At 35.2% G+C, this 72,089-nt stretch overlaps 1 protein-coding gene and 1 long non-coding RNA gene across 3 annotated transcripts in view; one reads left to right on the forward strand and one right to left on the reverse strand.

Moving 5' to 3' along the window:
- The first annotated feature begins 14,418 nt into the window (after positions 1 to 14,418).
- Positions 14,419 to 54,391, forward strand: LOC145686177 (uncharacterized). Of its 2 annotated transcripts, XR_014131539.1 has the most exons (4): positions 14,456 to 14,971; positions 21,061 to 21,227; positions 27,947 to 28,086; positions 30,402 to 30,645. It is a non-coding gene; the product is annotated as an uncharacterized LOC145686177 (long non-coding RNA). The 2 variants fall into 2 exon arrangements; XR_014131538.1 differs by lacking the exons at positions 21,061 to 21,227; positions 27,947 to 28,086; positions 30,402 to 30,645 and adding an exon at positions 54,362 to 54,391 and having other exon boundaries at positions 14,419 to 14,971.
- Positions 54,392 to 69,203: 14,812 nt separating this feature from the next.
- LOC145685277 (uncharacterized) overlaps positions 69,204 to 72,089 on the reverse strand; it is a 16,589-nt gene continuing 13,703 nt past the window's right edge. Inside the window, exons 8-9 of the mRNA XM_081757645.1 lie at positions 71,878 to 72,007; positions 69,204 to 70,105 (exon numbers count right to left, since the gene is read on the reverse strand). Of these exons, the coding sequence (XP_081613771.1) occupies positions 69,930 to 70,105; positions 71,878 to 72,007 (306 nt within the window). The 3' untranslated portion in view covers positions 69,204 to 69,929. The remainder of the gene's footprint in view (positions 70,106 to 71,877; positions 72,008 to 72,089) is intronic.

Here is a 72,089-nt window from a genome sequence, read left to right on the forward strand (position 1 = left end):
TGCCTTCTCAACACCGAGGCTATACGAGATGTAAACCTACAGTTTCAAGTGGAGTCCGAACTACCTTAGTGCGTTCAAATTTCAAAGTTCCCTCACTGGGAATCGAACCCGGCACCACATGCTACCAAGACATGCGCACTAAACCACTAGATGAGCGGAGAGAGCATGTGTCGTACATGAAACTCCTTTACATGACCAGAATATTGTGGTCTGGATTGCCATATCCAGGAGCAGGGGCGCCCGAAGAAGATTTTCTAGAGAGGGGCTCATGTCCATGGTTGCTATATTGCGTCTGATATTTCTGGTATTTAATATACGTGGTTTGCTATATTACGTATACATTTTCGTGAGCCAGAAGTTGGGCCCGGGCCCCACCATGCCCCCACCTTCGGGCGCCCATGTCCAGGAGGAGGATTGGAGTTTAAAATTCAGATTGTTATTGTGTAGTCATTCATGAGCTGACCAAGGACCTAATTAATAATACTTGAAACTAATAGGATAGTGCGACCACGCATACAGGTATCCATGGAGTTACTGGCAGGAAGTTTTCGAAAATTGAACCATTTCTAAGAGCTTGTGGTGAACTTGTTCTCCAAATTAAGTTACCGGAGTATTTCTTCATAAGTTATGCAAAAAGTAATGTTTATCAAAGAAACTCACCCCCACGTTCCAGAAGAATTTCAAACTACTCTTGCACCAGGAATATTCCACGTAAACGCCTAGAAATAAATCTTCGAGAGCAAGAAGAAACGAGTGCAATACAGTAGGGGAGAAAGAGGAACATTGGTACAATTTTTAAAAAATCATGGATCGTAGTTTTTCTATGAATATATTTTATTATCCTCTTTTACTATGAAGGAACTGGCTAAGAAGAAACTGTATCATGCGGGACATGCTAGAGGGTATGATAGCAGGAAAAAGAGGGAGGGGGCGAAGGAGACTACAATTAATGAATGATATCAAAACTGAAAAATTGTACGTGAAGACTAGAGATTGGCGGTTGACTGTGGACCATGGAAACTTCTCAGTTGCAGCAGGTAACCTACCAATAATGGCAGAATACCTATGATGATGATGATGATGATGATCTTTCACTATAGTTTATGGGCTACATTGAGAACACAGTATTATTATTCTAGCAAAAGACCACTAAGTTATTCAACATTTTCTGAAGGTCTACATTAAATACCAATGTCACCCTATTGGAGTTTTTTTTTTTTTACTGGCTTGGGGGCAGGTTGGTACATTCAAGTTCTACTACTACAGAGATCAGATTACAACAAACAAAACAAACATAAATAAAAAAGACATTCAAATATTGACAATAGATTATAATAGTAGCAATTAATTAGATTACTATACCATTCTTATAGTAACATTATGAAAAGTTTTAGACTCTCCTATAACCATTGAAATTCATTTTGATCTGTCGCTGAAAAATTAAAGTTTACCGAGCGAAGTAGCTCAAGTGGTAGAGTGTTGGCTTCGTATTCGGGAGGTCGTGGGTTCGATTTCCGCTGCCGAGCATCTTGATTGGGGTTTTCTAGGATTTTCCTCAGTCTTACAAGGCAAATGCCGGGATGCTATCTATTAAACAGGCCCTGGACGATACCTTCCCATATCCTTTCCTTTGTTATTGTTGTTGTTGGATATCCAGTATAAAATGGCCTCTGAGCTGTATCTGGTGGTTGTTAAGTAAAAAAATAAATAAATAAGTTCCTTCTACTGTTGTCTATCTAAACACAAACTGAAGATCATTAAAAAATACATCAGAAACTTAACATAATAACAATGACTTACCAACCTTAGTATCATATCCATAGTTCATAAGTTTGCTTCAAAGTTATCTTCTGAAAACATTGTAAAAAGGTTTGCAGCCAAAAGAGCCCAAAAAGTTCAATTTTAGTTCCAGCTTTTTGTGTTTTCATTTAACTTACATCGTTTTAAGAGATTTGTAAAATGTCTGAGTATAATACTCCACACAACAGCTTGACTGTTTGTCATAATTAAATATTCTATTCTAAAGCAACGTATGTCGATTCATTCTACACATATACACATCCCGATATAATTTTTAAAAAAATGATTTGCAGTTATTGTGATAAAACTATACGGATATGTCAAGCATGCTACTCTCAGATTATTTGGTAATCAAATAGTAATAGTATTTGGATTTTATCTTGCACTAAAAATTAAATTATGTTTGAAATCATACTTTACTAGTTTGAAGAAAAAATAGAATAGCAGAATTACTGTGTGTTGCCAATGTCTGGTGTAATCGGGGATCGTTTGGGTTTGTTTGCTTAGAGGTTGGAAGGGGGGGGGGCTAAAGCGAGTTCTTGCCCCGGGCGACAACTAGCCTAGTTACGTCACTGCCTAAACAGAATACAGAAACCATGAAGCGGAAACAAATTCAAAATCATATATACATCTTATTACATGTTATACTAACTTACTAACCAAAAAAGACACGATCGTTTTCGTTAGAGAAGTGCCTCTTGTCCCTAGAGTAGGTAGAAATTTAGCTACCATATTTCTTGCCTGTGTATGCAATATTTTTATCTTCAATTTTTGGAAATACGAATTTCCACATCTACGTTATCACGAAGAAAAACTATTTCATAATAGGAATGTTTCACGTACTTGGCCTGGACACATAATGAATAATGTTGCTTTGATAACAAACCACTCCAAAATGAAGTCATTGATGCCCAATTCATCTACGACCAAAAAAAAAAAAAAAAAAAAAAAAAAAAAAAAAAAAAAAAAATCAGGAGATAAGGGAAACGAATATTTTTTTCACGTAGAAATTATCATAAACGAAAGCGAACTCTTTTGTTTTAATGAGTCCAATACGTTAGATATCTTAAGTTGTTTTAACTATGAATGTCTCGTTTTAAAGAAATATCTACATAGATTCGTCATTTTCCAACACCTCTTCTTTGCTATCTCTTCCTTGGACTAGATCTAGGGTAAGCGATTATAACTTCAGGGGATATTGGTGGAATGGTGATGTTCAAAGATGCACCTAATGATCCAGGAGATCCCAGAAGCTTTTCTACACTGTGACTGGAAATGAAAATTTTTGAGAGAATTTGATCACTATAATTGTGTGATAAGGTGTTTGCAAGAACAAGAGACAGAGAAATAAGTTACAATCGTTTAAAAATATCCTACATCTAAATAAGATGCTTTTCTCTGTTTATTTTATTTATCATCATAAGGCAACTTCAGAACTTAGAAGAATCAAAAGCAATCAATTACTTTTTTTATTTTGTTTGTTTGTTTATAAATGTACTTCCGTAAAATATTTATTCTTCTTTATTTATCTCAACGTTTTGACTACAGAAATAGGTATCTTATACAAAGATACATAGGTAGTTTTACTTTTTATCCTTGGATCTTATCCACAACAAATTTTTGTAGGGTAATGAAAGAAAGAGCTTGTATTTGCATGATAAAATCATTGATAGGGTAGAGTGCCATAAAGTATTGGGGGACATTGGTACATACCGTTGTACCTTCACAGTTTGTGTACTAATATGTCCCAACGAACTTCACGTGCCAAAAAAAAGAAAAAAAAAAGAAAAAAGAAAACGGAAACATATTCCGAAAGTTCACTAATTATAACTTGTATATTACATTTAAAGTAACAAAATTAAAAGTAACATTTATGTCTTTTTAGCAGTGCAGTATACAGGGTGTTACAAAAATGTGACAATATTTTGGGAATAGATTCCTCACATCAAAATAAGAAAAGAAGTTCATATAGACCTGTGCTCAAAAGTGGATAGTTTCGGAGTTACAGGGTGCCGAAAACGTGAAATAAGGGAACTTTAAAAGTTCATAGCTTCGCCACTATGAGACCTATCGTATTCGGGTCAAGACATCACTAAGGAACTGGTATGTGAACTATCCAAATATCCATGTTAAAGAATGCTACAGTTTTAGAGAGGTAGGTGTAGAATGATCAAGTACTTCCAAACAGCCTCTCTAAAAATGATTGATTCACATACTAGTTCCTCAGTGATGTCTTGACTCAACTAAAATTGGTTCTATAGTAGTGGAATTATGACCTTTAAAGTTCATTTTTTAAAGATTTCGCCAACCTCCCACATAACACAAGTACGTCCACGGGATGTCCGAGACTGAGCCCGCAACGGACGACGGGACATCCCGGGATATCCGAATGTGCTCCCGGGACATCCACAGGATATCCGCGGGAGATCCAGATGTCCGCTAATATCCCGGGATACAGGATATTCAGCGGGACCACGAAGGGATGTCTATTTGTTTTCCCTCGGACCTCCTGTCCCATCTGGGACGTTCTGTGGACATCCTACATGGGAATCCTTCAGGACGTCCCATGCAGGACGTCCATGGGATGTCTTCTCATTGTCCCGATAATCCCGGGAACCGAAAGGGATGATTGGGATCAAAATGGGACATCCCAGGGACGTAGTGTGCTATGTGGGCTATAACTACGAAACTATGCACTTCCTACCACCGGTCCCTATGAACTTTTTTTCTTATTTTGATGTGAGGAAATCTACTTCCAAAATATTGGAACAAATTATTGTTATACCTTGTATATTAGATACATCAGCTTACAAAGATAAAAGTGAAAGCTTAATTTTGCTCCAAGAAATTAAACAATTCCACACCAATAGAACCTAACATCGCCATCAACCATCAATTTTGCTTCAAGACATTCCTTTATCAGCAATATTATGAACACTGTCTTTAGTCACCTTTCTACTGTGGGAAAAAATCAAAGGAGGTGGGCTGATAAGGGCCATTTTTCGCCCATCAGGCCCGAGATGTGAAATGCATGGTTTCCAATAGTATACCTCATAAAAATAAGAAAACAAATATATTTTGATGGAAAGCGCTATAAGTGAGAGGTAAAAAAAAATAAACAAAGACGTAAGTCGTGTGTTAATGAGGAACGTAAACACTAATATCATGAGTTGGCATCCGAGAAAGCAACAGTAAATAGAACACTAACGGCAAGAATAAGAAGAATGAAGTCTACTACGACTATGAGATCAATATATTACATCGGAAATAATCAAGCATAGATAATAATCAGATAGCTGGAGACACTTGTAGCTAGTTTGCAGATTAGGCATCGTGCTTGCTGTCGTCATCCGAATCGCCACTGGACCATCCTGCAGCGGCATCTTGTAGTGTATGAGTATATTCTAGACTCGGTTTCTTAACTGCGGTGGAATTGTGGCGCCAGTAATCCAGAAACCATAGTACGGAAGCAACATGCCCACAACATCCGACGACCCGTGCGCCTACTTTACATTGACAGTACCACTGAACTCGGAGAACAGAAGCATCGTCATGATGTATGTACAGAGAGTACATACCTTTGTCACTTAAGTGCTCGTGAGTGTAAGGATCGGAGACATCAGGTAACGATTGTTGGTCGTTGTTTTTCATCTTTCCCTCAGTATTGCAATATAACGTATTAATGACTTCCCATCGGTACTTCATTGACGCGTGGTATGTATGATTCTTCGATATATATATCTATTGCAGAATTTCATGCCATTCTGCGACTGGTTTTCCTGCTCGCACTTTTACTCATACCACTTTCAGAAATGACACGCCTTCTCAATACTCCATAACGTGCTGTCTCTATTTTTGCTGCCCTACACACATATCCGCGCAAACAATACATTTTCTTTATATATCTTATTGACATGCTGAGCATGTATTTTCAGTCACAATCGGTAACTTACATCAGAGCTGGAGTATCCAGTTGAACTCGTACATTACAGCGTATAAACGGTATTCATCGCTCTATACTCTCGCGCAATACATTTTGTTCTCTAATAGGTAGAAGGACACACTGAACCAAAATCAGTTAGTACTCATATCAAAGGTTACACAGTGTTATATTATGACGAGTCAGATTTATTTTGGTTCATCGACTCCTTCTTCCTATAAGCCTCCATCAAAGACAGCAAACATTACCAAAATGTCGCAAAACGCTGAAACGGACTCTTTTTGGGCACTCATTTCTATGACTTACTATTTTCTTTATCACGTATCTATTATTTTTACATATGCAACATATCTTCTAGTATACAAATACATTGCAAACTTGTCGGAATCGGACACTTCATTTTTCCGTTGTCTGATGGGCGAAAAATGGCCCTTATCCGCCCACCTCCTTTCTACTAATATGCTCCGTGCACTAATGCTCCCCTCTTCCCTAAGGGTAATGCAACGTTGTATTGCACTAATGCATGACAACTATATAGTATCTTTTCGAACGCACTATATAACACCGCTAACTTGAAGCAAAGCATTCAAAAGATCATTGTCAACTTTACTGAAAATTAATTATACTGTATGCATACGGACGTACCGGTAAATTGAACACCGGTTTGATGTACTGCGCACAAGAAATTAGCTTAAACATAATATTGGACCTCATACGTAAGTATGTAGTTACAGTAAAAATTACCCATAGGCATCCAATAGTGCTGCAGACAGTGACAAACTATTTCAACTAACTACCGTCATCTTCGTCAGTATACAGAGGTTGTTCAGCCTACGTTTGGCTGATTTCGTTCCTTCCTCCTCCCGGGCAGAATGGACTCACCCGACCTGGATCGTGGCGTCCTGCAGTGTTGTGCAGTGGCTTCCTGGGAACGGAGTTGTTTTTCCGCGCGGACGACATAACGCACAAAACAGGAACATTGTTGTGAGTGTTCTGTTAAATTTGTTTCCAAGTGTGTGGGTTTCCGCTCTGTGACCAAAATGCCGCCCAAACTAAGCCGGTTTTGGGAAGGCTATGTTGCGGTTCTTTATGACGCCCACTTTAGTGTTTCTGTCATTAGAAACCAGTACAAGAAGAATGGTTGCAACATCAGTTTAAGTGGAATAAAAAATGTTATTAAAAATTACAAGGGCAACGAAGATCCATCATTTGGATCACCAACGAAGTTGCCTAGGAAGCGGGAATGCACCAAGGCCACCTCCACCATGCAGAGGAAACTTCGCAAAATGGCAATGCAAGAAAATCCGCCAACACAAAGGTGTATGGCTAATCGTCTTGACATGTCTTTGGGGACTGTGAGCCGGACGTTACACCATCAACTCAAGCTGGAAAAAGTCATGAAAGCTCGCGGCCATCTTCTCTCGGATGCCCACCAAAAGGAACGAAAGTGTAATGCCCGGAAGCTGTACGAACGGCATCTGATAAAACAAATGTGAATGTACGTCGTAACGCTTGATGAAGCATGGATTACCTTTCCGACTGCGGGAAATCGAGAGCCATCATGTACCGAGAGAAAGACGCCAAGAACTTTAGAAGGTGGGTCCGTGTCTGTAAAGAATCCTTCCCAAAAGGGTCCGTGGTCGTTACTGGCTACTGTTACCGAGGTAAACTGAAGATTCGTAGGGTAGCGAAGAACTGCAAGATACATTCGCAATATTTTCAGGAGCAGGTCATGCGGCCGATCTACGAGAATGAGATTCCAACAATGTACGGAAATGACGCCCATCTGGTGCGCATTCACATGGACAAGGCCTCATAACATATCTCACGATCGTCCCTCGCATTCTACAGGAGGTGGAGGAGGCAAGTGGTATACAGGTGATACCTTTCGATGAGGTACCTGTTAAATCTCCAGGTGCAAGTTTTATGGACTATTGTGGATTTGGATTGCTGAAGCGGGATTTGGGAAAACGGCGTGTGACAACTGTGGAAGGACTTTGGAAAGCTGTGCAAAGGGAATGGGACAATTTTTCCCTCCCAGTTCTTCAGAGAAGCCTATTACAGTGGAAATTATGCTGTCGGGCTATTGTTAGGAACCAAGGGAAACACATCGAGCACTTACGGACCTGGCGCCATGGATTTTTCTAAAATTTTAGGTAAGTCGAAATTGGCCAAATCTAGACTGAACAACCTCTGTAGATTGAAAACAAAAACATAGCTGCTGAACATTCCACATTACGCAGTTACCGCTGACTCATATTGATATATAATGGAAACTTACATAAGATCGAATGCATGAGTTCTTGAACACTATATATAGATGAAGTCGATACATTTTGAATTCCTTGAACTGAAAAGAAAATGACCATGTGATCAAATTTGCACTTGTTCAAAGAATAGTCATATAAGAAAGAAACAACAGTTACAAAATTCTACTACCTGTTTTTATTGGACGTTATCTACACACAATAGCGGTAAGTCGGATGTTTTTAGTGATTTTTGTTTGAGTTGTAGCAAACATCATAATGTGAAGTGTTCAGTAGCTTAAGTTTTTTTCTTTTTTTTTTTAATCTATATTGACGAAGACTACAGCAACACGTTGAAATACTTTGACACTGTCTACAGTATTACAGGATGCTTATATGTGATTTTTTTGAAGTAAATAGTACGCATATTGAGACTTGGTGAATTATGATACACTTATAATTAAATGCATCAGTTATTTTCAATCAATCTGCCGTCAGTTATCATGGACGAGGGACAAGAATCGATTCCTGACGAAAATATTGATTAAAATGAAATTATGTACTTTGTTAAAGTTGTTTCTCTTAGGGCCAGCCTATTTGTTAGTTTCACATTTATTTTATATATACATTTTTTAAATGTTTTTTATTTGGAAACTCATCTTTCAAAAGCCTGTTGTCCATTACCTTTCTTCCTTTTATAGAATTTTTGTGAACTTCTTTTTAGTTGCCTTTTGAATTATGTTAAACGAACTGAAAATTTAAAACAAAACATTGAGAGTGTACATAATGCTAAAAATAAATTATGTATAAATGCATTAAATATATGTATGGTACGAGGGTGATTCAGAAAGTGATGCCTCCAAGATTACCGATACAGGTATTAGTGGAAAGCTTTAAATGGTGGCACCACATAGTCTCCATTACAGGCAACATACTTGAGCCAACCCGCGAAACAAGGTTTTTCGCGCCGTCGGCGAAGAATCGTGGTGGCTGCTGGTGACACCATTGTCGAACTGTTGCTTCCACCTCCGCGTTAGAACTGTATCGTTGGCCATTAGGGTGATCCTTAAGTTTGGGGAAGATCCAAAAAGTCGCAGGGCGCAATATCAGGACTATAAGCAGGATGAGGCAGAATATCAACAACACTTTACCAGCGCTTTGGACAACTTTGAACTTTTTGGCGGAGAGGACGTGTGGTAGTACTCCATCTGCTGACGCTTCGTTTCGAATCGTAATTGTGTAATACGACTCGTCGCCGGCGACGAATGTTCTTGAGCACACAACCTCCCGCAGTCAGAAATTCAATGACAGCTCACTGTTTCAACCAGACGTCACCACTAGATGCCATGGATTGCTCCATTACTCTGGAACGAGAAGAGATAGGAAGATGAAACAAGGGGCATTCTGTATTTTAAACATGAGTGTATTAATGATAAACAGTTCAGAATGTTTGCAGTATTATTGGCCAAGTAGTGGAATAGAGGAATTACTTTCTTAATCACTTTCATACTTACATCATTCATCCTGAGCAACTGAAATAAAGCTTGGCGCCAGATTAGTCAGTGATTGAATCTTGCTGGATTTAGTAAATAAATTTAATTTAATTTCAATTTTTCTTTATGTATTTCATCATTATTATTATGAGCTTATTTTCGTACAGTGTATATCAAATATGCTAAGTATTGATGCTAGTCGAGAGCATTTAAAGAACTGAAAGGGCTCAGATTTTAGAAGAAAGGAAAAGAAATTTGTCTAAATTCTTTTGCCCTTAAGGTTGACTATTTAATTTGTTCCTATAGACTTGAAATTCCTGTTTCGTAACAATAGCAGCATTTCATATTTTGCCAGGGGGAGGAGGCAGAATTGTTCACGGACATAGGAATGTCAGGATTCTTTTAATATACAAGTATACAATTTCTTAAAAAGCTTATGTTTCTCGAATTCAGAGGGAGGATCTTACTCCGTGCCCTTCCCAAATGATGCCCTTGTTTCGTAGTCATACTTGATTCACCTCTGTTATAATTGAAGATAAGAATTACTATGTTAGTTGTTATGTGTATAGTACATAATGATTACTGCTTATTGTTATTGTGTACTGCTTAGCAATAAGTAGTTTCATGTACATATTAGTCGTATTATCATTGCCATCTAATATATTATTAACCCAGTTATATGAGATGTAACAAAACAATGATGAGTTTCTTTAGCAAGCACAACAATGATGAGTTTCTTTGGCAATGAATCTAAAATGTATTTAAAAAATAGGGATTGTTGGTATAAGAGATAGATTGATACTTGGTTTTATCTGTTAAACTAAATCTTATAAACAAGGTTACAAATATGTGTTGGTGCGAAGTGTCAATAAAGGATGGATGTAAGTAAGGGGGGGGGGGGAACTAACATATTATCATATAAACTAAGATTCAAATAACAACCTAAAACTTCATCAGATCCTAAAAATCAGGAAGAAACTTTTCAACATTAACAACTAAAGCTTCAATTAAAGGTATTTTCGATCCAGGTCAAAGGACTAAACAAAAAAGGAAGAAACCTCAAGAAAACTCAAAATGAACGAACAAACGATTTTATTTCTTCACAATGGGTGACAAGAGCGCTGTCAATCGAATGACGTTCTAGAAAAGTATATGAAACTGTCTAGAAAACTCCGCGTATTCGGAGCTCGAAAAAGGAAAGGTGAAGGAAGAAAGGGTTTGCCTTTGGTAAGGAAATTTTACGTTGTATTATTCTTTTTCATAACTTCATAGATTTCTTTTGGAAATCATACAGGGTTAGCCTAAATGATTCATTAGGTTTAATCAAGGCCACTGGGCCGAGCTCTACCATACTTGCATATGCATTTACACGTGGCGTCAATTTTCGAGGAGCAGCAAAACCTGTCATAACTATATTATTCAAAATAAATCTCTCTTGTTGGAAACAAGCTTAATAATGATGGTAGACCAATTTGAATACTATATTCATATATCATGTTTGGGTTGCATTATTTTGAGGTCACACGGACAGTGCTAAAGCAAATGGTCAGACAAATTCCAACATGAATTGCTTGGTTGTTATCAAATACAAGAACACAATCCTCGAACAGTAGCGAACAGTAGCGTAGTTAGTTATCACAGTATTGATTTGAAAACTAGTTTTGCCTTTGTCACAAATAATTTTCATGTCATTGAAGGTGGAAAAAAGTTTTTTTTTTTTAATTTTAAACAAATGTAGAAGAAAAATCAAGAAATAAAGATAAAAGAGCTAGTTACACTGGAATTGCAAATTATTTGTTGAGATTGAAGCTCGATATTGAATTCTATAAAAAGGATTACCATCTTTTCTCTGTAGGTGTCTTTGCTTTATGTCACGAACATAATAGATTATTGGTTAGAGGAAAAACAGACACAATGAGATTTCATTTGTAGTGTTTAGGTCTTTCTGAGTGCGAGTGTATTTTCCTTTTCCTTCGTTGTTCATGAGGGAGTAGCATACTTAAAATCGTGACTTTTAAGATTTGTTCTTTCCCTGCAAGCCCACCTACATCGCAGATTTCACGCCATGTGGTTTCTTTCTGTGGGGTTATATTAAGGACAAAGTTTATGTATCTCCAATGCCAACAACGCTGCATGAACCAGTGTTGGTAAGTTACTTGTAAAAATGTAACGCGTTACAAGTTACTTTACTTTTTCTTAAAATGTAACGCGTTACTTCTCCCAAAAAAGTAACTGTTACTTTACTTCGAAAGTAACGCGTTACTATCGCGTTACTTTTAGGTCCGAAACTTTGAATATGTGAAAAAATCTTATTATTTCAATTTTCCGTACTACTATTACTACCGCTATTATTATTATTATTATTATTATTATTATTATTATTATTATTATTATTATTATTATTATTATTATTATTATTATTATTATTATTATTATTATTATTATTATTATTATTATTATTATTATTATTATTATTATTATTATTATTATTATTATTATTATTATTGCACATTCTGGATCGCTTTACGTAAATGCAAGGACAAATTTTTACTTGACAGCTATATGAATATTTTCATATAATGTAACATTGACTAAAATTCCATACAGCATTACTCGTAGGGACGGACTAGGGTGACCAGACATACTGTTTTTCAAAAGAGCTGTCCTGCGTGTTGCGAAGACGCGTAGAAAATCGAGAAATATCCTTCTTTAAAATGTCCTGCGAAATGTCCAGAGTTAATTTATTTGCAACATCTTAATGTTTCATACTTTATTCACAATATTTTGAATCAAAGACACTCTTTTCCTGAATGATGGACCGCTGTTTTTTTAAACACTCCTCAAAAGACCAGGGATGGAGAACAATCAACAAACCATTTTTTACAATACATTGCTGAGAAGGGCTTGTTGAGATATCGGTAAAGTAGGAAAAGTTTATTTTTCAACTTATGATAGTGATGATCAAGTTAAGTATCTGTAGAAGTTCCCTTGTGCCGGTCTAAATTTTCTCTCATTTCTTAAAATAACACCACACTTCGATTTTTTTTTTTAAAGCCCAACACGAAGTTTCACCCCACACAGCAAGGAATATTTCCTCAACCAAAAGAAAATATTTTCCTTGATTTGCAAAAGGTTTTCCTTCTCTGTAGATTTCCATTCTGGTTTCCCTAATGTATTCCGAATATTTCCCGAAAATATTTTCTCAAAAATGTTTGTAAAACATTTTAGAAATTACCGAGAGTACATTTTGAGAATGCTTGCCAGAAAGTAAATCCAGGAAAATATTCACAAAATATATTAGAAATATTGTTTTGGATGTATTGTAATATGTTTTCACTGTTCAGAGGGGAAATATTTTCGAAATGATACTAAAAATATTTTCCATATATGATACGGAAAACCATGAAATGAAATATATTCCATATATTTAAAAAATGTTTTCTAATACGTTATTAACAATATTTTCTATTTTTACGAGAAAACATATTGAATATATATTTTTAAAAACGTTTAGAATATTTTAAAAATAAATTCTTTCGTAATATAAGAAATATTTTTTAGAAATATTTTAAAAAGGTTTACTTAATTTTTTACAAAAGTATTTTGGTAATCTGCTCATATAACTTAAATGAAGCATTTCCGACCAATATTTTAGTATTATTTCCAGAATATTTTATCGAATTTTGAATATAAAACGTTAAGACAGGGAAAGGAAAACATATTAAAAATGAATAGAAAATGTTTTCCGTTATGTTTTGGAAAATATATTGTGTTTTTAGTGAACCACATTTTCCTATATATTATAGAAACATTTTTACATTGTTTTCAGAATATACTCTTTCGTTACTGGAGAAAATATATTCCTTGTTATATCTGAGAAGTATTCCAAATATTTACCGGAAATATTTTTTAAAAAATGTTTGGAAAACATTTTATGAAGTACAGAAAGTATATTTTTAGAACATTAGCAGGAAAATAATGTAAGAAAAAATACACAAATTGTACTAGAAATATTGTGTTGGATGTAATGTAATATGTTTTCACTGTTGAGAGGGGAAATATTTTCGAAATGATACTAAAAATGTTTTCCATATATGATACGGAAAACAATGAAATGTAATATATTCCATATATTTAAAAAATATTTTCTAATACGTTATTAGCAATATTTTCTATTTTTACGAGAAAACATATTGAATATATATTTTTAAAAACGTTTAGAATATTTTAATTATTTTTTTTCGTAATATAAGAAATATTTTTCAGAAATGTTTTAAAAAGGTTTACTTAATTTTTTACAAAAGTATTTTGGTAATCTTCTCATATAACTTAAATGAAGCATTTCCGACCAATATTTTAGTATTATTTCCAGAATATTTTATCGAATTTTGAATATAAAACTTTAAAACAAGGAAAGGAAAATATATTAAAAATGAATAGAAAATGTTTTCCGTTATGTTTTGGAAAATATATTGTGTTTTTAGTGAACCACATTTTCTGATATATTATAGAAACATTTTTACATTGTTTTCAGAATATACTCTTTCGTTACTGGGGAAAATATATTCCTTGTTATACCTGAGAAGTATTCCAAATATTTACCAGAAACATTTTCAAAAAATGTTTGGAAAACATTTTATGAAGTACAGGAAATGCATTTTTAGAACGATAGCAGGAAAATAATGTAGCGAAAATTTTCACAAATTGTACTAGAAATATTGTGTTGAATGTAATGTAATATGTTTTTAATGTTGAGAGAGAAAATATTTTGGAAGCAATACTAAAAATGTTTTACATACATGATATAGAAAACAAAATAGGTTCCAAATTGACTCTCCATAGGACGTTTAGTCTTGGAGCCACTTTTCATACCGATTTGCGTTAATGCAACGCAAAAGTAGTGTTTCATTTGGCCGGCTTTTAAGTCACGCAGAGGTCGGTATAGTTCTGTTCACGACATAAAATGGGCTATTTATGTATGCTGTGATATTTTCAGTTGAAACATGGGCTGATCCTGAAATACGAATTTAATTATTAGTGGAGATTGAGATACAATATAAAGGAATGTTCCTTGCCGGCCTGGCATCACTGGAATTTTCGTATGTTTCTCGTGCGTGTGTATTTTTTCAAATTTTAAAAATTTTATTCTGAGTTTTATGCAGGATTTATACTGTACCAATTATTATCCGGCGAAGTAAAGTACAGGAAAATAATGTATGAAGCTTAAATACTATCACGTTAAGTTGTGTGAAGCGAAGAGTTATCTAAAAGAAGGAATCATGTATTCTCCGACTTCTGATACGAGATCTATAGGGAAGTTAATGGATCGATTCAGAAGCTATGTAGATACTGAAAATACTTTTCCGAATAGACCTATAGCCACAAAGCTAAATTTTGACGACACATTCGACCTCTTAAATACAAGGAAAGGGGAAGTGATGGCCAAAGACAATTACGGAAAAAGAAAAAGGAAGAACCATCAGCAGAGGAAGGTAGATATCGACGTTGGAGATATTTTCGATAAAGTATCTTGTGAGCATAAAGTGTAAAGTTAATGTAAACTGAAATGAGTGTGCAATGAGTCTGAAAAAGCAAACTATAGATTAGTCTATTCCGTGCAGTTTTACTATCCGGATCCATAGTGTATGCAGTAGTAGGAGTAGCAGTAGAAAGGTTAGAAGCTCCCCCCCCCCAGGGATTCGTTGGGTTCTGTTCTCAACATAAAATGGGCAAATTAAACACTTTCCAAAATTTTTCTGTACATTTTACAATCTGTGGATCCGTATAGTAAAACTGCACCGTCTTTTCTGTTCTAATTTAAGGTTCTTGATTGTAAGGGCCAGGCTTGGGTAATAAAATGTGGAGTCAATTACATAAGGCGAGAATAAAATTAATCGTAATGTACAGAATAAATCTGGGATATAGTATACAACAGGTCCTCATCATTTTCCGAGGACTCAGGAAGTTCAGTATTTTACGGATTATTCATTGAGGACCTAGCAACTTGAAAATGGGGTAACAAAGCGATTTTCATTTACTTATCGACTGAAACTTGTACATGACATACCACCATTTCTATACGTGGTGCAAGAGTTTGAACTATCCTCGAGTACGGTGCACTTTATGTGCGCCTCTGTAGTGCCCTTGTACTTTATATTTCACTATGTGTGTGTGGAGGGAGAAGGGACTTGAACGCATATTGCATGTCTTGTGCTCGTGGATAGTTCTTACTGTTGCATTACGTACAAACGTGATGGTATTTCATGTAGAAGTTGTAATAGCACACATAAGAAACGCAGATCACGGTGTACTCATACTGCATGTTCCAGTGTGAGTACAACATGATCTGGGTTTCTTATGTGTTCTATTACCACTTGTACATGACATACCACCATTTCTGTACGTGGTGCAAGAGTAAGAACTATCCTCGAGTACGGAACACGATGAGGAGCTGTTGTATACTATTTCCTAAATCTGCTTAACACTGAAAGATCTGGTAAATTTCCTTTTTTTTGGGGTGGGGGGGTGGGGGATAAACTAACCCAAAATAGAGATGAGTTGTCAGAATACAGCAGCAGTAATGTATTAACGTATACTGCGCTATTCTATTTTAGGTCAGATACTGCCAATATTTATGTTAACTTATTTAATCGGAAAATTCACTGTTTACTAGCTTAGAGAGTATTTTCAAAGTGAAGAGCTACATTTCTCGAAGCAGATTCAGTCTAGGAAGGCTTTAGCTTTGTGCGAATAAATATAGTGTCGTCAGTTCAAAATGACCCGTGCTATGTGGGAACTAGCAAGCACTAGTGCTGTCTGAATCAGAACGGTAAAGGTAGAGGAGGCAGCAAAGTGTAGGTGCGACTGCGAGTAAAGAGTGATATTGAAAAATAGAACAATTTACATATTTCTCCTGTACATTTTAATGGTTTATTCTCGCATATAAGAAGCAATTAAGAAGTTGTCTTTTACTGGAACGTTGCCTTCATAACTTGAGTTCATGGTGGCTTCTTTGTGCAGTATGTAAATACAAGCGTATACTTTGAATCAGGGTGGATTGATTTAAATCAGTCTGATTTATATCAAGATTTAAATCACTTGATTTTTTAAATAAAAATCGTTGATTTAAATCAAATTCCGAAATAATTTAAAGTGAAAATAAGTAAAGTCCCGTTTCTGTTCTGTTATTCCGATTTTATGGAAGATGATAATCATAATACAATGAGACTCAAATGTACAGTATGTACAGCTTTGAAAACAAGTGTCATGCAGAGGATGATTAGGGAAAATCCCGTTTTGAACGGGTAACAGGGCAATCCTGTTTTCTTCTCTTCGTAACATAGGGTTTATATTGTAAATCGTTAGCTATTCCAACGGGGAAATCACCATCGACATTTAAGACGAAGATTCTTTTGTGTGTGCGTCTATATATTTGTTCCCAGATAATACGGCGTATTTAGAAGTGTCCTATCCCTCTCCGATTTTTTTTTTTTTTTTTTTGTTTTGTTTAGACTTTATAACTTTAGGCAAAATTTATGTATTTCGTGCCGCAAGCTAGTTACAATTTCCTTTAAAATATGCCCCTGCCAAATATCAGTGACTTTTGAGGAAAAAAGTGTCACTTTAATAAACGTTGCTGTACTTTTTCCTTAACGCTTAAACTTTTAAATTATATCACCTATTTTTAGGTGATAGGATAAAATCTTTATTATTCGATTAAAAAAGTACCAATAAAGCTTTTTACTTTGTTTTTTCAAGATTGAAGGAATTGTAGAGCACGTTACATATGCTTTCACTTATCTCTGCGACGAGACATAGGATGTGAGGACGTCATAAATTAAAAAAAAAAAATTTTTTGTGTCTATTTTTATTATTTTTTGGCGGGCCTACATTTTGCATTCAGAATACTGAAATTCTGCACACTCGTTCAGTGCACCCTTAGTATTTTCCAGATGATTTCAGATCTCTGCGTGAAACAGGGGGGTCCAGAGGGGCGAAAATGTAAAAAAAAAAAAAAAAAGTATATTTTTAACAAAAAATAGCTTTCTTCGCGATTTACCCGCCTAAGATGGAGATATATGAATGGTACCATCTGAAAGGCTGTTCTGTTCCGAAGAGAATGATGTACGAACCATGATCTTAGGATAAATAGGGATGTTTCAGTAAACTGTTACCTGAGATCATGTTTTATACGGAAATCTGGGGTATTCGGGGATATTATTTTTCGCGGGCTTACTTTTGTATCTAGAAGTTTGAAATTTTGGACACTCATTCACTTCACCCCTTAGTATTTTTTAGATTTGTTTCAGATTGTTGCCTTTAAACACAGGCGGTACAGAGGGGTAAAAAGTAAAAAAAAAAAAAAAGGGGATATTTCTTAACAGAAAATCCGTTTTTTCGTGATTTTCCAGCCCCAGATAGCCTACACGATGGACACATTTGAATGGTACCGTTTGAAACTGTTTTATTCTAGGATAAATAAGATGTCTGAGGAAATTTTTATATTACACCCGTGTCATCTGGGGTATGGTGAGGATGTTCTTAGCTCATTGTTAAATATTTTTCCCGCCCTTATTATTCAAGATAGAAGCTTGAAATTTTATACACATTTAGTACACCCTTAGTATTTAACAGTTGATTTTGAGATCTGTGCGTTAACACAAGGGAGTCCAGAGGGGATCAAAATTTGAAAAAAAAAAAATCAGAAAAAATCCCGACATCTCTCAAAATTTTCCGCTTCAGGGACATGATAGGGAAAATGTGAGTGTTACCGTTTTAAAGGCTGTTCTATTCTGAAGAGAATGATGTATGAACCATCATCCTAGGATAAATATGGATGATGCTTGACTAAAAGTCTATAATTTACCCAAAAAAAAAAAGCCATAATTTAAAGCTAAGAAACATTGTTTGGGATTTATATACGTTAACGATTGGGGATTATTTCAAAATTCAACCCCAATACTTTCACTTAAATGGCATAATTGGCATTTAATACTAATTTGTAATGCTTTTTCTTCAGTTCGCGAGTTGTATTATACGAGGAGAAAGATTTGATTTAAATCAAAAAAATCGATTTAAATCAAAAAAATCATCAAAAATGATTTTTTTTAAAAAAAAAATCATGATTTTTTCCACCCGCTTTGAATTACGTTTTAAAACTTACACGTCAGATTACGATTTTCATCTGATTATTTCATCCATATTCACATTCCTTATATTTTGATTACTTATATACATTCTTGAACAGAGTCAAATTTTAACTTTCCGGGATGAGTGCTGTAGTAATTTATGGCAGAACGAGCGGATGTATTTTTTGTAACAGTAGAGGTTATACAACTTTTTTTTAATTTGTATTGTAATGTATTTGTTTTAGTTTACATTTACGTGGGAATGTACTATTTTAGGTCCGTAGAGATTTGCAAAATTTACAAAAGGAGTACTACTTTTATTTCAGGAGAGCAGTGTATAATTAACAGGGTTGGCTGGTTTAAACCAGCTGGTTTTTTTTAAAAAAAAAAACAACTGGTTTAAACCAAGAAAAAAAACGAAAAATGCTTTAAATCGTGTGAACTTCATGGTGACGTTTCCACATATCAAATCATCCGCATTACTTTTATCTACTTTCCACCCTTTAATCAAGGGGTCCCGTGTTTAATTCTCGGTCGAACCACAACCCATCTTTCAAGTGTAAACAAAGTAGCGATTCGAGGTGTCCCTCTAAGCAGGAGTCCTCTCCGTGATAAACTTGGTATTTCATAAGGATGTTAAGCCTAAACATACGAAATGAAACCAAATGATATATTTCTACTTGAATGAATGCCTGTTGTTTTATAAAGAAGCCAAGGTTGCTTAAATATATTGATAGAAATTGCCCAATTTATCAAGTGCCCACGTAGCTTCCAACATCAGCTTGGATTTGACTTGGTTTTAATTTTATTGAATGATATATACATACCAAATTTGTAATTTAATACCTCAATTTTAGCGTAGTGATTATGATCCGTTGACCTTAAAATTTTACATACAGATACATGTAAAGTAATAACAGGATTTTCCTAATGGCTAAGGCGGGAGTTTCCCGATTTATATATAATTCTAGGTATAATGTTTTTACTTGTGTAACTGTTTGTCTTTTTGTCCTTCTGAAATTACTCTTGACAATTATATTAACAAGTAGGACCATGTAAAGATCAGTACCACGTATTTTTATCAGAAGTCCTTCGTGAGTGAGTCGGCAATCGCATTTGTGACCAATTAGTCCCGGTTTCGTGTCCAAATAGACAATTTCTCTTGGATGTAAGTCGAGAAGCGGTTTGGATTCCGCTTTAAGCTTGTGACCCCTTCCAGCATAACCTTGTTGTTGCATAATAACACCAAGGGGAAACAAACTAATTTCTGTCCATATTTAATATGAATACATAGAGTAAATTATTTAAACCAAAAAACTGGTTTAAACAAACGAACAAAAAAAAAGTTTAAACCTCCCCCCCAAAAAAAGTTTTTTTTCAATAAAAACCATGGTTTTGGCCAACCCTGGTAATTAATAACAATATATGATGATTTTAGTCTTTACGTAATCATTAGCTTACGCGCATACGCACCCTCGCTGACGCACTTATTCCTTACGGACGCAACTTCACGCTGCCCCATTCCTTGTTGCGCTCCTGTCCTGACTCGGTTATGTAGCATTTGTAGTTTTTAGTGGCAACCACATACCCATGTTGGTTGGTGTTTATATCACAACCGTTTCAATGGCATTCCTTTGAACGCATATTTACACCCGTAACAAGTGTCCCGTACACCCCTTTCTAAAGTGTCTTTCGCCCAGTAATATAACTCTTCCCGTAAGAAATACTTTAGTTGCTGAGACTGAATTTACTGATCAAAGATTTGAAATGTAATGAATTTGAGTATGTGGAGCTAGGACAGTACTTTATACTTTTACTTGTTATCTGGCGTATATTGTCTTTCACTTTGAGTTCTGTTACTATGCTGAATAAAATTAACAAGTCAAAATACAGATATAGGCGTAGTAACAATGCAGAACGGGCTGTTCTTTTTATTTATTTATTTATATATATATATATATATATATATATATATATATATATATATATATATATATACAAGAAAGGGAATTTCCATAAGTGATGACAAGTTATTGTTTTGTTTGATCTAGTTACGCATCGTGGTTTTAGTTGTTAATTATAGAAACGAGCGTAGCGAATCTTCTACAATTCGACTCGATCGGCATTTGTTTATTGGTTTTTCGTTTGTTCTGTTAATTATCGTAAAAGTTAAAATGAAAACGCTGCGTGTGTTTTTCTTCAACTGGCGGAAATAATTTTATTGCTTGGGGTTGTAAAACTTCAAATGAAACGTTTGTTTTATATCTTAACGCTTATCCCATATAGTCTAAAGAAGACGTGGGGATCACGGTGGTTCATTTGTAGAATGCTTACTTCTGGTGCGTTGGGTAAGCAGGTCACAATATTTCCTTGAGAATTCTTACATATTTATATAGAAAGCAAATTTAGGGAAATGATAATATTTATTTTTATTATTATATTTTCAATTTTAGCTGAAAGGTTAGAAACAGCGGAAATGGAACTAGCTAGTTGTCATGCGAGGAACAAAGTGCTGGAATGCAACATGAGGGATCTTAAGACGTCGAAAGAAGAAATGGAATGTAAGCTGAAGCAAGAAAGACAAGCTCTAAAAATAGAAAGGGATCATGATAAAGAAAAGGTGAGTGAACTATGTATGTTCAGATAACGTTCCATAGTTATACTCTTTATGCTAAACGAGATGGATGAAGAATGAACGTAAATAATTAAGAAATTACATTTTTGTACTCTCCCGCAGGGAATCGAACGTGAGACTACGTGCCCGAAATGCACACACACTAGTAACTAGATCAGCGGGCAGTACTATGTATTTTCAGATTACGATATTCATTTCTTCTTTTTGTATTAGAACAAGTGTAATTTGTCAGTTAATTACGTTACACAGACACAGTTTATTCAACTGTGTGTGAAATTGGGGGGTGGAGGGACTGTAGGCACGGTATTAAATAGTAGATCTCTCAATGCACCTAGTTCGATCCTAGAGTATGTGAGTTTATGATGGACAACGTGATGAGCGTGAGTTTTCTTTTTCCCTCCACATTTTCTTTTCACCATTTCTTTCATCAGCATCCCTAGTTCGATCCTAGGCTGTGCGAGTTTATGATGAACAACGTGATGAGCGTGAGCCGCAGCTTGAGGCGTGAGCGTGAGCTTTGGCTAAAAGTGTAATAATTGGTTTCTTTCTTTACCAAAGTTTTACATTTAATTAACATAATAATGCCGAGTGAGCGTTAGCGAGTGGAGACGGGTTAGTGCCCCGCAGGGCACGTTGTTTTCTGTTTTTATTACAGCTAAATGGGAAGACGTTCCTGTGTTCTAGAAGATTGCTGCCTTCTTGGTTATGTCAGTAAACAATATAACTTTCTCCACGTTTCTTTATATTAGTATATATCAGGGTTGGCAAAAACCATGGTTTTTATTGAAAAAAAAACGGTTTTTTGGTTTAAACCAGGTTTGTTTGGTTTAAATAATTTGCTCTATATATTCATATCATATATGGACAGAAATAAGTTTTTTTTCATCCTGATGTTATTATGCAACAACCGGGTTATGCTGGTAGGGGTCACATAAGCTTAAAGCGGAATAAAAACCGCTTCTCGAGTTACATCCGAGAGACATTGTCCTCCATTTGAACTCGGAACCAGGGCTAATTGGCCACAAATGCGATACGTCTGCCGACTCACTCACGAAGTAATTTCAGAAGAGCAAAAAGATAAACAGTTGCACAAGTGAAACTATTATCAGAACTACATATGGACAATTTCAAAGTACTACGGAGTGCAGAACTACCTTAGTTCAAGTTAGTTAACAATGACTTTTATTGGTCCAAATTAAAGAAATACAACGACTTAATTTGCATATCAGTAAGAAAAGTGAATAAAGATACGAATTATTTGAGTCCACTTTGGCTCAGACTCATTTATACATAAATAGATACCAAAAATAGTTCTCATTTCACTAAATGCCTCTCGTGAGGTCTGTATGACCCCCCCCCCACACACACACACAAAGTACGGCATTTCGAAGTATTTTATCAATAGTAAACATTGAAACGAAACAATATTTAGAATTTTTCTTTGATTGCAATTACATAACAATAATAACAACTACAAAAAAATCACAAACATTTATAAACTTTAAAAAAAAAATTGCTTTTGTAGTATAATCTTTTTGAGTAATGAATGGGGAATTCAGGTCTGAATATAACACGAATAATATATGGGAGTGAAACGTGATAACCCACAAATGTGTGTTCATCAAGATTTTACAAACACTTACACTTTTACGAACATTTTTCTTTTTTTGGTTTAAACCAGTTGGTTTTTTTGAAAAAACCAGCTGGTTTAAACCAGCCAACCCTGGTATATATATAGGGTGTAAAAAAATTTAAAGCATCAAACCTACAGAGGTGATTTGTCACATCAGAGCAAAGGAATAGTTCATATGGGCCTGTGGTAAAAAGTCCATACTTTCGAAGCTATAGACTGTCGAAGACATAAGAAAATAAACTTTAAAAATCTATAGCTTCAGTGTGGGACCGAGCGCAGTCAAGGAAGACATCACTTAAGAACTAGTATGTGCCCTATTCAGATACCCATGTTTCAGAATTCTGCGGTGCTTGCGTATCAATGGACAGTTTATGAGCACTTCAACTTTTCTGAGTATTCCTCAACTGGCTCTATAAAAATTAATGTGTAAGTGCCGCAAGATTCTGAAATATGGATATTTGGATAGGGCACGTACTAGCTCTTAAGTAATGTGTTGACTCGACTGGGATCGGTCTCACAGTAGTGGAACTCTGGACCTCTAAATTTCCTTTTCGCACGTTTTCGGCAGCCTGTAACTATAGACGTTTGACCACGGGTTCATATGAAATTTTTTTTTCTTTTCGTGTGCAGAGTAAGAATTAAATGATAACTTAGCTGCTGATAGTCGAATTTCGGTTAAAACTACGCTAGAAGTCGTGTAGCCGAATAGTAACCGAGTAGTACTCAGTGATACTACACTTTGCCTTTTCCTGGATTACTATAGTACGGAAGGTATAACGTCGTTGCTTTCCCGTGAAAAGTTGTAGTGACGTTTATGGGGAGTTGCCAGCTTGGTTACTCGTGGCTCGCTGAGCGCAGTGAATGGTGGCTGGTGATTTGCTATCCTCTTACCACACCCCCAGTGACGAGCAGGTCCAAGTGCGGGAAGCCAATGACGCTATACCTTCTGACCTTTAGTTACCAAGAAAATTGTCAAAAGGTGTTAACCAACTTACTTGGTTACATTAAGCAAAAGGAATAACAGCTGTACAGTTTTGCGGTAAAAATAGCCGTCTAGTCTTTGTAATTGCTCATTGCACTTAATTATTGCCGGTACTTGGGCTGTTATAGACAATTAGTTATTTTAACCCCTCTTCCTTGGTTGCAGGACTCAGTTATTCAGGATAAATTAACACGTCTCAATTGATCTTTCTTTTCGAGTATCGAAATGCTTATATAATATTAAATTAGCTGCAGTATGGGATATTTCGAAGTAAATTTTTCTGGTCACAGTATGAAACATCCTCAGATATGCTAGTTGTCATTGTCGTGTATGCGATGCACTAACCAATTAAAGTAGTGTATACTAATTACGGCTCTCGATAAATATATTCATCTTTATTAAAAATTAGTTGCTATATAGATGTATATGTAGTATATAAGCGAATTTTAAAGGGAAATGTAGACATAGTAACTCCCACAGGATTTTTTTACAGGGGGAAGTGGGCAAAATGACCGACATACATGCAAAGACGCGGATACAAATACCTAGAACCACATAATATTTAATGTAAAAAAACAATTATTACAACTCACTGCTAACTTCACTAACTGTTGTGTGTGAATAAAAAAAAATTAGCCTATTTTAATACTAATTAGGAAAATCCATTGCTAAAGCAAGTGCTCCCTGCAGCGGGCGGCTATGGTTACAGAATACAGTTTTAGTGTTATTGATACTTCGTAAGTGAAATCCTCATTTAGTTGGGCGAGGAATCTAGAATACAATAGTGCTATGATAAAGAAAAGAGTAAGTTTTTATATTTTAGGTATGTTTTGTATTTGTAACCTGTTCTTCTTTCAGCTATGGAGACAGATAGTTATAATTCTTGTTGTGGTATGTACACTCATGACAAAAATTATTGTCGCATGTCTATAAATATGTTGTAGGAATATAATTTGATAACGAATTCGTCCGGTATTTCTTATAATGTTAGTATGTGTATAATCGGGAAAGACGATGTATGTGGCAAATTTCATGTCAAAAGAGCAGTAAATAAGAACAATAAAACGAAAATAAAACTTTCTTGTCCATTTAGCAACATTTTGTTTTACTCATTCTAATTTTCGGGTTTGTAATTCTTTTCTTCTGAAATTTACTACGAATATACATTTCCCGATTATACATGTAGTATCAGTATTAATAGTACCCTGCAAAATCATTATCAAATTATATTCTTGCAAGACAGTTATAGATATGCGACAATCATTTTGGACATGAGTGTACATAGGGATATAAATAAAATATATTTTATTATAGTTTGGTTTGCGCATGCGTATCTTTTGGTACATAAATTAACAAATGAACGTAAGTTTATCTCGAAAGTCGAAGTTTGCGTCGAGCACTTCCGGTTCGAATTTTAAAATTCTATTTTACGGTTGGTAAGACCTAGTTACGCACTTCTCGAAAAAAAAAAATTGTATTGCTTGTGTGTGCAACCGTCTTGTCGCAAAAAATTCGAGAAACCGTCAAATTTTCAAAAATCACCTTTCTCGAAATCACCATAATTTAAAATCCTGAAATGTTGTCAAATTGTTCAACTTTACATGAATAATAAACACCCCAAATAGCATTGTCGACCAATGCTTCATGAATGAACTACAGCCTCTTGAAGTTAGCGAAGTTTCATTAACTTCAATATCACCGTTGGTAACACTGAAAACAATGAAAGTGCAACAATTTGATGATGTTTGTGGTTCACATTCATTAAATAAAGAATAAAAGTTTTTCCTGGCTCCTTTTTATTATTTTGATCAAAAAGGCTCTCTCAAGTAATAAGATGAGCCTCCCCTTCTCCGTTTTCTTAAACCGATGTAACCTGAGGTGTAAATTACGATTACGAAACAAAGTTTCACTGATTTTTTCCACTCTGAAGTAATTATTTGCTTACTTAGTGTCTTCTTCGCTAATAGCATGTAACCATGGCAGATGCTCCAATAGGTGTAGGTGCACTCACAACTCGTAGCACGTTGTCGATAGTCACAAAACACTTATATTCTCTTCTCTTATTCTCTTCTGGAAACCTGTACCCTGTTGAAGGTGCATGTGGAAACAAAGAAAAATTAATGAAATGAAATCTTGGGAGTTTTACGTCCCACGTATATGCCGGTTAGGCTAAAGGAGACAGTGATTATGAGAAATGAGTGAAATGGCGGAATGAAGAAAGTGGGAGGAAACGGGAGAACCCCGAAAAACCCACCAGCACGGTGTTTGTCCACCACAAAGTCCACACGGCGCGAGCTGGGATCGAACCAAGGACCCCAAGCACCGGAGGTGAACGCTCTACCACTGAGCCACCGCGCCTCCTGAAAACACAAAGAACACTGCAATTTCATGTAATATTTGATTTATTGATAATATTTCTGCTATCCATCACTGGTTATTATATATGTATGTAACAAAAGTTAATTTTTGCAAATTTCTTAAATCTACACTTTGAATTGCAGAAGCTCGATTTTGGGGAAAGCATGAAGTTAGTCCATAGTGACCCGTTACTGCCATAAAAGCCAAAGATGACTTCGGTAAATACCAGTTACCGGTCGCACACTTTCCTTTTTTTTTTTTTTTTTTTTTAAATTGTCGAATTCGGTTTTTGGCAACAAGACGAGAGTAATACCCGGAGTTGGTACTTGCACTATACTCACGAATTTTTCTGCTGGTTTAATACTGTGAATCTGTTTTTCGTTTTCCCGTGTTGCCACATTCTTATCCCCCCTCTCCCCAATACGTCGCAGAGACCCTTACCACGGCCGGTTTCAGTAAAAAGCCACTGCTTTATCGGACCTGTCTGCATCTTGGACATCTGAAAGCAATTTTTAAAGTGGAATGCAGCACCATCAGAAATCACTGAAACGGTTTATTAAATTGTAGACACTTATTTTCACGTACTCGAACCTTTTTCTATAACGCATATTTTCGCTTTTCTTCGAGTATTTTTAGAATCTTATTCATGGCTATGAGTACGAGCCGAATCGTGTGTTTTGTCATCGCTTATTATGGCAAAACTGTCAGTTGTTTCATAATAATTTATCACTCCCGTAAAGGAGATTTGCTCGTTTCTCCAGTGATCACTCTGAACTTCCCTTTGCAGAATAACAGTCCATTTAAGCGAAGTCCACATGCAGTAAAATAGAATTTTTATCTTGAAATTTTACACGGTGCTTTGCGGTAGCATTTTTTTCCACTTTCATTGTTGCAAACTGTGACTTCAAAGTTAACGAAAGTTCGCTAACTTAAAAAGGCTGTAGTTCATTCATGAAGCATTGGTCGAGAATGCTATTTGGTGTGTTTATTATTCATGTACAGTTGAACCATCTGACAAAATTTAAGAATTTGAAATTATGATGTTTTCGAGAAAATGACGATTTTGAAAATTTGACGATTTCTCGAATTTTTTGCGATAAAACGGTTGCACACAGAAGCGATACTTTTTTTTTTTGGGGGGGGGGGGAGCGGGTAACTAGGTCTTACCAACCGTGAAAACAGAATTTAAAATTCGAACCGGAAGTCTCGAAAAAAAGCATAAACTTCGACTTTTCACATAAACTTACGTTCATTTGTTAATTTATGTACTTAAAGATACGCATGCGCAAACCAAACTATAATAAAATATAGTTTATTCATATCCCTATGTGCATACCACAACAAGAATTATAACTCTATATGTCTCCATTGCTGAATTGTGAGGCTCCGAATTTGACCATTTTCCACGTTTTCTACAATTCATGAATTGTACTCCCCGTCCTTGATGGCCCATTACTTGGTGGGAATTTTTTTTTCGACAAAAAAGAAAGCCCCTTAAAAACATGTCTAGTTCTATTAAAAAAAAGTTTGAACCATATCTGAGGTGGCGATGGTACAATTTTATTATTTATTTATTTATTTATTTTTGCCTCAATTGGAACTCAGATATCTAATTTAAGTTAAAAACAATGTACATTTCTCATTAATTTTTAGTTACTATAAAGATGTGACTTAAAATTTGTAAAATACTGTACATATTTTAATTTTTTGCATTTTCTTTTTCTATAATAGATTATTAAAACACATGGTACAAAACGTAAGAAATGTTTATTAAGCACTGACCTGTTCCGAGAGATCAGAAAAAATGATTACGAGCTGGTTTTGGAATGAACATAGCTGTTCTTTATGCTATGTATTGGGTAGTTCAGGAAGTGAGTATTTATTGAATGTTTTATTATTATTATTCGATATGCCCATTAAACCATATAGTTGAGACTATTGTATTGATAGAAAGTTGAGACACTATAATATTAATAAATTTTCATAGAAATAGGCACTAACTATACATTTAAATAGGAAGAATGGGTCAAATAGAATTTACTGTAGGCAGCCAATGACACCCCAAAATAAACAAACTTCTGTTCTTTATAATATATTGCAGAATAATGCTGGATTTGGCCCATAATTCCGTCATGGAATGTTAATGTCATGGTAATTGTAACATAAGACAAAGCAAATTATTCAATAGGTATATTAGATTTCACTGTTGTTTCCTTTCCAATTATCTGTGTTGCAAATACGTAGTAATAAGCAGTAATGCAGTGTAATGAATTGCTATGAAGTTATGAATATCCTTTACGTTAGAGATATTGTAAAGATAACTTTACAGAAGTTTACTTTGGGGATGCCTACAGCAAATTTTATTTTAGCCCAATATAGATTCATGCTGAAAAAAATTTCTGCAGGTCATTGTCTCCGATTTTCCTGAAATTAGGATATATCATTCTAAAAACAAAATAATTAGACCCATTTTTTTCTGCACTATACACACACACACACAAAAAAAAAAAAAAAAAATAGAACTAAATTAAGCATTTGTTGCAACTGAGACTTTCAGTGACTGTTTGCCATGGCATTTTAAAGAAAATGTGGATCAAATTTAACCATTCCGAACTTCTTAATGTTACGTTGTGCAGTTATTTTTTGAGTTTTAGTGATATTAATGCCTATTTTTAAGGCTTTTAGTACGTAATCATCCGGTTTCTATTTTTGAAGTACATTATAACCCATTTAAGTAGATTAACCTATTTAGATATACGGCTTTGCGTCCAAACGTCTCGCGCCCAAACGTCCTGCTCCGGTATCACAGGTTGGTATAGGAGCAGAGGGCTGGTGTTATTTATCATTAGCCTTTAAGATATATCTATAAGTGAGCATAGTGAGAAGGATCACATATACTTCTACCTTATTAATTTATACAGTATGGCGCTAAATTCGGTGTACAAAAGCAGAGGGGTGATTCCTGAGAGTTAAAAAAAAAAAAAATCCAATAAACATAGGGCGGAAACTCCATCGTTTATGTGTTATAGGCTGCTGAAATCATGAAAAAATGAACTTTAAAGGTTCATAGCTCCAAAACTATGGGACCTACCTTGGTCCGGTCAAGACTTCCCTATCCAAAAATGCGTGTTTCAGAATCCTAAGGTGCTTCCACAACAATGTTTATAGAGGGAGTTTGACTATGGGCCTATGATATAAAGTACTCTCCAACTACCTCCATAAAAATTGTTGCGTGAGTACCTTAGGATTCTAAAACATGTATTTTTGGATAAAGCACATATTAGTTCCTAAGTGAAGTCTTGACCCGACTTTGGTAGGTCCCATAGTTTTGGAGCTATGGACCTTTAGAATTGATTTTTTCATGTTTTCGGCAGCCTATAACACGTGAACGATGGGCTTCTCACCCTAAGTTTATTGAAACTTTTGTTTGTTTTACTCTCAGGAAACACTCCTCTGCTTTTGTACGACGAATTTAGCGCCATACTGTAGGTATCGTTAAAAAAAAATGTAAATATTAAGCTAGGCTTAATCTGCACTTTTTAAAAAAAGTTTATATCTCTATTACTTTATGGCAGGCATGCATATAGCGGAGTTGGGATTTGGGCACCAGAGTCCAGCGGGCAAGCTCTGTGTCGGTTTTCTACATTATTTATTTACAAATACTGAACAAAAATTCAGAGTAAATTAAATCTTTTAAAAATTTTTTTTCTTTTTAACTCTTTTTAAAGCGAGCTTATCTTCTTTATCTTTTAAGTCGAAGCAGGAAATATAAACCACCGAACGATTTCTGTGTATGAACTCTGTCAAACTCGTAACCCAGCTGAGTTACTTTCCTTCCTTCGCTCAGTAATACTCATGCATCTACAGTTTCCATTTTCATCCTAAGTTAAGTTTATTGTGTTCTGTAATATCATTATTTTAAGTTTGGATCATAGTTTCAATTCTATATTTACACTATAACTTTATTCAGCGTACCAAATTTGAGTGATAGTTATTAAGATATTTACTATATAACTTCCAAAAGTATAGGAAACAATGTTTTAGTATTTTGGATAGCCTGAGATAAGATAAAAAACCCGCATAAAACGCTTCGTTTGACTTAACCTTGATTCTGAGATATCTTTCGTTTTTAAATTTTGTCACACATGCTACAAATAGTAATTTTACAACAATTGGTTTATTTTAGGAGTCCACTGTGTTTGGAGGCTATCAACCGAGATGATTTCAAGGTACGCCGCACACAGGTACTACATAGACGGTACCAAATTTGACCGTAAGTAAGGATGAATCCCAGAAAAAGGAAGAAAGTGTTGTGACTCACCTAGCATTTCAGTGTCTTCCTATGTGATAAACTATCATCAGCCTCCCATCATTAGCGCGCGGCTTGCTCAATTTGCAGATTCGACGAAAAACGTTTTATATATAGAGTGTTTGGCATAGAGACATTTAGTATAGGAAGCCCAAAGTTCATAGCGTCAACATAACACCAATTTAAAAATATAGACTGAAGATCTAATTAATTCTTATTGACTGTGATTTTTTTATTGGCGTAGCTCGCTTCGTGTGATGTGTATGGTACTCATTTAAGCTAATTTGCGGGTATATTATGCTTAGTTTTAATTTATGGCAGTTAAATCACACTTCAGATTCTAAAGTAATGTATAATATACCTATTTCGTACCGCTAAATATATTCTTAGATGAAGGTGACAGAGAACTTTTCAAGAAATAGTTTAACTGATTTTGTGTGTGTTGAGGGGGGGGGGGGACGTAAGTAAACGCATGATTCTGCTGTTTGGTTTTCGGTGATTGGTACAGTCATCTTCTGAACTACAATACTAGGGTGTGGGGAAGAGTTTGTAAGGTGCAACTCTGTTCGAACTTTTCTTACAAAGTAAGTGTGCTTTTTTTTTTATGTTAAATAAAACTTGTTAAAATTGATACACTGATGAGGTGTATATACATTTCAAACTATTATAATGTACGGTATGCAATTAGTAGACTTAAATTAATATAGACTTTTTGTTTATGTATTCACATTGAATATATTGTGTACTACAAATGTATACTTAATGTAAAATTTAATACATTATTACTGTAATTATTCTCAATAAATCTACAGGATTTTATTTTATGTATTGTCTTTTAAAGGTTCATTCCTTTATTTGGCTTTCGGTTTATGTAATTATAAGTAATGTAGGATGGTGGAATTTTGATCATTTTAAGGATAATTTCTTTATTATATACGATAACTCAAAGAAATAATCGATTGTATATCGCATTAAATATTTACATGATATAAAATAAGTTATTTTCCCCATTTATCATGTATAAATCTTACCACCAGTGGGGTTCTGTAGTATAGACACTGGTTGCCCAAGTACTTCACAAGTTGCGGTATAGTCAATGCGGTCTGGTTGCTTGAGCACTCTTCAGGAGTGGTAGAATGAATGACTATTCGGAAACAGTGAGTAGCCTAGTGGTTAATGCATCGACACGGTAAGTTAAAGTTACAGGTTCAAATCTTAGTCCAGTCTTGCATTTTCTTTCCTTTTGTAATTATGTACTTTAGCTTAGTAGACCTGATTTCTTTATACTCGAGTTATTTCATCATGACTTTCAACACAAGGACGACATGAACCACTCACATGTTGATAACTGGGATGTCTTCCTTGTGCCCTGTCATTTATTCTACGCACGACAATAGCTGTTTTAGTGTTGTGTAAAACATACAACGAAGAGCACAATTAAGACACCTCGACTGTGGACATCTGAGTGGTCCACGTCGTCCTTGTGTTAAGAGTCATGGTGCAATAAAATGGTTTCATGGTGATATGATCACGTTTTATAGTGATTCTTTATAAGAAAAACTCATTATATACACGTGTTTGTAAGTTTCGTATATTTTTAATACTTCTGTAAGAAACTGTACTATAGCATTTTTTTTAGTTCCATTAAGAATACTTTTCACAAAATGCATGTGATTTGTTCCGATTGTTATTGTTTCTCCATATCATTTTTCAATGAATATTGGCATAGATATAGAATGTGTGTCCGAGATAATTTAGTTTTCTTCACTTGTATTGCACAGTGCCCCCTGTGGTGTCGCCTTGTAATATTAAGGGATCCCGGGTACATGACAAAATATTTAGAAAATATTTTCTGTACATGATAGAAAATATTCAGAGAATATAAGGTAGACAAATCAAAAACATTTTCAAATTACTTTTCTTGGTGTTTTGTAGCAGTAGCAAATGTTAAGAAAATATTAAACTAGTTTCAGACGAATTTGTGCTAACAAAGAAAATATTTACGATTTATTTTTCAAATAGCAATTGATATGATTTTGATTTGTTATTGTATCTAACATTTTCTGGTTTTCGCAGAGAAATATTTTAAATTCTTTCTGAATATTTTTCCGTCATTACTACCATAACACCGACAGTTCGAAATACATTTCTTTCTTCAACCTATAAGTTAGAATACGAGAATTTATTTCAACAAATTTACGTGATGATAGAAGTTTCCGTATGTTCTAAACCGGTTCCAACATACACAAACTTCTACCACTCCATCAATTTGTACAAATGAAATCCAGATATTTTAACTTACAAGAGTTGAAAAACTGTTCAGTATTGAAGAAAGAAATGTATTGCAAACTGTAGGTGTTATCATGGTAATGACGAAAAAATATTCAGAAAGAATTTAAAATATTCTATGTGAAAACCAGAATTCGTTAGAAAGTATTTTAAGTACGTTCTGAAACTAAATACAATAACAAATCAAAAACATATCAATTGCTATTTGAAAAATGAATCGTAAATATTTTCTTTCTTAGCACAAATTCATATCTGAAACTAGTTTAATATTTTCTAAACATTTTCTACTGTTACAAAACACCAAGGAAAATAATTTGAAAATGTTTTTGATATGTCTACCTTATATTCTCTGAATATTTTCTGTCTTGTACAGAAAATATTCTCTAAATATTTTGTCATGTACAGAAAATGTTCTCTAAATATTTTGTCATGTACAGAAAATATTCTCTAAATATTTTCTGTCATGCACAGAAAATGTTCAGTAAATATTTTCTGTGATGTACGGAAAATATTCATTAAATATTTTTTGTCATGTATAGAAAATATTTTTTGGTATGAGTGGAAAATATTTTAAAATTATTATTTTACAGAACATTAATTTTTGTTAAAAATGGATTAGAAATCTTCAGAAAACATTTCAACTAAGTACCCAATAATTGTAAAAATATTTAGAAAAAATTTCTTTATTTTAGAGAAATGATTTTCAGTGTTATTGGCAAATGATTTTAAAATATTCCATGCGAAACATTTTAAAAACCATTCCGTTAACATTGTATAAAACGTTTCAAATACATTTTCAGTAGTGTGTGGAAATGGTACAGAAAACATTTTTTGGAAAACTTTTCTAACGGCGTATAAAATATTTCTACAACGTTTTTGAGTATATTGCGAAAATATTTTCAGTATTATTTGGAAAATGTTTTCAACAACATATAGAATATATTTCCTTAAGGGAAGTAGGATACATTTTCTGAAGGAAAATGATGGTACGTTTTAGAAACGTTTTGAAAATATTTCATTGCTGTGTGGGACTGTACGTTCATAAAAATAAACCATTTTGTCATTCATCAAAGCATTTGGAGTTGTGTTGAATTCCTTTAATACTTTTGTTCAGTGTTTCTTCTTTTTAACAAAAACGAACGATTGACTTAAGGTTAACATTAAATGAAATATGGATATGCGTATTAACGACGTAGTAAACTATCATATACTATTAACTTGTGTCCCACTTTTCGTTTGTTAGAATCTGGTCACCCTAGGATGGGCACGAGCGAGTACGAGCGAGTTTTCTTTGAAACTCGATTTGACTAGAAAGATACATCTTTGAGCTCGACCTGAGAACTCGGCTCGAAAAATTTCCTGCAACTCGACTCGAATTCGGGTCGAGTTTCGAGTCGAGTCGAGCCAAATCTGGTGTGTAGTTTCGAGTACTCACTTCAAGTATCTTGCATAGACAATATAGGTTATCAATGATACTACTACTACTACGACTATTACTACTACTACTACTACTACTACTACTACAACTGTTATAATAATAATAATAATAATAATAATAATAATAATAATAATAATAATAATAATAATAATAATTATTATTATTATTATTATTATTATTATTATTATTATTATTATTATTATTATTATTATTATTATTATTATTATTATTATAACAACACTGTGTTGAAACATGAAAGATAGGCGGTTTGTATTTGAATACTAAAAAACTAGTTGATTGCCAACCTCGGTAGTCATGAAGTCTAGAAGTCAAGGACATTGTTCACGAGCTTCTGAATTTGGGTTGAGGGTCTAGGTTGAGTATTCGGGCTCGAGCCAAACATAGTTAAAAGTTATAGGGCACTAACCAAATATTTTCAAAACTGCTCGGCCCGAGTTTAGAATTGTCAACGACTTGAGCAGCTTGGCTCACAGCTCATTCACTATCGACCCGAACCAAGAAGTGAGCCGACCCAACAGCTCACCCAACCGAGTCGGCTAGAGCCTTTGGCCCAGATGAGCCGAACCGAGCAGATGGTTCATCCGAACCAAGCCATCTCGACCCGATGGTTCACCCCCAAGCGAGCCGGCTCGAGCCATCCTCTCAGTTGAGCCGAGCAGAGCTGAGCTTGTTATAAAAAATCTCATGTGGTCTCGATATCGAGACGAGAAGAGATGCGAGCAGAGTCCCCCTTTCGTGAGTAACACTAAAAGCTTAAATTATTACTGCTTAGCTTAAATTTCTCATGGCTTTCGCTTTCCAGTGTAATCAGGCCAGGATTTCAAAACGAGTTAAAAAGAGCGAACCATTTATCAAACTTAACTCGACGCCAAAAAAACAGTGAATCGACCTCGAGAATATTACCTTTGACTCGACTCAAAACTCGAACCTGAGTCGAGTTTTAGCTCGACTCTTGCCCATCAATATGAATTAGAAAAAATGATTGCTTATTATTATTCTGCTAAAATAATTATATAATAATAACCAACGTCGGATCCGGGGGGTGGTCGGGGCGATTGCCCCCCAGAAAAGGAAACTTTCTTATTTTATATATACAAATATAACCCATTCCAAAGTTTGGAGCCCTTAAAAGTAGAAGTATGACAACCCACCGCTTCCCCCCCAGAAGTTGGTTCTGGATCCGCCCCTGATAATAACAATGTTGTTATGTAAAATTAAAAATACAGAATATAGAGAAACATTATACTACAACTAATAAAATGAGAACACATTAACTGAAGGTGAATGAAAACTTGCCAGTAATTTTAAAATCGATACATGCTTTTTAAAGCTATTTGTTCAAAACTCTATAATCAACGGGACTCTAGGATACGCAAACTAATCTGAAAGAACTCCAATATTACAAACCATCAGCAAACTATTTTTTAGTAATAAAGTAGGCCTGCTCATCAGAATACAGTTTATTCATATTAACCCCCTTACTGTATATCGTTAATTAGGCACCCTAGTTGTTGATAAATATTTCCCGCCGGAGCACCACTTTACTTTTAAATTCTGTCCACTATCATCTTCAGCTTTTAAGAAGAAGTATCTTTCAAATGTTCGAACGGTAAAATATTTTCGTTCTCCATCTTTATAAAAGCAACACCAATCAAAGTAAAATAGACTACCGGTATCATTGCTTTCCTAGTTCACTCACTGAATGTATTGATTTGGAGCTGTCAAAATCTACGAGAAAATCTTTCAGGTGCTTGCAATCAGTACACGTGATTTCCCTGAGGCTGTCCTCATCTTCCAAAAACAGCAAGTGGCACTATGATCTTATGTTTCTTTGATGACTAACTGTTGATCACTGACATCGTTCATTGCTCCATTATGAGAAATTCACTTACAGGAAAGAAACATTTCTTTCCGAAAAATACATTATATACATATATTGTAGTTACTCATCCGAAATGTAACGCGAAAAAAGTAACGCCGCGTTACAAGTAACGCGTTACTTGCGTTACGTTACTTCCCAAGACTGGCATGAACTATAGGACTTCTGCTGTGACGGACATAAACTTAAACATGTTGGTTAACGTATGAAGGAACTGGATATATACCGGGTGACCAAGGGCACACGCATTGAACATTTGTAGAATATAGCAGAAACTTGGTGAGTGTACGTATCTTTTCATGAATAACCCGTTTTTGTACGTCACACACTTGTAAATAAAAAGTATTTGAAACCCGATGAATCATTTAGGCTAACCCTGTATATTAAAAAAAATAAATTTAGTAAAAATCTTTTAGTTTAACGTCCCACGATTATGTCCTTTGGGTTAAGGGAGATGGATGATTAAGGAAAGTGAATGGTGATGAAAAAATTGATGGAATGAGAAAGTAGGAGGAAACGGGAGTACCCTGAGAAAACTCACGGACACGATGTTGTCCACCACAAACTTATTTGGCTGGGGATCGAACGAGGGACCCCAGGGGCCTCTACCACTGAGCAACTGTGCCTCCGCAGAGAATAATGAGAATGAATATTTAAGCGTGCTTGTAAAGTCATTGTCAATATATAAAAGTGAAAACGATATTGTATGTCTTTTGTCACGACAAGCAACTGTACTATTTGAAACCTGAAACGTGAATTTTTGAACATAGCATGTGAATCGACATGCAGTTTTGTCATTTCACTTTAAGTGAAATAAATATCGTAAGGAGATTTTTTTTTTTTTTTTTTTTTGGTCAAGGATATGGCATTTCAGAAACCCTTTAAACTAGAAAGATGAAACTCGGTATATAAACTCGTCATTAAAAGCAAGCGAACACGTACTTCAGTGCTTTCGAAAATTCCTCTTCTAAACGGTAAAAAGGGGAATTTCTATAATATTCTACGAAGGCTGGAAAGAAGCAACACTGCTTTATCCCCGCACAGGTACTTTTGTTCGAGCTGCTGTTAGCAACACATGTAGAGGGTAGGTGGAGCTATACAACTCGGGTAGTGTAGGTACTGCAGTGATAGTAGTGGAATGTGTTGAATGTAGGTTGTCAAATCACACCTCTCTAAAAGGGCTGTTTTCCAAGGTAGAACAACGTGTATGGATAAAGATCGAAGTGGCCCGTGGAAAAAACGCCAGGGAATGTCACTCAGGACTACGTGAAGCATGCGGTAATGACGCACTGCCTTATCGGACTGTGGCGCATTGGGTTACAACGTTTCGTGCAGGACGTGATAGTATGCAACAGGAACCAGGTGGAGGTCGACATGGGGTCGACAATCGAGTTATTGAATTGATTCAATTTTTGCTGTATATGGACAGGAGGTGGACTGCCAGGGAATTAGCTAACGAGGGAGGAACATCCCACACTACAGTGTTGAATATGTTGCTCAATGTCCTTGGTTGCCGAAAAATTGGATCCCAGTGGGTACTGCATCACCTAACAGATGTTAAAAAATGTCATAGATATGCCCTCGCCGGTGATAATTTGGCATGTTACAGGCGGGAAGGTGGCGTGTTTCTGGACAGGATCATCGCACTTGATGAAACATGGGCGCGCTCTTATGAGCCAGAACTTAAGCGCCAATCAAATAAATGGCGCCACCCATCATTTCCCGACCCAAGAAGCTGCGTCAGGAACCGGGGAATGTGAAGGTGATGCTGGTAGTGGCATACGCTATACGTGGTGTCATATTAGGGCATGCAGTTCCTCCGAACCAGACCGTAATTTTTTTGCATGAATTGGATAAATCCATCGGTTTGGATTGTGAGAAAACGATTAGACTTATTCCTGTTATAGTTATTATTGACAATTGTGTTGAGAGTTTACATAGCTTCCGTGAAATCAAACTTGCTTCAACAAGTATCTTAAAAAGCAGGAAAAGTTTCTACTTATTACCTTTCAAATATTTTCAATAAATCTTATTTTTCCAGTGGGATGAACAAGCATTCTGCTAATTCACTGAAACATATAACAACCCCGATTGGTGATCTGAGAACTCTTAGGGGACCGTAGAACAAATTAAAAGGTTAGGTGCATATGCTGTTACCTTGTTAGGAACAATACTTGCAGTCACTCTCTATGAGTTGAATTAGATCTGCCTCTTCCTAAAAGTAAAATAAAATAAATTTTCTAGTTTTACGTCCCATATTTATGCCCATTAAACTAAGTAAGACGAATGATTAATAAAATTGAATGACTGAATGTGGGAGGAAATGGGAGAATCCGCAAAACGAGTTCCCTTGATCCTAGACTCAAGTCTACGGAAAAGAATAAAAAGCCATGTATTGAGAGATCCAACGAGTATGAGGAGTAACTTTATTGCAGGCAGACAGGACCTTATTGGCTGGTGCATTGTCCTGGAGCAGAATTCATCCATTTTTCCACAGTTGAGGCCTCTTCTTTCTCACCTTTTTTTGCGACGGGGGTCAAAATCTGAACGCTGAAGTGCTGATTGACTATTTCTCCAGTAGAGGCATTCAACTATTACAATTCCATGTTCGTCAAACAACACAAGCAGCATTGCCTGACGTTTTGAGCGTAAATGTGTGGTTTTATCGATCTTGGGAAAGCAGGGCATTCCAACTCTATGGATTACTGCTTAGTCTCTGAGCTGTAGGCAAATTATATATGTTTAGTCGAAGGTATTACAGATTCCAGCAAGCCTAGTTCCTTTTCGATGTATTGTAACATAGCCGCACACAATTCTTGAAGCGCTGTCTTTGTTTCTGCCAGATATTTTTCGACATAACCTTAGAACAGATTTTCCCCATCTTTAATTCTTTTGCGATAATTCTCCGAACAAATTTCCTGTCTAAGTTCAATTAGTTCAGCCATTGCATCGTTAATTTTTGATCACCTCGCATATCTGTTGATGTTTGTGTCAGTAACTGAAGATCGTGGTTTACCTAAAAAAAAATCATTCCCTTGAAGACTTTCTTTCCCTTCAGATAAACGTTTACGCTACTGAAAAACTTGTACTATGGACATACAAACGTCATCACACGTTCCGATCATCAGTTGGAATGTTTAATTGACAACTTTTCAACTTTCACCAAAAAAAAAATTGACGATAATCCTTTGTTTCACTTTCACACGATCCATTTTCCGACACAGTGTGGCTATACATGTTGACAGAGTGACCCTATTCGGAACTACCATGCATTAGAGAAAGGATGGTGCTTCAACACATCATTAACCGATTTAGTGCATCTGCTTCCGTTTATGAAATATAAATTTAGTACTACTTCTATGTATGTCACGCTTTGCATAAAGAATTACTTACCAGAAAATAGTGGAAACATGATCACAGCACTGAAATCTGAATGAGAGATTTTTCGCTAAATTATTTCATCATATGGGGAAGGAGTTGGGAGAAAAGAAAGATATAAAGAACAGATAAATAGCTGAGAGGTATCCTGATGGAAGCAATATTGAAATGCAAGATCATGTAGTAGTGTTATCGTAGATGCACTTTGGTGAAGGAAGATAGTGGAACGAGTAAAAGTACAGGAGAGCAAAGGAAAGTATCGAAAATAATAAATAAAATTATGAAAATATTAAGGGAAACATGAAAATAAGAAGGTTTTATCATTTTTTTTAGTTTATTTTTATTTTTCATTAATGTTTGTAATTTATATTTAAAAAAAAGTACAAGAGAAAATATACGGCAGTTCATTTCATACTTAAACTTTCACATTGTAAAGGTAATAGCTTGTTAGTAAATCTGGAGCAGTAGAGCCATTTCAAACTTACATTTTATTTTTCATTTGCCAAAGATGAAACAGCATTATAATTCTTGATACTATGACCGAAAAACATGTGCAAAGCTTGGAAAGTTGTTTAATATTTCTCTTACACTTCTTCCTCTACCGTTCATGATGAGATTTAGTTATGTGCTATACAGTGGACAGATACAGCTAATTCCTCAATTTTTACCACCACTCATCATTGGAATTTTATTATATCACTAGTCTCAGGATATATTTACTTCCAAATGCAACTTTTCAAAATATCATAACACTACAATTGCGATTTTAAATAAAATCACACTTGATATAGAACATATGCAAATCTTTTACATGAATTTCGAAAATGTATATTTTTTTCAACTCAAATCTACTAAGTAATTTTTAAAATTTCTCTTACTCTTTTGAAACATTTATAATGAATAACAATAGTTATTTTATCTTCCTTTCACAAGTTTTTTATTTGTTTGTTTGCTTAGAGTGCTGAACGTACAGTTTACTTTAAAATTAGAATTCATTGAGCTTCCACTGGGAATCGAATCCGGATATCTCACACAAAAAAAAAAAAAAAAAAAAAAATGATGTTAAGCTAAGCAAAAGTTTTAGTACCAATATTGTGTACCAATTACCTTCTAACTTTGAAGCAGGCAATAGATGATCTGATTTTGAATGACTTGGAACTGGGATGCACTGATATAATATGATCCTCAGGTAAACTGTTCGTTTCTAAGATTGTGGGATCATATTTAGGTAATAAGTGCAACATAAACTAAAATCTTCTATTACACTTCTCGCCATCTATTCTTTGGGTCTTCTAAATGCGAACTGAATAAATCAAAGAATTTCTTGAAACTCTTAATCAAATGTTGAACTTCAAAATTCTTTTACTTTTCAGCAATGATAAAATTCCTTCGACGTAATGCAATTACCGCGCATAAGATATTCTATTTTCATAATTCCTTTCCTTTCCTCTCTATTATTGGGTTGGAGCGATTGAAGTATATAAATGGCTTGCATATAGTATATTCTGTTGTATATCTTTTATAAAATAAATATTAGATTACCCAAAATTTTCTAAAAATGTTTATTACCCATAGTTTATTACAAAAATAAAGGGTGTTTTTTATACCGTGCACACGAAATATTACAAAGTAAAATTCTAACAAGTGAGAAAAGTGTATGTGAGTTGCAGAGATCTACTCAGAAAGCTGTCATGATACGCCGAAACAGTTTGCTGTAAATTTTATCCTTCAGTTCGATGGTTCCTATCATGTTTTTCTACAGGGTGATTTTTTTTTTAAAACTTACAGATTTTATTTGGGTCTAGAATTTCTAACTGAAGTCCGATTTTCATGCGGTTTGTGACAAATGATCAAAGATGGATGGGAAATTTATGGAACTATATTTACTGGTTTAAATTCATTCGCGGTAATATCGGCCACGCCTCAAGAAAAACAGAAAATATTCGCCAGTGTATCTTACAGTCTGAATGAGGTGCATTGCGGTGTGGAGATTTTTGAGTTTTCTTCGTTAGATGGCAACATGGCCAAGGTCAATAAGAAACAGGAAGCTGGGTCGTTGTATTGGGAATTGTGCTGTATAGTTCTGTGCTACTGCGTGAATATAATCAGGACACAGTGAGAATAGTGTACTCTTTGGAGCAACATGAGTTTATCGTTAAAAGTTTTTGGAGAACGGAATCTGTTGTTGCTACGCAAAGGGCATTTAGAAACAAATTTGTCTCACGTTCGACCCCAAAGAGAAAAATGATATGGTCGCTAGTGAATAAATTGGAAGAAACAGAATCGCTTTGGAATGAGACAGGGAAGCATCGGACTCTGCAGGTGGGTGTTGTGGAAGATGTCAGCTATCGACTCGTTAGGTCGCCCAAGAAATCTCTTCGTCGTTTGCCGCAAAAAACCGGCTATAGCTATTCAACATGTGATTTATGGGTATTACCACTAACATTTACTTTGTATTCTCAGTAACACTTAATTTGTATTCTGCAATTTCGCTTTAAAAATCCAAAACCTCATTCCATTGTAAGGTACACTGGCGAATATTTGCTGTTTGTCTTGAGACGTGGTCGATATTACCCCGGATGAATTTAAAGAAATATACATAGTCCCATTTATCTTCCATTCATCCTTGATAATTTGCCACAAACCCCATGAAAATCGGACTTCAATTAGAAATTTTAAACCCAAATTAAATCCTTGAGTTTTCTTTTTTTTAAAAAAATCAGCCTTATAAAAACATGATAGGAACCACCGAACTGAGGGATAAAATTTACAACAAAGAGCCCCGATTGAAAAGTGTTAACTGTACTGTTAATTGTACTGTTTCGGCGTTCCATGACACCTTTCTCAGTAGATCTCTGCAACTCAAGCACAATTTATATCACTTGTTAGAATCTTACTTTTCAATATTTCGTGTGCACGGTATAAAAAAATAAAATAAAATAAAATATTAAAAAAAAAAAAAAAACTTGATAATGTGATCGTGTAAATTTTTTGCACTAAAATCACCTTTTGAAAGTGTTGTTACTGTGAAAAGCTTCTTTCAATTGTTTGTTGCGAAGTTTCCTTGTATATTGTTCAAGTTTCGGGTAGTAACTAATCTTAACAATTCTGATTAGTGTTCCTAAACCTATTTCTGGATTCTGAGGAGTGTGTTTGGCTTATGAAATGCTTACTATAGATAATTTTGTCTTTCGTTTCACCTCTTTGTGAATATTGAACTTCATTTGAGTAATAAACATTATTACTTTTTATATTGAAATCTCACTGAAAACCCCCCTTGTCCAGATTCAAACTTCGAATCCTTGTTCTGATGAAAAATGATTTATGCACATTTCTTTCAATGTAAGATGACGATCTATGTAACACTTTAAACTATCCAATATTGTGTCTAAATACAGACGTTTCGAGATACATTACACAGCAGTATCTTCACTTCATGCGTCTCTAATGTGTTCCTTTGACTCTGTTTCTATGTTTCTTTTGGTCACTCTAATATAATATTCCCAACATTCACAATTTGCTTAACATACTCCTGAATGAGTTCATTTCAGACGCGGCTCTTCTATAAGTGCTGCAGAGCTGCAGAACTACCAGCTATTTTAGTGGAATAAATGTATTTTCAATTGAGTTGAATTATGTTTATTTTAATCAAGGTAATAATAAGTAATGATGATATTTGTTCTAACAGTGTCCTGAAATTGTACTGCTGGATATGCTACATAACGTAGAATTACTGGAAATACCTTCTGAAGCTTAATAATATTGCAAGAGCTGTGCACGGATTGCCCTATGATTTAGCATTGAGACCAAAATCTTCACCAGCCGCACTGTATTACGTTTTTCTGGTTTGTTAGATAAGATTTACTGGAGCTGCACTTCCAGCAGCTCAGAACACACGAATACTTCCGAAGAAGTCGAAGACACACGACGTGATGTACATGAGGCGCCGTTCTCTGGTTTTTGATAAAGGTGTTCACTGTTGTGCGCTTTAAAAATATTAGTATTCCATGTTCGAGTTTGTGCAAAGATTCTGAACAAACACAATTTGTGTAACCATTTTAAGCAAACCATAAAACTTTTAGAAATTCTTTTAACTACCCAAATGACAATAGCTGAAGCAGAACGTTACTTCTCTAATTTAAAAATAGTTAAAACATTTTTGAGAAGGACAATAGCCAGGAAAGACTCAGTGCTTTGGCTGCCTTATCAATCGAATGAGATTTCATATCCATCATGCCCAACTTTAATGATAGAGTAATAGGATATTTTGTATAGCAGAAGACACGTCGGATGGACTTTATTTACAAACGATAAAATACATATAATTCAGTAGTATTAATAACATTTCTGCCTGTAAACATTCCGTGAATCCGAAATTTTTATGGTATTTGAAACAGATGTTTCTTCCCATATTGTATTTTTAAAGTTCGTTACACGCAACAGTGGCGTATTTAGGGAAGAGCTATCGGGCTCAAGCTCTCCCGAAATTCATTAAAACTTGTAGGCATTCAAAACGAAAAATTAAATGATTATTCATATGCTGGGTATAGCTCCTCCCGAAACAAAATCCTAAATACGCCACTGACACACAATGATCAAAACAATAGTGTTTTAGTTGCATGATACAGTCAAGTTGTATATATATTTGTTAATTTCAGTTATAATTGTCATTTATAAGGATTAGAACGCTAAAAGTTTATGATGGTTGGCGTACATTTTATAATTAATTACTCCAAATGGGACATTTAATATAGAAAAAACAAACTTTGCAGAACTACCTCAGATTATGGTATCGAGCCGCTACTGGTTCATTTATTAAAAAAAAGAAATGTGTACAGACTGCAACTTTTCAAAACTGCACATCCTCCATAGCGTTACAAATTTACTGAATCACAGTTGACTTGGACGATTCCTTCCTGGCTTTTTTTTTTTTTTTTTTTCAGTGAGTGTTATTGCTAGTGGTAAGGCAAGGCTCCAAACTTTTTACCATTTTCCTTATTTCTAAATCGTTGAACTGGATTGATTTAGAGCCATTTCTGAGTGCATTCGATAGCAAGATTGAACGGAGTGGAATTATACACGTGCACAACGTCCAACGTCGTTCATTTTCAACTACTGACATTGACTAATGAGCAACTTCCTATTTTAACTTCAACACTGTTATTTATATTTGATTTCTTCCGTGTTTAAATATAGGCCTATAGTTGGATAACCACTTCGCTTTTCTATAAATGGAAGTTATAAAGTTCGTATCTGGAACTATGAATCATATAGGGACGCCTTCTTTATGCACTTTCGGTAAACCAAAGATTAGTAGCAGAAATGGGGGATGTGTTTTTAGACTCTTAGCTAGTTTTTCGTCTATGACCTACGATTCATCCAATAAGTTATTGACTTCCCGTGAACTTCATTGAAAGAATAGAAACTAAAATGATGTAGTTGTTCTTAATTTTAGTTCTTAATTTTTGCGTAATCCTATCTGTCTAAATCAGTAAACGTAACTTCCTTATCTGATTTTATGACCAGCATTCCATTGTATCCAACCAATCTTTTAAACTTTGAAATTTCAATTTTCTTAGTTTTGGCTGATGATGTTGATGCTCTTTTTTTGTTAGAAAATTTCGTATAACCTGCCTACAGTCTGCTGTCATACGAAATAGTGCAAGACAAAATTCTAAGAAATGAGCTGAATTACACGTGAGTTGCCAGGCTGCTGAGGAAGGTGTCAGGGAACACCGAAACAGTACAGTTAATAGTAAATTACTTTATTGTGATTGGTATTATTATTATTAACATGATTATTGTTTGGTTAATTTGAGTTGAATGTATTTTCAACATCGAGGCTATATGAGACATTATTTACTGTTTAAAGCAGGATTCGAACCACTGCTCGGGTTTGTGTCAGAGGCAATTGGCCCCAGCAGGCATCACACCCACAGTATAAACGATTATTATTTGAACATATGCTGGTTTTTGATCTGATTCCGATTCACTTTTGACTCCAGAAAATAAGTAATGAGGGAAGATATGAAAAACTACTTCTAAAAATTCAACGGGTTTGTTGGTAAACATCATCCTTTATCTGAGCTATTTTTCAAATTGTGTATATACCGAAATGAATCGTCGTTTTGTTTATATCATTTGAAAAAGCACCATTTACTTGACAGCACTTAGTTTTACAGATAAAACATTTTTTGACCTCTAGGAAGGAAGCATTCATACTCCACATTTCATTCCTCCTACCAATTCATCTCACTATTATTTTATTAACAGTTGAACAGCATCATTGATCCTAAGAGAAGTGATCACAGCTCCCATAGCATGTGCAGTAGCGTTTTCTAATATAACGCAAAGGAGCACTGAATACCGCGAAATCATCGTTCATTTTAATATTCACTGCATCTCACCAAGCACCACAGAAATATGTTTTCCAGCTTACCATTCGTCTTCGAAACACATCAAATCAAACTAAAGAATCCGTTCGACAATGTATCTCTACTCTCATCCTAGTATAAATTCACTCATGAGCTCCTTCGTGGTACGCGGTTAATGTACGCGCCTTTGGCGTGGATGACCCGGCTTCGATCCCCAGCGGAGCTTATGCGGTTCGGATTCCACGTTAATCAGTAGGTTCTGTCTCATATAGCCTTGCTGCTGAAAGGGACGTTAAACTCAAAATCGAATCAAATCAATCAGTTCACTCAATGTTCAGTTTCTGCAAAAGAATGAAGTCGATTTGCCTCTGGAACATTGAGAGTCGACATGGAAAAGTGGCAAGAGATGAAACTATGTGCCTACAGTATCAGAATGGTTTAACAGGGTGCGGCACGTAAAACGGCCCATCCCTTTATGAGACATCAGAAGATGAACATAATTAATGATTAAACAAATTCAACACATAAAATGAAATATAATGTTTTAAATATGATTACTCACCTTCACAGTGTGCCCCATCCTGCTGAAAGTGTCCCCCATCCTGAAAGTATCCTCCGTATTTAGTAGATGTGTTCTGTTCCTGGAAGTATTTTGAACAAATCCTATACGCCGCAATTATTCAATCAAGTCCTGTATGGTACTTTTTGCTGGTACACACAGTTCTGGAAATTTCTCGTGAAACAAATTCTTTGTTTTCGCAAAAGGTTCAGCACGAATGAACGCTTCAACAATGGCAAGACGCTCGGTTATTGAGTACGGTATTATTACACACTCACCCGACCTCACACAACGAGGCTTACTTCTCAGCTGGTTTGCACACGTTTCACTGGCTGCGGCTGCAGCTGCTTTACATGTGCACCCAGTGTGCGAATTGGCGGGGGGGATGCCAGGGATTTCCCCCCCTGACAAAAATCTTTCCCACCCTGGAGAAGAAAAATTTTATCCCTGGCAGGGATAACTTTTTTCCCCTCTGGAGTATTTTTAAATGGACATAAAGATAAGATGGAAAAAGGGAACAATTCTTACTTTGCGTAGCTAACCTAAATATTACTTGAGTGAAAATTTATGAAAGATCTCACATCTCAACTGTTTTGTACTTGTTAGTATATATATATATATATATATATATATATATATATATGTGTGTGTGTGTGTGTGTGTGTGTGTGTGTGGGAGGACTGGGTGCGCATATGGGTGAAATTCATCCCCCCTGGGAAAATGTTTCAATTCGCACACTGTGTGCACCTGCAAGTCACGTGTCTTGATCCCGGCTCGACACGCCATCTCTTGGTAGGAAACTGAAAGTAATTTAATTGTCGCCAAAATTGCAATATACCATGATATAACGACAGCCCGGTTTTACGTGCCGCATCCTGTATAGGAACAAAAGCTCAATAGAAAACTATTTTTTATTTCTGAAAGGTAAGAAAAGTAATTATCTTACTGAACTGAGCGAATCCTGTTTCATCTGTTAGTATGAGGGGTAGACGTCAAGCGTTTATTTTCTCTTGTTGTAGTTTCTTCAGCCCACTGTTAATTTTCGTACTGTATCTGGTGTTTCATTTAATATTAGCTAAAAGCAAATGTTCAACTACACCAAGTGGAATTTAGTAACAGTTATAAAAGTAGAAAATTAACTCAAAACTCGATACAACTATATACAAGGTGCAGAAAATGTCCCGGAACGGTCCATTATCTCGCGAAATATACATAAACAAAACAAACAAAAACACGTGTTAAATAGTTTTGAAAAACTATCCAATGATACCAAGCGCAACCCCAATTCTCACTCCTTTCGGGGATACGGAGGGTAACTTCAAAATTTTAAATGGGAACCCTTATTTCTTATTGCACACTTGGATTCTCCAGAAAAAAGGATAGTGATTTGACCCAGAATTGAAAACAGTGCCTTCATGGATGGCGATTAAATCGACACACTAAAAAGGGGGTACCAAAACGTTATGAAAATGCCAATTGTTAGTCCTGTTCTCTGTGGTCATACGGTTAGCGTCCTGGACTGCGGAGTCAGAGATCGTCAGTTCAATACCAGCTTAAGGTAACCTTTTTTTCTTTTGTTATTTCCCCAAATAATAAGTCCATATGTTTTAACTTCAAGTAGTACTTTATTCAAGTTACATACAAAACGAATTTCGATAAATGTTTTGCAAACTAGCTTTATGAGGTGGTTCTTAGTAATAGTGTTATTAGCATTAGAGTTCATAGAGTTATTTACAACAAAAATAAACCTTGCAAATTAATAAATTATAAACAAACACTTTATTTTTATCGCAGTTAAAATAAACGAATTCATTATTTGGGTACAAAAAATACACATAAAAATGTTACTGTGAGTGGTAATCGAACTCAGGACCTCTGACTCCGCAGTTCAGTACGCTAACAGTATGGCCACAGAGTACAGGTCTGACAATTCCCATTTCCATAACGTTTTGCTACCTCCCTGTTTTGTGTGTTGATTTAAGCGCTATCTGTGAAGGCACTGTTCTCAATTCTGGGTCAAATCACTGTCTCTTTTTCTGAAGAATCCAAATGTGCAATAAGAAATAGGGGTTCCCACTTAAAATTTTAAAGTTACCCCCCGGTACCTCCGAAAGGGGTGGGGACAGGAGGTTGCGTTTGCTATCATTGGATAGTTTTTTTCAAAACTATTAACATGTGTTTTTGTTTGTTTTGCTGATCTGTATATTTCGCGAGATATTATACCGTTTCGGGACTTTTTCCGCACACAGTATATTCTTTTTGGCATTGACGTGTCTTTGCAAGTCCCCCAGTGACTCAACTCTTTGAATCTTTATTTGCCTTACAATATCCTCTCTTTTTATTAATATATCTAACTCCTCATTGTATCTTATGCGCCAGATTCCATCTTGCCTTACAGATTTATATATTTTCATTAGAATGTTTCCAGTGTAAACCCATATCTCTGCCCCATAGGTCACCATAGGTCTCATGACTGTACGAGTGTACAATACTTTGACTCTTTTACAAACCTAATTTACTTCTCGGAAGACTGAGACTTGCATAATAAGCTTTGCTTCCGACTTGCATTCTATAATGCATATTAATATATACCGAATCTATTCCTTTTTGTTTATCCCATTGCTTGTCTATACTACCTTTATCTAAATTTAATTTGAGTCCTTGGTTCTCATGAATTTTCTTTTCTATAAACGTTTACGTCTCTCTATAAACAAAGAAATTTTGTGCAAAATGTTGGTTTGTTTAATGAAATACTAAGATTCACTTAGGTGTTATGATAGTTCTGAAACCGCCTGATTCTTATCTTAGAGTCTTTAATATGAATATGTTACATTCTAGAGTCAATGTTTCTCTTCGTCATACAATTTCTTTTTTTTCCTCTCTTATTCGAATGGCTTTATTCTGCGTTCAGGTGTTGATCAAATATCTACAATAGTTCAGTGTTATTGTTATTATACCTTTTGTGTGTAACTGGTCTAGCCAAAGTGTCTTGATCATTAGTAAATGTTTGCTAGGGAATTTATCGATACTTTTATTAGATAATACACGAGGCTTAAGATGGAGTCTCTTGTCTTAATATTGTGATTACTCTTCTAGTGTCTTAATAACCTAAATGCCAGCTGCTACTGTATAATTCTCAGTCATAATAATTCTGTTTTATATCTCCATCTCCACAGGACAACTCCATCAACTAATAGAAAACCTCACGTTGTCTCCACTATATTTATTCATGCTTCCATTTCTTCTGGCAGCTACTATTTCTGATAATAAACCTCAATCAATTATTATAGTTATTCTAGCTTTTACATTCAATATCACAACTACTTCAACATGAAAAACATATTAACAACATCGCAAAACATAATTTAAAATTTCGTTTTCCCCTTTATAGTACAGTCACTATTTTAAAAACGTTTATTATCCATCGCGAATTCCACCCGACATGCTGGATGTTAGTGAACCTGGCCACATGATTTGTGGTACACTCGTATGAAATGCTCTAGAACCTATAAGACTGTCTGGCCCTGAACTCAGTGAAAGACTACCAGGTTTCCTCTCTATATTCAAACGTGGTTTTTTTTTAACTCCCTGTCTCCAAATAGCTAATGCACACAGTTCAGGGTTTGTACCTTGGTGACGATACGAAGCCTCACATATAAATCGAAGGAATGGCTCGGATTCTACTTCAAGAGAAAACTCCCAGTCACCTACAGCCTTGGTACTGAGGACATTAAATTCCGACAAGTCAATCAAATAAGGGTAATGTATACTTGTAAGATTCTCTATGCTGAGTTTCATAGTTGTCAATTGAAAACTAAAAATAGAAAGACATATCAAGATTCAATATGGACACATATAACAGAAACCGCGGATTTGTGGTTATGAAATATCAAGTAGACTATCTACTAGGGTCAGTCAAAAAGTTAATTGCATTACTTCAGAAATTAAAACAGGATAGAATTTTTACAATAACTTTATTTGTACCGTAAAGTTCCATTCACAATCTACTTTTCAATGTAATTACCTCCGTTATTGAAGCATTTGTCGAGGCGTGATACAAGTTTTTCTATGCCTTCTGCAAAGAAATCCCGTCTAATTCCTGATATCTATTCTTGGGCTGCAGCTTTCACCTCGTCATCCGAGTGGTATCGTAATCTTGAAAGTTAGGCTCTCATGGAACCAAACACATGGAAGTCACACGGTGAATGGTCTGTGCTATAAGGACGGTGATCCCACACTTCCCACCTAAACTTTGTCAGAAGTTCGCACGTTTGTTGTGCTGCATGTGGTCTTGCACAATGCCTTTAGACAATTTACTTGGCCGTCGACTTTTAAATTCTGATAAATTTCAGTGCAGTTACGCCTTTTCGCCTACAAAAGACGAATCACTGACCGCATTTCCAATTTGGACGCCACTTACAGCTGTCGACACGTTATTACAACTAATTATCAGAGCACCTCCACTTGCCTCGTGAAAGCCGCTATGTCACACGATACAGCTACATGTCTGCAGTGTTGCCACACAATTTCATCAAATAGCCTTTAACTGAAAATATTTACGAAGAAGTACAACTAACTTTCTGACTGATCCACGTATTTATAGAAGCTATAGGACATGTATTCATAAGAAAAGTGACCTACTTTGTGCCTGCCTCTATGTTTAATATTTTAATTGAAAATTTTCTTCCTCTCTGGGAATGTCAACAGCACCACTTTTATTACTGTGTCACCGGATTCTTACTTTTATATGTCATACAAAAATTCTTTAACTTACAAATTGGTTAAGTCACTAACATCTTTCATTTCTGACACCACACTTTTTGAATACTCCATCAAGAATGGTATGGAAGTCATTCCAGACATCACATCACTAGTTAATTTACATCTACCTTCGCTGGACGTCAAAGCTGTGTTTAGTTCAATGCTAATCAATTTAGCTATATCCTGTACACAGAGGAAACTAAGAGAAAGAAGGTATCCGACCTTATCATTTACGAAGTCATAAAACTCCTTTAAAGCTATCTCGACAATAATTATCTAATTTGAAGAATATATTCAGAACCAAAAAGATCTTGGGATGAGAAGCCCATTTTCTCCTCTACTTAACTATATAGTTATGGATAATTTCGAAAAGAAAATTCTTAGCCATGAATGCAGGAGAACCCACTCCTCCTGCAAGGCGGTTCCAAGTGCGGCAGGTAAATTTGAACGAGTTGGTCTGGACTTTAAACGCCGCTCCAATTCATCCCACAGATGTTCCATGGCAATTGAGAAGGCCACTGGAGTCGTTGCACATTGTTCCCGTAATACCACAACATTGATAGCTTTATGGCAAGGGGCATTGTCATCCTGATAGTAACATGGGTCCATTCCAAAGAATTTTCACAATGTGGGAAGCACTGAATTGTCCAAAACTTCCAGGTAATTTGCACTCTTCGTGTTAACAGGTACAACAACAAGCGGGCATAAGCCGAACCCACATCATTATACCATCACAACCAAATTTCACTGTTGGCACAATGCAGTCTGGTAAGAATCGTTCCCCGGGTTGTCGCCACACCCACACTCGACCATCTGACATGAAACACGTGTAGCGTGATTCATCATTCCATAACACATGTTTCCATTGGTCTAGGGTCCAATTTCGATAAGTCTTCCACCATGCCAACCTTCTGGCTTTATTTCTTGGAGTGATGTGTGGCCTGTGGGCACCTGCTCTACCATGGAAACCAAGTGCAAGAAGTTCAGTGAAACTGATGTGCCCGATGCAGTGTGGAACTCGTGCTAGACAGATGACAGATGCAGTTTGACGGCGACTACTGGATACCACTCGTTTCAGCAATTTCCGGTCCATGTCCGTCAATTTCTTGGGTCGTCCGGGTTGTTTAGGAACACTGATGACACCGTGACGTTTCCATTTCAGGATTACATCAACCCACCGCTGATTTCGGGTGGCGTAATTGGGCACTAACGGCACGATTCGACAAACCCTCATTATGAAAACCGATGACGACTCCCCTATCGAATTCACTAAATTCTTATCTGTCTACCATTCTCAGTCAAATTGACTCCTCGCATGACGCACGATCACTGATAATGTGTTCTGCACCGAAACAAATGACTGACGTCGTGCAAGTTGCTCTGGATTCCTTACGGCGATCTCCTAGCAGACTGACCGGTGACTTTTTGGTAGATAGTGTATGTTGAGAATTTTTTCATCTACAAAGGTAAGAACACTTTCTCAGACCTAATCAAAGAATTGAAGGGCATTCGCAATAGTATAAAATTCATCACAGAAGAAAAGTCAGAAAACAGCATTAATTTTCTGGACATCCACATTTATAGGAAGCACAACAAATTCTTCATTTCGGTCCATGAAGAAAAAAAAAACAGATTTATTATTTTTGTTTTTTCACAAAGAATCGGCACATTTGCACCCCATCAAAGAGATTATTTGGAAAAAAACTTCTTTTGAGAGTCTTCAGGTATTCTACAAAAGGAATAGAACTCAATGAGAAGGTCGAAACACTTTTTGAATAAGGAAGAAAAATGACTTTGTCACACACACGCTAGAAAAATTGAAAAGCTCAGCATGGGGACATTATTATTAAAAGAAATAAAAATAAATACGAAAGTTGACAAAAAATTGGTTTCTTATCTCTTTGGCCAGGCATTTCTGAAAGGTTAAAGAAAATAGGCAATGCCTTTGGAATTAATTTCTCGTAAAATCAGGTACCACTTTCGAAAGTTTCTCATTAACATACAAAAATTATTTTAAAGATGAATTGGTTTCAGGAATCTACAATATTTCGTGTGAATGTAATGAATCCTATATTGGTATGACAAAGAGGAACATTTCAACCAAGGTTAAAGAATATATCAAGAAAGGGAGACCCCTCCCACTTCCGGTCTCTCAAATCATCTGCAAGATACAGGCCATAACATAGAATGCACTACGTTTTCATACCCTTATTCCAACAAGACAGAAAGAATTGTTTTTGAGTCCATTTTCATCAGACCCAAAAGACCTAAACTCAGCTTAGATAAGGACATCCTAGATCACAGATGAAACAACAACTTCTCATCAACATCTCAAGAAAAACATAAAATTAATGGAAATATTTATTTATATTTTATTGCATTATTTATATTTTTGTCACGGATTGTTTCCAGTTTACACAACTTCACCGTTAAGATTCACAGTCTTATCAAGGACCTAAACAGGATCTCAATAAATGTTTTCTGAGGATATTTTACATTACTTCAAACACTGGGTCTGGAAACAGCGCCTTCACTTGGAGTTGAATCGTCAATTGAAAATTATTTCACAAATTCACACTTTGATGCCAACAAAAATTTAAACTAGCTTTCAGAATAAATCTAATTGACAAACTACACAAGCCACAATAAGTGTTCAATGACAGTCCAAAAATTCACTAAATTTGCGGAATGTTAAATCTGCCAGTGGAATTAGTGTTTACAACAGCCGAAAATGAATTGAGGAACATCCACATTGAACATAAATTAAAGACATATTGTGGAAGTCCGCTGTTAATGTAAATTGTATTTTTTATAAACATAAAGAACTGACGTAAAATACACAATTATTAATCATCATCATCATCATAGGTATTCTGCCCTTATTGGCAGGTCATTTGCCGCAATTATTAAGGGTAATCAAAAATCAAAATTAAGTCACTGAATACTTTGCACTAATTGTTAATTAAAGAAAACAAGATTTACAATAGGAAATATACGACGGTGGTTGAGCATGGTCCGCTCCTGACCCATTTCTAGTGATAGTAAAGACTTGTAATTTTATACATAATATTGAGCATACTTTACACTAATATCCACAAAGTTTCAAGACTTTACAACAATTTCTCTTTTTTGTTACAGGCTGGTGATCAGTAAGAAGTGTAGCCACATTTGAAGAAATGGAAAAATCAGAGGTCCGAGCAGTGATAAAATATTGACTCAAGAAAAATCTAACACCGAAGTATATGCAGATATGGTGGGAACTCTTGGAGACTCTAGCCCTACATATGACCTAGTGAAGAGATGATGCCACGAATTTTAAATATGGCTGTAAAGATGAGCCGCTGCAACGTGACCACATCAGAAATGATTACAAGAGTGCATGCCGTGATTTTAGTAGAACGGTGAGTGACTGTCTGCCATATAGCTGAGACATGTGGCATCTCAACTGGCAGTGTGCATTCCATTCTACATACACCCTCCATTCCAAAAGAAACCGAACGTTTTAAAAAAACAAAAAAGCAATGTACATTTTGAAACAAATCATTTTTATTAATCAATGTATTCCCCTTCTGCATCGATACACATATTTGCACGCTCCAACAAGTTGTCAAACGACTTCTCCATGTTCTTTATTGGAATGGTCTTTAGGACGGCGGTCGTCGCCTTCTCAATGGCATCAATCGATGCGTGCCACTTTCCTTTCATCGCCAAATGCAGTTTCGGGAACAGATAGAAATCGCACGGAGCGATATCTGGTGAATAGGGCGGATGATGCAACCGAATAATGTGATTTTTGACCAAAAGTTCAGTTACAAGTCGCGAACGATGTGATTGTGCATTATCGTCCAAAAGAGTCCAACTGCCGATTTCTCGATATTCGGGCCGAATACGACGAATTCTTGCCAGCAAACGCTTCATGACGCCCAAGTAAAACTCTCCAGTGACTGTCTGGCCGGGCTGAACAAATTCTTTGTGGATAATTCCTTTTGAATCGTAAAAACAAATCAGCATCACCTTAACTTTTGACTTCACCAGGCGACTTTTTTTGGGTGTTCCTTCATCCGGCGCTCTCCATTCAGCACTTTGCCGCTTTGTTTCGGGCTCATATTCAAAACACCACGTCTCGTCACCAGTTACAATCGATTTCAAGAAGTTTCGATCCTGCCGAGCACTTTTAACGATGTCTTTGCAATGCGCAATTCCATCAACTTTTTGGTCTTCGGTGAGTTTGTGTGGTACAAACCGCGAATTAACCTTCTTAAGGCCCAAAACTTCGGTCAAAATGCGGTGTGCGGTTGTTTGAGGAATGCCTAATTCCATTTCAATAACTTTCACCGACGATTTTTTGTTATGTTTGATGAATTCACGCACTTTTTCGATGTTTTCTTCCGATAATCCGGTTCTGGGACGGCTTGATCTTTCGTCATCATCCAGCGTCTCTCTACCCGATTTGAATCGCCTGAACCACTCGTAAACTTCCGTACGGGATAGACACTCATCACCATATGCATTTTGTGGCATTTGGTGCGTTTTACTAAAAGTTTTACCCAGTTTAACACAAAACTCAATTGCAGCTCGTTGTTTGAAACTCATTTTCCGACCGATGTACACAACACACTGACAGTTGAAACGCAATAACTTTGTTGCCGTGCATCCAAATGTCATGACATTTATACCAGTTGTCAATGAGGGACTACGCCATCTACCGATAAAATATTACAACAGATGGCACTAGTGGTACTATTTGTTTTCAAAAGTTCGGTTTCTTTTGGAATGGAGGGTGTAAACATTTGTTAATGAAAAAAATCTCTGCACGTTGCTGACGGCCCAGTAAAAGAGGACACGTTGTGTGACAAGTCAGAACCTGATATGGAGCGGTTATACAGTAATAAAAATGGTGCTGATATTCCCTGAGAAAAAGAAACTATTCCGTTCTAGTAATAAACGCAGAGCACAAGGTGAGCCACTTTTCTTACCAAATAGACTATTTTGTTTTCCTTGCCTCAAGAGACAAACAAAAGCAATACCTTGGATAAAAGTGACATCAAAATAACTATGTTATTTTTTAATGGCTGAATTAAACTATAATATTAGCTTAAGGAGTTCAACTAATTCTTTAGTAAGTTTTACATATAAATCTATCTACCTATATATTATAAGTAGAAGTTGATTTCGCATATTACACTGGGTTCGATTCGATTCTCGACTGATGGATTCATATTTTTAATATAAGTTACAATAGTGGAAAACCCCGTGAAACACAGGTAAAAGCTACTTAAAATGAGCATATACCTTTAATAATAATAAACAGTAACACTGTCATTTATCTTGAATGCATAGTTCTCTTTATACGCAACTTATGTATTATCACACTATTTTGTAGACATTGTCATGTTAGTATAAGAACGAAACATGGCTGAGTATTTAAAATAACTACGCAGTCAACGTGAATAACAATTTTATTATGAATATTTTAATTTTTTATACCTTTACTGATTTTAGGCTCAACTTACACAATCATGGTCCTCTTCGTAAAATTTGACTCCAGGTGCCGTTGAATCTTCCTCCAGGTGAAGTTGGCCGTACATTTTCCCTCCTGCTTTTGCAACCGGGCTGGGGACCGGCTTAGGCGAGTTAAAAATGTACTGCAGCCACCTCTGCAGTTTTCCTTAAAAATAAAACATATATTAACTAAACACTAAATGAAATAGAAGTCACAAAAGAATATTACATATATTTCATTTATATGTATTTTTTATTCATAGTTTGTGTTTGTTTTATTCATGTGTTTGTTTGTTTGTGTTTCGACTCTTAAGTTGTTTTCGGTGCATGTAGTTTCATGTTCAATTTCCAGTTGAAAATGTATTCTGTATTCTGTAGCACATAACTAGACTAAATCTTGCAAAATGAATTCAGATTTAAGGACATTAAATATTCATTCCTGTTACGGAATTGGTTTCATTAATTAATACTAAAAAAGTGAAATATTAATAAGATACAAGATCGGAAACCTTAATAATAATTCATTAAATCATGCTCTCAATGCTAGTACCATACAACCGATCATATTCTTTTGTAACATCTATTTTACTTATAGACATAATGTACTACATACTACGTATTATGTAATAATAATAATAATAATAATAATAATAATAATAATAATAATAATAATAATAATAATAATAATAATAATAATAAAATAAATAAATAAATAAGAACTGAACTGAAAACTCTAAGGCGACGACCGCGGAGATTTTTTAGATTTAAAATTATGAAATATAACATAGGTTTTCAATATATACACAGAGATCGGCGTATATTTTTAAGACTCTTTTCCTTACTTGGAAAATCCACCTTCAAATAAAGATTTTAAAAAATCCTATCCTTGCTTATATTTATGGTGTCTAATTATTTGAAAGGAAGGGGCACGCGTATGTCTAGATGGAGAGAAAATCGAAGACGTTAAGACATTCGCTTATTTACGAAGTCTATTATCCTCGGATGGAAGAAGTGAAAAAGACGTAAATTCAAAAATAGCGCAGGTTACGCAAACATTCAATATAAAAAGAGGACTACTAACATTAAGAAATGTGTCGTTGGACGTTCGAAAACGATTTATTAAGACTCTGGTATGGAGCGTGACGCTTTACGAATCTGAAACGTGGACATTGGGAAAAACTGAAATATCGAAGCTGGAAGCATTTGAAATGTGGTGTTGGTGCAGAATGCTACACATATCATGAATCGAAAGGAAAAGGAATGAAGACGTACTAAAGGAAGATAATGAAGGACGACAGATCATAAAGATAATGCGAAAAAGAAGAAACAGCATGCTTGACCATCTTATTCGGCACTCTGGATCACCGTGTTGATAAAGGAAAAGGCAGAAGGAAAACCAAGAAGAGGAAGCCAAGGATAGAATATCTAGATGCAGTTGCGAAGAAGAGACCTTATCAAAGTATAAAACAGGTTTTTCAAAGGAGGGAAAAGTTTTAAAATTTCCATGTTGCCAACCAGCCTATGGTTAAGAACAAAAAGAAGAAGAATTACTTGGTACACACAGTGCAACCAATCGTCAACCCTCAATCGTTTATTAGCCATCTCCACTGGTTAGCGGCTAGAGTGCGCGCCTTTAGTATATGTGATCTCGAGTTCGATTCTCGGTGGGAGGGCTTTGAAATTTGATCGTTTTACGGAAATGTGTATTGCACCTTATAGGTCTACATCTCATATAGCCCCGGTGCTGAAAATGGATGCTGAATCTACAAATCAACGGTTTAACTCAGTAATTACTAGAAAATGTGAGTTTAGGTTTATCTCGGATCACAAAGAACCTGGGTAATCGCTATTTATTATTATTATTATAATTATTATTAAACTTAATCTATTACCAGTCCGCTATATACTAGATAAATGCTATGATGATATCTTTCTTCTTTCTCATTCCTGGAAAAGCCACAAAACACAAACATGAAACAAGAATACCAAGATTATAGCAAAATAACACTTAACGAAACGTTTAGTTAGAATGTTTGCTAAACTACGAGTTTTAATTTTAGTTTTAACCAAATATTTTAACTATTGTACCTTCATAACTATTTGCTAAGCAATGACTTGTTGCACAAGTAATGCAGGATTTGGGGTACCTCAATGTAAAACATGATTGTGATCATAGTGATGTTATCTATATATACCGTGTTATATATCGTTCAACAGCTTGTGTGTGACTTATTTTAGATATACACCTCGTAGAAAGTATGGATTGTGTTTCCGTTTTGTGTATTGAAACCATTCCTGTCGAATCTACCTCCACGAATTTAAACTTCAGTGTAGCATGCATAAATAACTGAGCAGCATGTCAGCTCTGTCATTAGTATTTCAGGCTGAAGCTAAAGTAAGTCCCGAACATCGATTTATTGCTGACTAGCAGCGTTCACCCCGCTTCGCTGCGGTCACCCCGGAACGCAATAAACGTTGTTACTTAGATAATTTTTACTTTTTCGCTTTCAAGTGATATGATAAAAACCATAGAAGATTGCATTAAATGTTAACATTATATCGCCTGTCATTTATGTTAACCCGCCCCGCTTCGCTGCGGTCACCCCGGAACGCAATAAACTTTGTTACTTAGATAATTTTTACTTTTTCGCTTTCAAGTGATTGCAGTAAATGTTAACATTATAGCGCCTGTCATTTATGTTAACCCGCCGAGTGACACGGTCATGCGGGTTGCATATAAATACGTTTATTTTTACCTATGATGAATAACTAACAAAGGATTTGTACGTTATGGACACTTGAATGGTCAATTATCTCAAGACACTGGTAATTAAAAATTAAAGTGATATGATAAAAACCATCTAGGGTCCAAATCCTAATAACCCCCCAAAAATAAAAGAAATTGGTTCAGCCGTATTAGCGTGATGAGGGAACAAAGGATTTTGTACGTTCTCTTTTATATATAAGATTACAAATTAAAGGACATCCAGACCCGGGGAGAAGTTGTACGAGATTTCCGTCGCACGGCATTGGAGAAATTATGAAATGTGTGAAAGATGGACACATGCGTAGCTCAAGAATGTACAAAGAATTGAACAAATTGGTACTTTTAATTAAGAAAAAAAGGAAGATTGGAGGCTTTCTAAATATAGCTGTGAAGAAGATTAGAGAAATTTACCTAGGTTGAACGGGAAACGAATAAGAAAGTATTAGAAATAGTGGACGAGAAAAGTACAATTTAGAGGAAGAGAAACTGCTTTGAACATTAGCTGAGAAGGCATTATATCATGAAGGACATGATAGGAGCTAAGGTGAAGTGGAAAAGGGAGAGCGAAAGAGCCTATAGCTGATGGACGGTATTAAAAAAGAAAATTCCTACGTCAAGACGAAGAGATTAGCAGAAGAACGTGATGCATGGAAGCTTCTTTGTTGCAGCAAACTACCTGCAATAATATCAGAATATCTATGATTATGAAATAAAATGAATGAAATGATATCTTTTAGTTTTACGTCCCACGGATATGCCGGCGAGGCTAAAGGAGACTGTGATGAGAGAGATGAATGGAATGGTGGAATGAAGAGTGGGAGGAAACCGGAGAATCGCACACGGGTTTGTCCACCATAAAGTTCACTTGGCGTGAGCTAGGATCGAACCAGGGACCCCTTGCACCAGAGGTGAACGCTCTACCACTGAATCTATGATTATGATGGTAAACGCTGCTCCTGCACAATAAAACAGATTCGGTTTTAGAACGCGTTGTAGATCTTGTATGACATTTCGCGCGAAAGCTAGATTGCGCTTCTGCTCCTAAACACTTTCTAAAACAACAGTTATACCCGAAAATCATGACAACTATGTAGTGATCTTTAAATGGAGTGAACCCCACAATCCGCGCGAATCCATCACGATTGAAAATTATCAAGAAATTGACCAAATGCATCAAACTTTCAACGCTTATGGGCAGCATTGTTGAACATAAAGGGCTCAGTCATGTTAGTAACAATAGTGCCGTACAGATGATGTTGCAGAACACTTATTAGGATACGAAACTCAACATATCGTCCAACATATTTGTCAGACCTCTCGCCCACTATCACCTTTTTCTAATTAATTTCGTTTAGTTTCATGTAAGTTATGGCCATTTGAACCTGCGAACCAAGATCCTGCATTACTTTGCACCAATCTAATAGGAAATTAAAGAAGATTACAATACTTACGATATCAGTCATCAATAAATATACATTTTAAATAGTTTCTTCCTATGAAGAACTCCAGAACAAACTGAAAAATTAGTCTCAGCGAAAAAAGATTAATTATTTAAATAACCAAGGAGTAAAGCAAGATTATTTGAAGACAGAAACGGAACAAAATGAGACCTATAATACACAATATGTCAACTGAAAGTTTTACTGAACAAATACACAGAATATATAATGACGAACACAGACGGACTCTCAACATGCGGCGACAAACACCTTATGCAAACTGGGCAAACCCCAAAAGACTAGACTGAAAATACACAAAACACATTTCAACTTAATAATTATTGACGATGTTGTTAATACACCACAGATCAAAGGTAGAATAGATTTCCATTTGATAGCAAAAGAGCATTGTATAAAATTAATACAATGGATTAACAAGTGACAAAACCTACTAAACTAAATTCTTTTAAAAGTAGCATATAGGGAAATTATATTATCGTATTACTTAGATAATTTAAGCAATATGAATAAAACCACACTATTACTTATTATGTTGAAAACTTTCTACGGGAAACATTACTTTTATTACAACCTTATATATATATACATATACCCATAATGACCTCATCAATATTAGAAACCATCAAAATATAAACATAGTTGAAAAACTTGTACAATTTATCTTTCATCAAAACAACACATGTAACCTTATTTACTGATATGCAATATAAATGAAATTTGAATAACAAAATTACCTCTAAATTACCAGTCTGTTGAAACGAAATTAAAATTTAGTTGAACAAGCTTATTATATTATTCTTCAATAGGAAAAAAGAGAGAGAGAATATAATTTTTCGTAGAAAGCGATGAAGTAACTACTTATTTACCATCTAATCTTACTTTAAACACACACACACTAACTTGTTAGTATTCTTTAGCAAACCACGTCATATACAATTTAACCCACTTACCATTTTTAAAAAAAAAAAAATACTCTTTTACAACAACACGAAATAAAAAACAGCATATACCTGGAAATAACTGCGATTTGTTCTAATTTTACAACACTATGAATGCAAAAAGCAAAATCCAGTTCATTCATTCATAAGACTACTTGTTTTAATACTAATTTTAAAAGTGCGCCAAACAACATTATACCAAATAACTCAATTTTACATTAACATATTTTTATATTTGCTCCAATGTTACTGGATACTTTTTTATTTACAAGCATTATGTGAATAATGTTGAAATTATAATTTCCTATTTTATTCCAAGTAACCGATTCTTACGATGACCTCTACATCTATCTATCTACCTACCTCTACACTACATCCTATTTTAGCCCGAGTGAACAATTCTTAGGATTTAAGACTGTCTCTGTATTTACCTACCTACCAACACACTTACAAACTATATTTATGGTATATCTTATTTTGGCCCTATGTCTATTTTTTCAACCTCTAGGTTAATAGTTTTGGAGTATCAAACGTAGAAACATCAAGGGTAACCGTAGAGCTCACCAGGTGTGATCTAATGCTGTAAATCGCTTTCTCGAGGCTTCAGCCACAATTTGTCATCGAATGAATGATCTCTACAGCGAGAACTTAATGAATGATAGTTGTGTGTACGAGGGCACAGAAAGTTTTAAAAGGGACGTACCAAGGTAAATGGCAATGGTAGTCACTGGCGGAAATCTGTGACGATGTGGTTGATTAAAGGCGTAGATTTTTGTCTTCTGAAATATCTGCTGTCTTCCCTGAAATTTCAAGATCAGCTCTCTATGGCTCTTTGACTGTAATGCTTGAGTACAAGAAACTTTGTCCACTGTGAGTTCCAAATATTGATTACTGATCACCACAAGTCTCAGCAAATAGACTCGGCCTTGAAATTTTTGGAACGCTACGACGCGAAAGGATAGAGTTTCCTGAACAAAACTGCTACGAGAGACGAGATGTATGTGCAGTTCAAAATTATAGAGATGAAAGTCCATCCCAAAGCTAACAAAGGCTTATGGCGTCTATAGCTAAGTGATCAGAAAGAAATCTACTTTGTGGAGGGCATAAGGAACTCTTGCCAAGGTATGATAAATACTTTAATCACAACGGCAGCTATAGCTCCTATGTGATATATCAGAGTGTGGTGTCTTGAGTTAGCAACATTAGGACAATGTTTAGCAAGTGAAAAATAAAGTGTTGTTCGAAGATTTATAAGTTTCTTAAGAGGAATATTTAAATTTGGAGCAAAGATATGGTTGGCATTGCCACAATTTTTAGTTGAGTATCAGCAAAGTTAAAAACAATACACTTTAGAAGTTGCGTCAAAATGATTCAGTGGAATATTCGTACCGGTTCTTCATAGCAAGTTAATGAATTTACAAATGTGCTGAGGATTCGTATATCAGTTGCAGGGCCCCATTGAACTGAGAAGAAATTTTGAATTCAGGTAAGGTGAACAAATAAAACAGATTTAAAAAGTAAACGACCCGTGATTCAGTGGGGAATCCATACTAGTTTTTATTTTTTATATCAAGTAAAGCAGTATTAACAAAGTAGCATTGTATAGATATATAGCTCACAGGCATCTTTACCTGACATGGAAATTTAAAGGCAGTAATTCAAGATTTATTAACACTATTTCTACAGTAGATCAGAATGTGTAGTTCCACAAGCAGTTGATGTCTTAAAGAAACGTGTACTGAGAATGACCAAAGTTGGTCGTTGAAACGTTTATGTCAACTTGTTAAATGACTACTTTGATAAATCGATTTATTTTTATTAATTTTTATATTCATGTTCTTATTTGTACTTTACTAGAGATTGAAAAAATAGCCCTTGTGTGTGCTTATATAGTAATAACACAACATCAACAAGTTACAAAACAAAATACAATATCTTATTAAGATATTGTTTACATCTTCGTAAGTACAATGTTTGTTTTCCTTTCCAACAGAAAGTTTATCACAGACTATCCTGCTTTGACAGCTTAATTACTCACTTCACAAAATTCACTGTTAAGGTACATTCAATATTTAAAAGCAGGAGTAAACATTTGAGTTAAGTACTAAACCATATTACTAATAACTAGTAAAGTTAACAAAGAAGTTAGTTAAACAAAAACATTGATATATACAAATTGAAAATATAAAATAAAAATATGAACGAACAAAACAACACATTTAAATATACAATTACGCAGTAGCGTAATCATATGAACATTTCATAATTATCTATTCATAGAACATACACAGATAAATATTTAGAATAAATTCTAACATGAAAATACGCACACATATATATATCAAAATATTTTCAATGAAATTACAAAGATAATTGAAAACATGACATACAAATTATTTTGTCGCTTTTATGGATATTTCAAAAATATTACTCTTACGCTTACATTAAAAAATAAAAAAATACACTGTACTAAACTCATTCAATGCTTATGAACTAAACTTAGTTAAAACTACACTAATTATAACTATATTAATTACCTCTTACCTCTAGTGGGCCCTTCGCCCCAGGGATAGCTTCATCATATGAAGAGGTGCTATTCCTGGACACCCCCTTCGCCACGAGACACTGCACAACTATTATTAAGCAACAGCCAACAGATAGTAGTACAATTTCTAATTTTTAATAAGCAACAGCCAAAAGATAGTGCAATTTACTAATTTATCTTTTTTACGAAATAATATCTATCAAATTACTTTTTGATGTTATACTTTGAATATGAAACGTATGAATGCAAACTGGAGAATAAATTCTTTTTTGTTGTCCAAAGGAAATCACTATCTGGTTATTGGTTTTCTTTGTTTACTTCTAAATAACTGCACAAGCTGCCTCGCTGCAACAGATTTCTACTGAACAGAATTCAGTAGATATCATTTTGCACGTGTAGGCGTCCCACAGGAAGGGGATTTTATTTATTTAAAAAATATATAATAAATATGTACATTTATGTGCCACTGCTTGACAAAATTACTGTGTTAATGAAGAGAGTAAAAGTGTAACGTTGACTTCCAGGTTAACTGTTTATTATAGTATTTTGGATTTGTGAAAATTATGAAACGTAATGCATCATTGGTGCTATAGTAGTTAAGGCGCTCGAAAAATCAAGAGATTTTCAGACATTTGAAGACACTTTATGTATCAATATGAGTTAAGAGGGCGTTTGAAAGCATTTGCATATCCAAGCTGGAAGCATTTGAAATGTGATGTTGGCGCAGAATGCTGCGGATATCATGGACCGAAAGGAAAAGAAATGAAGACGTACTAAAGGAAGCTAATGAAGGACGACAGATCATCAAGATAATAGGAAAAAGAAGAAACAGCATGCTTGGCCATATTATTCGGCACTCCGATTGGATCATCGTGCTAATAGAGGAAAAGGCAGAAGGAAAACCCGGAAGAGAAAGACCAAGGATAGATTATCTAAATGCTGCTACGAAGAAGAAACATTATCAAAGTATAAAATCCCAAGCGAGAGAAAAGCTTTAAAATTTACATGTTGCCCACCAACCTATGCTTGATGTGAACAAGAAGAAGATCATCCCAGAAAGAATGGAAGGTTAACTGGTAAACTCGGAGTGCCTGAAATATATTTAGCAGAGGAAGCTCCAATAAGAATTCACATTTTGGTATAAAGGAAGATCGTTTGAAATCATTGTGCAACTATTTTGATCGCACACGTTTGATTAATTTGAAGATTCAACTTGCATGTAAATTAGTCTCGATTAAAATTATTTTAAAGTTCAATTTTATTATTGTTTGGCCACGAAGTCGTCTTAGAGAAATATGTGAAGGTATTGCCGACATGAATGTTTTGTTTATAAAGTTACGTAAGAAAAATTGGATTCCCCGTGGAGTAAAGGCTAAACGTTCCATAACTGTCAAAGAGTATTAGATGTAAGTCTTTCCTCTTCTTCTTGATGCTAGATGGGGTAAATTGTGAGATTGATCTACATAAACAACAAAGAACTCGTGATAAATAAAAAATAGAAGGATGTTAATTTTGGTACTTGGCAATATTGATGGTTCATGGAAAATGGAAACACTGTCATAGGGTGAAATAGCGGGAACACGGAAGGCAGTCTCAGCTTGTTTAATTTATTACAACAGCGTTTATTATGGTCTTTACTTAATTCTAAGTAATGGAATATACACCATGAAAATCGAAACAAAAGAAATTCACCAAAAATATGCCAATTAATTTTAGTAAGCATATTTTTTTAAGTTTGTCAAGCAGTGTAGAATGTAAAATTTGTCAAGATTTACGAAATATATGATTCACATCTATTCCAAGCGTAATGATTTCCATTTTTCAATTAATCTAATATTTCTTTTATTACAACAAATACTTTAATTTTAAACTTTTTATTCTTTAATTAACTAATATTGATATGAAGTCTACACTATACTATATTTCTACAATCTAATCCTAATGCTTTTTGGAAATTAACCCTAGAGTACAATGATCATGAGAAAAGATGTATCCGTATTATGTACTCCAATCTACCATTCAAAGAGCGCCATAGAACACGTGGACATTCTCATGAAAGCTCTTTGCATAGCATAAGAATTTGACGATACGCACGGAATTTGAATAAAAGATAAATGGCTTTTAGGATGACCTACAAATACATTATAGTGAAGAAGCATGTGCAGCTTCAAGCATGACGGGAAGACATAATATCATGCGAAATACCAATTGATAAGGTCAATTATTTAGAAAAGAATCATATCTAGATGCCGTTATTTTGAGAAGGTGATTTGGAAGATATGCTACATACATTGATAGTGAAATCGATGTTTGAGAAAGAGGTCATAAAGAAAAAGAATGGTGTCAAGAGAAGGTTTATCAGTTTTCATAAAATGATGCCGATGTTACTGTCACACAGTAAAGTGTGTTCAATATAAATACGCACAAAACTTCTAGAGGACAGCACCTGTCTCGCGTGGTACATGAAATGCGGCAGACTTATCAGGACGATGAGCCAGTAGTGCACCAACAGATACAGGAACAAGTGGTGTTATCGTGACCTTGTTTGACGGTGAGAAGGGAATCAAAGGAAACCCTATTGTAGGAACGTTGTTGCGTTGATCTGGATTTGCTATCAATGCCCAGACGTACCTGGTACAGTGCATTAAGAATAGACTAACACCGTACATACGTGCAAATTATGAACCAGGGACATGTGTGTTCTGGCCTGATCTAGCGTCCGCGCATTACCCCAAAGTTGTGACTGAACATCTCAATCATAAGAAACTTAATTTGTAGCGAAACAAGATAACCCAGCTAATGTTCCAGAAATTCGACCCATCGAAAAATTTCTGGACAATTTTGAAGGCTGCTTTCAATGCTAAGAGATGATATACTACAAACCCGGATCAGCTCATTCCACGGATCCGTTACTGCCTGAAAAACATCGATCTATTTCTTAAACAAAACCTTGTAAGATCCACCAGATGTTGTATCGATAAAGTACGTTGTGAGGGATGAATTTTAGGAAAACGAAGTATAAATCTGCTTGTTTGTTTAAGTAAATTGAAGAAGAAATTTGCTCTCATTGTGCAATGCTTCACAAAGTGCATCTAGCACATTTCCGTTGGAATGTGTTTTCTAACTTTTAAAGGACATTATTCTGATACATTATCTTGATTGTTGTTGATCTCTGATATATTTGATGTTTTAAGCACGATGTCAACAAATAAAATATAACCTCTGAGAATTCTATTGAATGTATGCAAAGGCAGTTCATTTTTAGTTCTATGTAGGATTGTCAGAAATCCAGATGTGAAAAAGGAGCAAAATTGATGTTATGACGCTTAGCAAATTATTCATTTTCTCCTGACTTGTACTTAGGATTAATCATTTTTTTCTTTCTTTCTTTTTTCTACTTCGCTTGGAATCTATTTTACTTTTGTTTTCCTTTTGTTTCTCAGATTTCTGCATTACTCAATATATTTTCTATTTCTATATTATATACATGTTCTACGGTACTACTACACTACGTTTTACTTCTACACAACTATTCTACTTTAACACTACTTTCTACCTACTTCATATTTTTTTATTTTTTTTTATTTTTTTTTATTTTTTTAAATTTTTCATTTTTTTTTTGCTTTTTATATTTTTTTATTTTTTATTTTTTATTTTTTTATTTTTTTTATTATTTTTTAAATTTTTTTTACTGATTTCTATATTGAGTCTATAACAGTGCATATGTATTGTGTAAAGAAACAGTTGGAATATTTGTTATTACATGAAAATGGCAAGGTAGAGCTTGCTCCTTTTAGGTTATCCTCAAACTGAGTGATGGCATTCTCAACTTTTTTGAAATTCGTAACCACCTTTAACTCTTAAAATAAATGAAACTCTTTTGGTAAGTGTAGCACCATCATGTGTAAATACATTGACCTGAATTTTTAACACTATGTACTAGATAATTTTATAGTCCTCTTTTGTATTTAAAATCTATAGTCGCTGAAATATTTAATGTGACTCAGAGTCAGTATGTTTCTCAGAAGTCACCCCAACACATTCAGGCACTTGTCCAATTGTGATAGTGTTTAAATCCCTCCACACAGAATTCGGGAGGTTGGTCTTTGAACCACTGTCGTATGGTGACCTTCATTTCATCATATGTAAAATGTCATCTCATCAAAACCTGTCACCTTAGCAGCTTTTTTAGCAGACCCAAAATGTGAAGGCCACAGAGTGACAGGGGGGATGGTTCAACATTTTTCATTTGAATCGTTGGAACAAGTCCTGTACTACTGGAGCTATAGGAAACGTATATGGAAGTATTTGAAACTTTCTTTGATCTGAGGTCAAGCGCGATTTTCGTTTTCTTGGAGAACAAAAATGTAACAATAATCATTAAATACTGTTATAAACTCAATACAATATAAATTTCATGCAGAAATCTTTCTACTACAGTGATACCTTTGAATAACGGGCATTGATCGGACGTAACTATTTGTCTGTAAATGAAAGTTGACAGTTACAGAGAAGACATGTTCCAATAGTTGGGGGAGTAAAGCAGAAATTCGTTTTGTAAACAAATAGAAGTATCATTGAAGAGATGCGTTTATGTGGAGTTGCAGGGGAAGATACAAGTACCAAGGGAAACACAAGTAGTGACTTTTTCAGGGAAGAAAAGAAATTTCGTGTAGAATTCTTGGTCTTATAATTGGTTCTCCACCATAGAAAGCGTTGAAGGAGTAACGCCAGGAAGCAATTTAGTTTGGATAGACGTACAGGAAAATGAAGAATGTTATGTGTAGTGGTTCACCAATTTATTGAGATTGAATTTGAAAGATGTTTTGTAGAAAAGAGAATTTCTGTTTACTTAGCGTGACCACGTTTTATTTTTAAATTGAAGGAAGCATTTTTTGTGCTGAATATATATAAACTGAGAACAAAGAGCTTACTAAAGCATTATGAGAAAATAACACTGCTGAGGCTCCTGTTCTATTATAATACAAACAGTTTTATAAAATCTGTCCGTATTATGGAGGTGTCCGTTATTGTGAGGTTTCACTGTATTAGATTCTACAAAACGACTTGTCGTTAAGAATTAGCAAAAGCTTACTATTGAATTTTGAGTAACTACAATTACTACATAGATTATATACACATATGTACATCATCCTTTGGTCTAATGGATGTAATCTTGAGAGGAAGTGGAATATTCTGAGGTAAAAAGATTGGTAGTTTAAATTTATTTTATAAACATAATACTTAACCCTTCTGCAAAATGACAACCTAAAGGATTGAAAAAGATGAATTAAAAGTCGCCGAGTTGAGAGTCCGTCAAATTACCCGAAATCATAACTGCAGACAAGTAATACAGAAAATTCGAGACACAGACGTCAAAGAGAAATATCGAAGACTTACAAATACATAATACAGATAAGGACATTAAAGCGAATTGATAAAACGAAAGATATATTATGTTTAGATATTCTTATCTTTTTACCTCAATTCCTCTTTAGAGGAAGCACTCTCGCTCATCGTCGCACCAAGGAATGCAGCAGCAGCAGGGGCAAAAATAAAACTTGAAGCAGCGGCCACACTGAGATTCATGGCGGAGATGGAGTAAGTTGGGAGGAAGATCCCTGTTTCCATGTTGTCTTTCCCACCTTCTTCTTCTTTCCTCTCGTTGATCTAAAATGAACAAAAATATAAAAATAATGAGGATTTGAATTATTATATTTTATACAATTTAAATAGCATTATTTCTAATTTCATTTTTTGTACTTTGGTTCATCTGGGAACTATTAGTACTCATGGGGACTAATGATATTTAGAGGGAGGTTATATGTTGAATACAGTATTATATAATGTAGTCTAGAATACAGTAGGCTTTTCGCGTACGAAATGGGCCTAGTGTCTCAAGTCTCTGGGTATATAAGTCGCAGCGTGTCCGGCCTAAGGTCATTTCACAGTTGAAGCTAGTAGATGTATAAGTGATGGGATTCTTACAAATAGACGTAAGAGGATACTTTCAAATATCTAGGATCAATATTAATAGACGGAAACCATATTCACGAAGAAATTAAATGTAGACTAAAACCAGGGAATTCGTACTTATTCAGCTCAAAATCTCTTATCGTAGCGAATTCTGTCGAGGAATTTGAAGCTTAAAATATATAAAACGATAATCATGCCTGTTGTGCTGTATGGTCGCTTACTCTGAGGGAAGAACATATATTGAAAATATTTGAGGACAAGATCCTGAGACGAATATTCGGACCGAAGAGGAACGTGAAAGCGGAATGACGGAAACTTCATAACGAGGAACTACATAATTTATGCGCTTTACCAAACATTGTTAGGGTCATCAAATCTAAGAGGGTCAGGTGGACAGGTCATGTAGCCAGGCTGGAAGAAAGTAGGAACGCTTTCAAAGACTTGACTGGAAGATCAATCGGGAAACAACCATTAGGAAGACCTAGGCGCAGATAGGAGGGCAATATTAAAATGGATCTCGCAGAAATAGGAATACAAAACAGAAACTGGATCTAGTTGACTTGCGAACGCGGCATTGAACCTCCGGGTTCCAAGGCCATGAAGTTAGTTAGTTAGACGTAAGGTATTGCGCCGTGAAGATAAGTGAACTTCCCGCAAAACTGCGCTACATTTTCCAATTTTATTTCAGTAAAGGTGTAAATATTGCACAGACCTGTTAAGAAATTTGTGCTGTTTACGGGCAAGATAAGATAACAGTCACTTTCTTTGTGGAAATTTTTATATCCAAGATGCTCCTCACAGTAGGCATCCAATCACACAAAAAATAGGTGATATTCGGGCAAAAGTCGAGTAAGACCGACATATAAATAGTCATGGCTTCGCTAATGACCTAAACGTTCATAATCAAACTACCGTGTTCACTTGCGTAATAGTAGCATTTTTTTTTTTTTTTATGCGAAAATCCAACTGCGACTATTAAACGAGGAAAACTGCCATTTACTTATCGCTATGATCAAGACAATTTCGAATTTTGATACATACAACACATTGTGTCAACAAAAAAATGGAGGGTGGAAGAAGTAGGTTGCTTGATCTCTATTGACAGATGGGTCACGATGTTACGTGTCAGTAAACACGAAAAGTTCTTTTGCAATTTCGAAGGAAGTCACGTTCACCAAGAGAAAACTTAAATGATTAAAATATATTAATATAATTTGAAATAAATAAATATAGACAACTAGACTTGTTTGCCACAAAAAGTTGCAATGTACTGGACTAGGTATGAATTAGTTGCATTTCAGTTCAATGGATAACATCAGTAATCAGTGCTATAAGATGGTTTCACCGTGTAACCAAGTAAACATTTGTATACTGGTACATAAAAGATTAACTCATAAAGATTAATGATCATAACTCTTATGGTGATAACACTAATTTGTACAGATTAAAATATGAAAATAACTTACACCAATTGTCGCACGGGTCCACTCCAAAGCCCAAACAAGCCGAAAACGGGGCGACAACGCATCTAGCTGCACAACTGATGACGCAACAGAGTCTACTTCGCCAAGATACAGGGTACGGATACGGCGGCTCCTGTAAAAATATGTTCTGTGAATAAATCTATAGTATCAATCTTTCAAATATACAAATAATGAATATACAAACAATATATATA

This window comes from Thermobia domestica, chromosome 5 (genome assembly GCF_964235325.1).
Source record: "Thermobia domestica chromosome 5, izTheDome1.hap1.1, whole genome shotgun sequence".
In the NCBI taxonomy this organism is placed as follows: domain Eukaryota; kingdom Metazoa; phylum Arthropoda; class Insecta; order Zygentoma; family Lepismatidae; genus Thermobia; species Thermobia domestica.